The sequence below is a fragment of the Asterias amurensis genome, chromosome 3 (genome assembly GCF_032118995.1).
Source record: "Asterias amurensis chromosome 3, ASM3211899v1".
In the NCBI taxonomy this organism is placed as follows: Eukaryota; Metazoa; Echinodermata; class Asteroidea; order Forcipulatida; family Asteriidae; genus Asterias; species Asterias amurensis.
Genome location: NC_092650.1, coordinates 14,968,625 through 15,027,674, shown reverse-complemented (window position 1 = coordinate 15,027,674; position 59,050 = coordinate 14,968,625). Strand labels below are relative to the sequence as shown.

Genomic DNA, 59,050 nt, shown 5'->3' with positions numbered 1-59,050 from the left:
AGCCCCGTGGGAGTCATGCACCTTCCACACAGAGGCAAATCACATCGTAAAAACAAGTAGGCCTACCGAGTATAACTGTTAATTGAACCCCTGTTACTTAAAAGTCGGCACTGGACACTGTCGGTAATTACTCAAAACGATTGTAGGGCATTAATTGGTAACAAGTCATGCAAAATGTTTAATAAGTTTTTTTTTCCTCGTGACACAGATGGCCGATCGATCTCAAACTTCTACATGTTTTTCAGTTTATATTATGGTTGATAACATAAAGTGTTTACACTGCCACATTTTTTGTTCTCCAAAAAAATAATTCTGTAATGTTCCTTTAACCATGGCTGAACGTCGATCTGAAAAATGCCAAAATAGATTGACAAATAATAATAACATGCCCTCGAGGTAGACGTTGTTAGAGGGAGACCGAAAGAGGGAGAGACCATACAAATTTTTTGCAAAATTGTAATAAAAAGAGCCACCCGCAAACGGAGAATGATCCACTTTGAATCCCCCAGGCGTTGTACAAAAACCATCAGGTTAAATCAATAATCGTGGTTTTCTGAATTCGCAGAGAGTGGAAATGAAATGTCAAAGGAGTTTACATAATATTACTTTTTTTGTGGAAATTTTAAGAAAGTATTTTTAAGTTGTGCAAAAACTATCGGTTTAAACTAATAATCGTGGTTTTCTGAATTCGCAGAGAGTGGAAATAACATGTTAAAGTTTAAGTATATTAATTTTGGTTTTTACCCATACACCGATGTGTGTTAGCACTGTATACTCAGTACTTTCCCGAGTCCTGTGAAAAAAATATCACAGGCATGTTACTCGGGTGGGATTCGAACCCACTACCCTTGCAATTCTAGAGCAGTGTCTTACCAACTAGACTACCGAGGTTGCCCGGCAGGAGGCAGTTCGAATCCTATGTTTTGGCAGCGGGTACCGCAACGATATAAAAGATGTTAAATTTGCATCGGGGATAAAGTATATTAACTTTGGTTTTTACGCATACACCGATGTGTGTTAGCACTGTATACTCAGTACTTTTTAAGTGGTGCACTTTTCTGGAACCCTGAAGCTAAAAATCAACAGTTATTTATAATGGGTGCACGGACACACTGTAAATAGCCATTTGTGATTCTCGTTTCTTGTGAAAACGCCAAAGAAATTTGTTGTTATGGTAAATATGCATACGAGGCTTGAATTTGTTTTTCTTTTATTACAACGACCTAATTATAAGCAACCCATGTGAGCTGATTGTGGCACATGCCCCATCCACACTATCCAGTGCTCCCCGGGTTTTGTATAATATTACGGTGAAAACATTATCCAGTGCCCTCATAAAAGTACGACGTAACCCAACAACTAAAAGGGACACGTTGCCTTGAATCGGGCGAGTTGGTCTATGACACATTCTCGAAGTGTGTTATCAAATGCATATTAATAAAACGACGTTTTAAAAGTAGAAAATAATGATCCACACGAGCATGCCGCAAAATGATGGTTTTCCATAAAAAAATGGCTGAGTATAGTTATGTTTTGTTCGCAAAGTAAACAGACAACCGTGCCATTTAAAGGCAAATTTGGGGTGGATTGTTATATTCTACTTTTAGAACATCTTTCTAACCGTATGCAATTCATAACAAACGGTTTCAAAAGCTTTTCATAAAGTAGACCAACTCACCCGAATCAAGGCAACGTTTTCCTTTAACAATACCAGCCCCTGTGTGACACCCAAAGACAAATAATAACCCCAGTTCACCTGCAATGCCCCAAGTGAAAACTAATTGTGGCTACATGCTGTTTTTTGAAAAATATCTCAATAATTTTGCCCTTGAAGATTGGTTAAGAAATAACCTTCGTAATCAAATTGAAAGTAATCAATGTTTGACGATAATCATATAACTTGTTTTTTTCTAGCAGTATGCTATTAATTAATCAAAATTGGAATAACTTCAGATTTCCGTCTTTAGTGAGTAAAATTTGATTTTCATTTTACAATAACCCAACAACAATGCAAATTCGTTTAATCCTTGTTTATCAGATTTGTGCGTGCGGTGCTCTCTGAGAAGCCGATAAAAATTTGAGACATCTACAAGAAAAAATTCTTTGGCCGTCTGTTTTTATTTGTTTTTATCCATCTCTCCCTCTCTGTGCCGAGTAATCATAATGATTCCACGAAGTCATAAGATACAAATCGTGGTTTACAAGGGGATTTTTTTAATTTAAATTGTCATGCTTTTACTCAAAGTTTGGAGATGTGACTAAAGTTTGTCAGAGCACGTCAGACTTCACTGTATTTAATACCCATCGTTTCAAATGGCGTCCGCGCGTGATGAGAACAACAACACGATCTTTCGCAAGCGCAATTCTAAATTTTACAATTTTATACAGAAACAAACTGTTCAAGGTTTTGATTTTTACTCGCGTGCAGTCACATTCGAAAGCTTTCAATTTAATTGTTTAAAAGCTTTCAAAGAAGTTATCAAGCAAGTTTGTAATGAATAAAGATTACCAGAAAATACTGCAAAATATAATGTGGTTGTTATGGAACTACTGTTACTGTTTTAAAGGAAACCTTGAAGTTGCATCCACTCAAAACAGCTTTTCTTGACTGTTACATTGTAATTATAAGAAATCATCCCTAAATACGTAGTGCGGGATTTGTCATTGAAGGGGGGGGGGGGGGGGTGATGTGAGAGGTCGTATACTTTCGTAGACTTTGCCAGTCTCTCGCGTGTTCTAACTTAATTCCGCGACCATATTATTTACTTTCACGTGTGCGGGATTGTGTTTCTTCAAATACTTTAGTTTAACGGAGTTTTTGGTTCTGAAAATGAAAGTACAACTATTAATATTTGTTTATATATATATTACATTCAATTGAAAAACAAACGAACAAAAATACACATAAACTCTGTTTCCTGATAACTTTATACACAATTAGAATCTTGCCTAATTTAATTGGCGAATGAAATTCTGGAAGCATCCTCGTCCCAAATTTTAACTTCGTTTCAGCAATAATTACACTTTTTTGTTAATATTATATACAGAATGAAAGAACATTTTAAAAGCAACTTGCTATGAATATTTGTTTTCAAGGTCTTAATTTAAAATATAATTTGAAAATAAGATTTAGATTTCATAAAAATATAGTCCTCTTTCATGATTTTTCTTTCTCGTGTACGTTATGCACCCGATTTGCATAGTCTTTTCTCCAAAGTAGTATTCTCGTATGAAGTAGTGTAGAAAAAGAAAAACAAGAATTAGTAAATTCCTTTGAAACAGTTTTTTTTAATTCGGCATCCGGTGTCACAGGAACATCTGTCCCCGGAGACTCTGTCCCCCATAATAGGAAATTAACAGGATGATGATTCAAAAGAGGGAGCTATCTCCTGCCTATTGAAAATAAAGGCTTCTCAAAAGTGGTCAGTACCCTTGCGAGATTAGAGCTGTGTGCGGCACCTAAATGTAGCCCGAGCCATGTTTGGGGCTACATTTAGGTCCGGGTTACATCTAGGTATACGTTTTGGTCTACATTTAGGTCCGGGCTACATTTAGGTACATGTTTGGGGCTACATTTAGGTACATGTTTGGGGCTACAGTTAGGTCAGGCCACTTTTAGGGCTCGGGCTACATTTAGGTGCCGCACAGAGCTGCTTCGTTATGTTGAATTACAAAATAGTGTTCCCTCACTATTTCTTACTGGACATTTCTGCATTACCGTCATCATGACTTGCAGAGCCTACCATGGAAAGCTGACGAGACAGGGTCAGGATACATACTGAATTCCAAAGTAAGGTAGTCAGTAACAATGCCTTTAATGATCTGGGTGCTGTTCACTGATTGGAAGTATCTCTACTTGTCTCTATGTTGTCTTTTTCTGAAAGGTATTTTTTATACAAATCTTGTCCTTTTGAACAAATAAGCCTCCACATTAACCATTGTTCGTGAAGCTATTTGCTATCTTTGTTCGATGGACAATCTCTAAGATGACGCAGACGATCCTGGAATTTAGAATACTTAGTGAATTCCAAAGAAAGACAGTTTGTATGCCCTGAATCATCTTTATGCAGTTCACTTTAAAAAAAATGTTATGTTTGCGTAACCCGACCGCCCCTAAAAATACGGCCGACCCTGTTTTTGTTTCTTCAAAATCTATTTAAGACAGTGGACACTATTGGTAATTGTCACAGACTAGCCTTCACAGTTGGTGTATCTCAACATATGTATAAAATAACAAACCTGTGAAAATTTGAGCTCAATCGGTCAGAAAAAAACACCCTTGTCACATTACATGAAGTTGTGCGCGTTTAGATGCTTGATTTCGAGGCCTCAAATTCTAAACTTGAGGTCTCGAAATCAAATTCGTGGAAAATTACTTCTTTCTCGAAAACTACGTCACTTCAGAGGGAGCCGTTTCTCACAATGTTTTATGCCATCAACCTCCCCCAAAGAAAGGTTTTATGCTAATAATTATTTTGTGAAATTACCAATAGTGTCCACTGCCTTAATAAAGACATGAAAATAAAATAAAATGTCATCAAGAGTTTAACAATTTATAATGTTGTGTGTATCCTTGTTTTATTTTGTAATCGTGTATACTACCGGCTTAAACAATTAGAAAACATGTCATTTTCGTTGCTGTGAGAAAAAGCAAAAACAAAACAACTACCAACCTGCCCTATTTTTGGGGGCCCGTTACGCCAACATAACATATTATTTGTTATGCCTCATTAAAATATCGGAAGCCATAATTACTATGGCTCTGAACAGCTGCAAAACACCGTTGTTGGCCTAGCTCTGTATCTATATCTTTTTGTCGATTGACCATTTCTATTATTACTTGTTAGTACTATAGAGATGATGAGATGATGGACTTAAAGGAACACGTTGCCTTGGATCGGACGAGTTGGTTTATAAAAAGCGTCTGTAACCCTTTTTTATAAAATGCACATGGTTGGAAACATGTTTTAAAAGTAGAATACAATGATCCACACAAGTTTGCCTCGAAATTGTGTGGTTTTCCTTTTACTGTGCGAACAAACACGGTCGGCCATTTATGGGAGTCAAAATTTTGACTCCCATAAATGGCGGACGTGTTAGTCTACAAGGTAAAATGAAAACCGTGCAATTTCGAGGCATGTTTGTGTGGATCATTGTATTCTACTTTTGAAACATCTTTCTACCCATATGCATTTTATAAAAAACGGTTACAAACGCTTTTCAAAGACCAACTCGACCGATCCAAGGCAACGTGTTCCTTTAATGAATGAATTCCAATGGCAGCGCATGAATAGAAGACCTTGATTATATAATGTGCGTTCCTATGGTGCGTTAAAGTCGTGTATTCAGTAGATTGTACGTTTCGGATATCCCAGATCTACGAATTTCATTGTATATTATGGCAAATTGGAGAAAGACTCCATTCAAATTAAATAGAAGCTTGGGTGTGGTCTTTAGGCTAGGGTCCTACGGGGGTCTTTTACAAAAAGTATTGCAAGCCGTACTCGGAATTTCTTGAGAAAATGTGACAGTAGAACAACAACAGTATTATAGACCTCCACATGCCCGATTCGAATATAAGGTTGTTTGAGTGATATGTGGGGTTAAGCTATTTCTATGACATCACTCTGTTGTTGAAATAAATTTTAAATTGACTTTTTGTTGAACTAATCTGCACTAACTGTAGATGCGCTACAAAAGATTTATCTGTAGATGTGTTACGGATCGACACTAAAATGTACTTTTGCTACGATTCTACACTTACATGTAAATTATTTTACGAATCTACACTTAACCAAAGTAAAACGAATAGCACAACTTGAAAATAAAATGTGTATTTTTAAAAATGATGTGCAACAAAGTACAGCTGAAAATGTTATCTTCCAATTTACAAAGTTATTTCTCAGTTAATTTCACTTTGGACCACACAGTTGTAAACTGAGCAATTTGACATTGTACTCGACACCGTTGCAAGCCCTAAATAATAATTTGCAAAACTGTTATAAATGTGACCAAACGGTGTTTGACACACAATAAGATACACTTAAGGAATCGTACACTGTATTTAACATTTTAAAACCTCACTTGATTAAGCACTCTATATGTTTCAGGATAATACACTGTAAAAAAATTGGGTAAAAAAATGCCCAACTTTTTTACCCATTTAAGGGCGAATAGTGAACTCCTCCAACTTTTGGGCAAAGTATTACCCATCAAAGTTGGGCGCTCTGATTGCCAAATAATTGGGTAATATTTCATCATCAATAGTTGGGTATATTTTGGTAACCAACAGTTGGGTAATTTTTTGTTTACCCATTTTCTGGGTATTTAATAATTATCAATACCCAATAGGGCGATGATTTTATTCATGATCTAGTTAATATGTTTAACCATTTTCGGTGTTATCCAACAAATGGTTAATGTATTTAACCCTTTGATTTACAGTTTCTCCTGTGATACGTCATACAACCAGGCATATAAAATATATTTTCCACGATGGCAAACGGTGGTGAGTTGTGACCTTGGCATCTCTCTCAAAATCGTGAGGGTGCTCAGTGGTTTGTAGATGCTTTGGAAGGTTAGTTTTTAACTAAATACAGTTCGTTTCCTGTTCAGTTGTTGTACACAGTCGTGACAGTTGCAGCGCAAGCAATGCAGTGATAGTTCCATGCATGTATTTTATACACAAAGCAACACAACAACCACGCATACATGCCACAACCGGCGTTGCACATATATAATGGCATGATAAAACTGAAACTATCACAGTAGTGTCAATGTGTTGCTCGCTCTGCAATTGTCACGACTATTATGTACGACTGAATAGAAAACACAACTTCATATTTAGTTAAAAACTCACCTTCAAATTGGATCTATATCCACTGGACGACCCCGCTCGTCACAGCCACTCCTCCACTCGCCATGTTGGAAAATATCTTTGTTCTACTGTTTAATGCCCAACTTTTTGGCAACTCTTTAATCGTAGTGCGCATGATCGGACGATTTTAACCAACTAATGTGCATAATTTTAACCAACAATCGAGATTACCAAAAAGTTGCCCAATAATTAAGCAAAAGTGTAACCAACAGTTATGATGAATTCAGATTACGAAATATTTTCCCAACACTTGCCCAACTTTTGTTCCGCTTTTTAAACAAAGAATGGGCAAACAAAATGTTTGCCCAACAAGACCAATTATTTGTTTTGTTGGGCAATTGTCGACCAATAATTGTTGAAGTTACTTTGCCCAACAAATGATTTAACCAACGTTTTTGCAGTGTAGGAAGACCAATTTGGACATTCTCGCAGGCAAAATGTAAAAGGGACAGGTTGCCTCAGATCGGGCGAGTTGGCCTATACAAAGCGTTTGAAATCGTTCGTGTAATGAAATGTATATTACTACAAAGTTGTTTTAAAAGTAGAATATAATGATCCACACAAATATGTCTCACATTTACACAGTTTTCCTTTTACAGCATGCCATTTTATGAAGTAAATGTTTTTACTCAACGTAAGGCTACGTTGCAACGTAACGTAATAATACGGCAAAACGTGACGTGACGTAACTTTCCGGCGTAACATAACGTTACGTCCTAACGTAACCAAGCATAACGTCCCGTAACGTAACCTTACGTCGTAACGTAAAGTAACGTAACGTAAAAACGGAATATATAACGTAACGTAACGTTACGTACGTAGCGTTACTTCTATAATTATTATAATATTTAGCCCTATTTATAGCGCATACAACACAGTGATTAACATGTCCCAAATCCAAGTATCAGTCTGCAGGGTTTCAAACAAACGAAATGAATTAATATTAGATATAAGTGAGTCTTGAAAATAGTCTTAAACTTAACAAATGAATCAATGTTTTTAACTGTTCCGTGAGATTGTTCCTAGGTTGTTTGAGCGGAGCTGCGCGCACCATTCCACTTGGTCTAAACCGGTGGAATAAACAAAAACAGTTCTTACTAGAATGCGGAAATATTTTTAAAGTTTTGTACGTTTCTAACAGCTCTATAAATAAGACGAGCTGCACAGTTCTGCATCTTTTGCACTTGACTAGCCGGAATCTTGTTTTTGTCAAGGTCAGTAAAAGCTCTTAAGGAGATTACAGCCTTCTGGATCTAGAATCATTACACGGCACTTTGCCCCCAAGGCTGGACTTTAACATTAAAAAATTGATGACCCAATTTGTTTGTTTTAATGTAAAACTATACTCTTTGTCTATTGCGGTCATATATTGTGTCTGAACTAGAACAATAGGTTCAGAAAATACACAAAACTTCAAACAAAATCAACTTAATACATGAAGCTGTAGTGTAAATGATGACGGGAAATGACAACCGACAGCAAACAAAGGATCACCCATTTTGTTATACTAATGTAAAACAGACATTCTATTCCGGTCGTATTGTCTGAAATTAACCATAAGCAAAACATCAAACAAAATCATAACAACATGATGCAAATACATATTATGAAGTTGTAGTGTAAATGACGTCTAGAAGTGACAACCGACTTATTAGTTGAAAGTTTGGTAACAAACTAATACACGTACAATGGTAAACCCAGAAAACAGCTATATAGTAGTGTACATGATGGGAGTTGTTTTTTTCGGGGGTTCGAATGGGCCAACGTAGATTTTGTCCATTTACAAAAACAACAAAGCAAATTCAAGTACAATAGTAAATAAAAAAAACCTGTATTGTACGAGGGATCATTTAGGGGTAAATATATAGCACCAAAGCTATAACAATGTACAACAATAACAATGAACAACAACAAACAACAACAGGCTTCAACCATTTCAAAATCACTGCCATTGGCCTGTCTTTCTGAGAATTTTTGGTTTTCAAAAGGCATTCTGCCTCAACCCGTTGTAGGCTATAGTATGTGAAATGAACTTCGAACAATATTTCACCTAAAAGTTAAAGGAACAATGGTTTTTCTAACAAAACAATTGCTGGCAGTGTAAATGTAATCCACCATACATAAACTGACAAACCTGTAGAAGTTTGTGAGTGATCGGCTATCTGGGTCACGAGAGAATAGTGAAGAAAAAAAACGATTACAAATTTTGCATTGCATCGATGCAAAAAAAAATAGACAGAAATATTTCAAGGGATGTTATCTACTCATCATCATTAGGCCATATAAGTTTTTTTTTAAATCTGTGATCTTCACGATTTCTTACCAATTCTGTATAACGCTCCTTTACACGTTTCTTTTTAAATGTATTTACCAGCCATATATAATACCTTTATACACTTTTAAAGGCAGTGGACACTATTGGTAATTACTTAAAGTAATTATTAGCATAAAACATTTCTTGGTGACAAGTAATGGGGAGAGGTTGGTGGTATAAAACATTGTGAGAAACGGCTCCCTCTGAAGTGCCATAGTTTTGGAGAAAGAAGTAATTTTCCACGAATTTGATTTCGAGACCTCAAGTTTAGAACTTGAGGTCTCGAAATCAACCATCTAAACGCACACAACTTCGTGTGACAAGGGTGTTTTCTTCTTTCATTATTATCTCGCAACTTTGATGACCGATTGAGCTCAAATTTTCACAGGTTTGTTATTTTATGCATATGTTGAGATACACCAACTGTGAAGGCTAGTATTTGACAATTACCAATAGTGTCCACTGCCTTTAATAACCTCACTTGTAAAGTTAAAACAATCAACAATTAAAACTGAGTTCATAAATGGAAGAATTCGCTGCTGTCGACTTCAATGACTTGATGCAGTTTATCAAACTCACATTCACATTGGCAACATACAGATATTATAATATGCGTTTATTTCATGTCGACATCAATCAATAGCAGACACAATCATGTGCAGCTTTTAATGAACATTATATTGGTTTTCTTCGAAACATTTGCCTCGCGGAAGTACAGACTATGAAACCCAATTCGAGCCGTTGTGCGGTTATTATAAATTATGTTTTTTTTCTGGTGGAATTTTTTTTAATTATTATTGGGGACCTTATGTTTGCTATAAACTTGCCTGAATGGGTGCTTTGTTAATAATTTCGCGCGAGTAGAATCACATGATGTTTAAACTGGCTGCTTACTTTGGCGAAAATGGCCAAGAAATCCCTGTGTATTTGATTTCATAGACTGTAACATAGGCTCTATGTATCCTTAACTTTTCTCCTTTAAGTTTTTGCAGACTATGGGTGCTTTGTTAATAATTTCGCGCGAGTAGAATCACATGATGTTTAAACTGGCTGCTTACTTTGGCGAAAATGGCCAAGAAATCCCTGTGTATTTGATTTCATAGACTGTAACATAGGCTCTATGTATCCTTAACTCTTCTCCTTTAAGTTTTTGCAGACTATTTCAAGGTCACTTTCTCCGGTAGTTTGTTCGTCTGTCTGTGAAATTAACATTGGTTGAGTAAGGATACTGTAACAGAGGGCGCTATCAGAATAAAGTAGTGGTTTTGGGTTTTTTTTTTGCCAAGATCTCCTTCCTACCGGCATTGTCGCACGTATATCAGCCATAATTATGCCAAACGACTGCAAATAAGGGGTACATTATCCGTGGCATAAGCAAAAGTATAGTGATTGATACTCGTTTTGAAACGGCATATTTTTTTTAATTCGTTAGGCCTATGAGAGAAACAAAATAATTATATTACAACATATTAATACGAAGATAGGGTCTTGCAAGTAGTTTAACAGGCCAGCTTGAAATAATTAATTATAATAATTGTTGCTTTAGCGCACATGTCCGTCAGTCAGCGCACATGTCCGTCACTCAGTGACGCTCCTGGCGCTGTTACATATTATTTACTGCAAGATGTTGGACTACGTTTGGGTTTGAGTATGGAGGCCTAATTCTGATAGCACCATAATATTGTTTTACAAGGTGTTCCAACGCGAGGTGTGCCTTCTCCCGGTGTCACAGAACAAATTTGTCTGCCTGAAATTCTGTGTGTCCCCCCCCCACTCCTTGTGGGAAACTCAAATAAGCAAGTCAGTACGATTCAACAGAGGGCGCTATCAGAAGAAGCATGTCTATTGGGTGCGTTCGTTTAGCTCCCCTGGGTCGACCCCGGTGTGTGGCGGGTTTTTTTTTCCAGGACGAACGTGGGTAATTATCTGCACACGTTCGTCCTGGAAAAAGAAAAACGCCACACACCGGGGTCAACCCAGGGAAGTTAATCGAACGCACCCATATAGGGTGCGTTCGTTTAGCTTCCCTGGGTCAACCCCGGTGTGTGGCGTTTTTTTTTTCTTTTCAGGACGACGTGGGTTTTATATCTGCACACGTTTGTCCTAGAAAAAAAAAAAAAAGCCACACACCGGGATCGACCCAGGGGAGCTAAACGAACGCACCCATGTTTATACTCATTAACTCGGTACGTGCACTAGCTGTAGGCGTTGAATGGGGTACATGCTGGTCTAGCTAGCGCTCAAGTTTGAATCCTTGTAGCAGCTAGACCAGCATGCACCTCACCAAACAGTTAACGCTTGCGCAATCGGTATTTTTTTGTATGTTCACAGCTTACCATATTTGGGGGGGGGGGGGGGCACAAAATGTCCGGTGCAGCATGCCCCCAACACCCCGGCATGAAATACGTAATGTGAATAGGTGTGTCTCCTAAAGTACTTATTGTAATGTTTGTCTCCGGACTTTTTTTTTAGCGGCAGACATAATGAAGCAAATCCCCTAAAAATAGTTAAGACGCGTTTTAAGTCCTCTGGGAGACGGTGCTTCACTAGAGGAATTCATTCGTCATTGATTGATCATACCCGTATTAATTAACCAGTCACCTTGAATATAAGTGCAGAGACACGGGAACGAGGCCGTTCCTCTATTTGCAAAGATCACCAAAATACACACACAAAACAAATCCTTTTTGAAAAATATCTAACAATCTCCTGTTGTGGTGTTAATCTTCTGATATAGCACACAACATAATTAATACGTTATCTCAAAGTTAAAGACGGTTGTCGAAAACGCATGTTAATTTTTTTTTTAAAGTGTTTTTGGTCTGCTCCAAATTGACGTAGTTTGTCAGTTACTTCGGCAATAGTTAATGGTTTTCTGTAGTGCAAGATCTCAATCTATAGCCCAAAATAACCCAGCTTATTACATTTGACTGAACTACCGCATAGTCACATGTTGATCAGTGAGTATCGAATCACTCTTCGTGGCGCTTTTATCACATCGTCGTTTAAAGCCATTGGACAGTTTCGGTAAACAGTATTCTATATAGAATAACAAATTTGTCAAAATTTAGTCTCAATCGGTCATCGGAGTCTGGGGAAAATGACGGGAAAACCCATCGTTGTTTCCGCACGTTTCGCCGTGGCATGACATGTGTTTCAAATCAATCCGTATTTCTCGATATCGAGAATTTATATTTTGTTTTAAATGTTTTCTCAAAAAGTAAAGCATTTCATGGAATAAGACATTTCAAGAGATTTCTTTCATCATTACCTTCTGTAAACCCTGTCTATTTTATGTCAATGCTCACTTTTAGTCTGATTAACTTTCTTCCAGTTGTGTCCTGTTTATTCGTCATAATATCTAACCATTCGGTACATTAGGCACCCACGTAATCTCCCATTAATATAGAGCTGCTTATAATTTACTTGTTAATTATAAACCCAAGCTTTCTTCAAGGTAACTTGTTTAAAGCCATTGGACACTTTCTGTTCACAAAAAAAAGTTCAAAGACTTACAAATAACCTACAGGGTTTACAGAAAGTAATGGTGAAAGACTTCTCATGAGATGTTATTCCATAAAATGCTTCTCTTTTTGAGAAAACATTACAACAAAATCAATTCTCGATATCGAGAATTACGGATTAATTTTAAACTCATGTCATGACACCGCGAAACGTGCAGAAACAAGGGTGGGTTTTCCCATCATTTTCTCCCGACTCCGATGACCGATTGAGCCTATATATTTTCACAGGTTTGTTGTTTTACATAGAAGTTGTGATACACAAAGTTTGGGCCTTGGACAATATTGTTTACCGAAAATGTCAAACGGCTTTAAAGTCACCTGGAAGGAGTATTTTGTCAAGATAAAGCTTATGTCACCCAAAACGTGTTTTGGTGAGTGGAATATGAATAAACAATGAACTAAGGATTCAAAAAAAAATATTTCTTTGAAAACCAGCCCGACCCAAGAGGGCGCTGTTCGTGACGTCAATCGAGGCGTCATGAATCATGCACATGCAGTGCCAACACAAGATAGTGATGCTTGGCGCAAGCTAAAAACATGCCCTCAAAGTTGACACAATACCTGATTTTTTTCACGTTAGGCAAATGCTCCTTTGATTCGTTATGTCTTTCAGGTACCTTCTTCGACTTCCCCACAAGCTGGAATATTGTTGGGATGGCGTCAGGTTTTAGAAAATAACTTTTCTCTTCATGTCAAAAATATGTAGTGTATTCCGGATTCTCGAAACAACGGCACGAAGTGTTTGCTGCACAGCGCTGGAAAAGACTTGCAAACTGACACCATATTCAGTTGTTTTGCTGCAGACGACATTGCCGGAAAATGCAAGAAAAAAACCTTTTTCATAATTTACAAACTCACGACTAAGACTTGAATGTACTTACACGTACGTGTGTTCGATGTTCGATCGAGGCAAAGCCTGCCTCGATTGACGTCACAAAAGGGGTAGGCGGAGTCAACCCCCACACAGCTTTATTTTTGTTTTTTACATATAAATCGTTAAAAACAAATATTTTATTGTGCAGAAACATAATTATACTCTAATGTTTGAAGAAAACAATTTACATTTCCAGTTGACTTTAAAGAGTTCTGATTCCTTTTGTAGATCAATGTTTTTTATTTGGCCAAGGCATAAATCCCTACGGACTGTAAGTGTAAATATATATTTGTTACATGTATAAGTTCTAGCCTAATTACTCGTCAAGTTTTTGAGAGAAAAAAATATGACTTATGACCATTCCTAGGACTCTATGGGTGTTTAAAAACTTAAATCTAGTCCTAAGTTAAGACTGTCTTACTTTTTGTAATTGTCGAAGACCAGTATTCTCTCTTCCAACATCTGCATAAAATAACACGTGCAAATTTGAGTCAATTGGTCGTCGAACGTGCAAGAGAACAATGAAAGAAAAAACACCTTCTTTGCACTATGTGTGTGCTGTTAGATGCCCATAAATAAAGGCCTCCGTTAGCGGGAAATAACTTCCCAAAAGTGACGTTAGTTCAGAGGGAGCCGTTTCTCACAATGTTTTAAAAGTTTTTATGCTAAGTCAGTTATTTTGGAGAAATTACCAATAGTGTCCAATGCCTTAAAGAGCTCATAACATTTTCCAATACACTTTGCACAATTAAGCGCAAACGTCTACATATTAACACAATGCCCAGAGAACCTTGTTTAGACTACCACTTCCTTGCCACAGGCCACTAACTCATTTAAATGTACTTTGTGATGACATAGCAACTGCCCATTGATTGTTAGCTGTAATGGTCACAAGGGTTTTGGTCAGCACCTATTAAAATTATGTGACGCTTTCGTAGTATGTTGTCCGAACAAACACACTTTCTGCTCCTGTTTGCGTACGGATCAGCCGGACACCGGAGTCATTTTCAGCGGTGGTCGGATTCAGTTGACACATTTTCTCTCTCTTCGTTGTTTTGTTCCTCGGGCGCGCTCCCCTTATCTCTATATGACGATGGTTAAAGTCAGACCCATCGAAGACGATATTAGTATCGTCTCTTTCAACTATGACGATGTGAAAATTGGAAACGATAAAGATGGGGATGCACGGGAGGAAGTTTGTGATGAAAAAGGTGATGGGAATAAGAAGAAGATTGAGAAGAAAAAGCGCAGTCGAGTGAGTCGGTTCTTCTCAACATGGACGTCGACGGTGCCGGAGGCAGTAGGTGTTACGGGGCTGAGATACATTACTAGCAGTCAAGACAGTATCCTTAGAAGGTAGATTTGTTTGTGTTGTTTTGAAACATTACCACACAGTGTATGGCCCTTGCTCTATGCATGGAGTCTTCCTCCATGCTCTATGGGATAATCAACAATCTGAATATTGTAATTATGTCTCCCTGACGAGTGAAGTGTGGAAGGTATTTGAGATGTAGGGGTTTCAAAATTAAAGCATGTTGGAAATTTAAGGCTATTGGTAACTCCATCTTTATCAGGTCACAAAGGGTCACAAAGGGTCACAATAGGAAGACGACGAATTACTCAAAACAATTGTTAGCATAAGAACTTACTTGGTAAAAAGCAATGGGGAGCTGTTGGTAGTATACAACATTGTGAGAAACGGTTCCCTCTGAAGTAACGTAGTTTTCGAGTAGTAATTTTCCACTAAAACAATTTTATTTGATTGCGAGACCTCATAAATAGATATTGAGGTCCCGAAATCAAGCATCTGAAAGTACACACCTTCGTGTGGCAAGGGTGTTTTTCTTTCATTACTATCTCCCAACTTCGACGACCAAGTTCAAGTTTTCACATGTTTGTTAATTTTGTGCATAATATGTTGATGAGGTACACCAAGTGAGAAGATTACATAGTCTTTGACAATATTACCAACAGTCCAGTGTCCTGAATATAGAGGTTTGCAGTAACACCATTAGCTGTGTTGAGAAATGGTGACCACTATAGTTTGGGTGTCATACAGACAAATTTACCCAAATCTTACAGAGTTATTATTGTGTCCACCAAATCTCAAAATTGGTATCGCTTTTGAGTAAGGTTTCTGTTTCTGAAAAGAATCGGTGGTAAGAACGACTCTAAACGCCAGTTCTTTTCAGAACCAACTGAACTGTGTTATCGCAAAACTCTCTCTAGTATTTGAGATTGTTGAGCCAAGTTGGAAAGTGGGAGGGTTTAGTGATGGATGGTTTTCTCTATGGTAGAACCAAGGATGAAACTTCCCTTCCTTCCATGGTCACACCAACTCTTGTTTAGTTTACAAGTGAAAACAGATTAAAAAATAAACATAGGATTCGAACTACCCCAAGCTACCGGGCAACCTCGGTAGTCTAGTTGGTAAGACGCTGCTTTAGGATTGCAAGGGTCGTGGGTTCAAATCCCACCCGAGTAATACGCCGGTGATATATTTTTTTTCACAGGACTCGGCAAAGTACTGAGTATACAGTCCTATCACACATCGTTGTATGTGTAAAAAAAATTAATACAGTTAACAATGCTTTGGGACATATTATTTGGCCCATCAATAGACACCGTGACATGGTCTAGGAACGTGTTTCTGGGAATCACAGCTGCTGGGAATACCATGATGATGGCTTTGGGCTTTAAGGAATGTCAATCAATACACACTAAATCAATATTTTAAGTCACAACCCTAAATCAATACAAGGATTAGTTCCCAGATGTATTTTTAACCATCACCATCTATGGGAACTAGAACAGGTGTTGTAAGTCGTCAGACAGCCTACTCATAATAGAAGTATGTTATACTCTCATTTTCCTCATGTTTATTCGGCGGCGAAAAACAGTACAATATGATTTTAAAAGGGACTCGTGGCTTATTATTTCACGACCATTAGTTGTTTTGTAATTTGAGTTCAATTTCCATGACACTGCTTACAATTTGTGAATTACTGCTTGTTATTCATTAAAGGCAGTGGACACTATATTGGTTATTACTCAAAATAAATATTATCATAAAACCTTTCTTGATTACGAGTAATAGGGAGAGGTTGATAGTATAAACTTTTGTGAGAAACAGCTCCCTCTGAAGTGACGTTGTTTTCGAGAAAGAAGTAATTTTCCACGATTTTGATTTCGAGACCTCAAGTTTAGAATTTGAGGTCTCGAAATCAAGCATCTGAAAGCACATAACTTTGTGTGACCTGGGTGTTTTTTTCTTTCATTAATATCTCGCAACTTCGACAACCGATTGAGATCAAATTTTCACAGGTTTGTTATTTTATGCATATGTTGAGCTACACCAAGTGAGAAGACTGGTCTTTGACAATTACCAATAGTGTCTAGTGTCTTTAATTTGGTGTGTTGTGACGCTGTTGGTAATTGCAGGTCCTCCACGTGTCCTCCTTCAATCCTTATGGGTGCCAGCGGACTATTAGTAGTCTGTATGCTCTTGCAGCAAGGCCAAGCAATTCGTATAAACCTTCTCTCTTTCTCTCTCTTTTTTGTTTTCACTTGGTGTAGGGGGTCATATTATATTTTCTTGCCGCAATCAAACTGCATGTGTTCATGATTCCAAGTCTGACACCCTTTTCTTCTTAATCATGGGGTTCCACAGGGATCAGTTGGCGGTCCACTGTTGTTTTCTATATTACTTGCTCAGCCTCAAATGCATTATCCAACGTCATGATGTAAAGTGCTGTTGTTACGCTATTGATAATTCAGATAAAAATAATGTTACTTTTAAACCTGACCAGCATGATGCTTTTAAGGCAATCATCATGCTTGAATCTTATGCCGAAGACACTCGGATTGAGGATGTGTTCTATTGTTCTTTAAAATTGACTGATGGCAAATCTGAATTTGTTGTGTAGGATCTGTAGCACAATAATTAAGGAATACATTTTTAAATATGCCTTTAAAGCCATTGGACACTTTCGGTAAACAGAATTGTCCAAAGGCCCAGACCTCGTGTATCACAACCTCTATATAAAATAACAAACCTGTGAAAATTAGGTCCAATCGGTTATCGGAATCGGGAGAATATAATGGACAAACTCACCCTTGTTTCCGCACGTTTCGCCGTGTCATGACATGACTGAGTTTGAAACAAATCCGTAATTCTCGATATCGAGAACTGATATGGTGTTAATGTTTTCTCAAAAAGTAAACCATACCATGCATGGATTGATATTTCAAGAGAAGTCTTTCACCATTACCTTCTGTAAACCCGGTAAGTAATTTGTAAATCTGTGAACTTTTTTTTTGTTCTGTACCGAAAGCGTCCAATGGCTTTAAGATGCGATGGTAGGATATTTGGCAATTTCGTAAAATTTGCGTGTAGAGTTAAGAGTTGCAACGCTCTAGGCGATTTAGGAAAATGTGTTGTTCTTAAGACCTGCTATAACGAAGGTATGCAATTAGGAAAATGTGTTGTTCTTAAGACCTGCTATAACGAAGGTATGCAATTAGGCCCAACACAATTATTGATCAATATACACAGGAATTCCAATTAAACTTGCGTTAAGTGCACTTTGCTTGGTTTCGGTTAACGTTCCATGTGTTTAACCGCAAATTAAATCTTAATTGACAGTGTACAATTGTTCGCACTGATGTGTTTTCCACAGAAAAAAAAACCTGAACCATGATCTCTTTGTTAGTCAAAGTTTAGACTGGTTACTTGTTTCATCACTGGACACCAGACCAACCTAATCGAATTCGAAATCTAGGTCTATTGCGAAAGGCGCATCCAATGGGCAGTGTTATTGGTGGTAAACTATTTTGTGTTTTCACCTGGTGTATCCCAAAATAATAATGCATAAAATAACAACTCCTCAAAATTTTGCCAATCGAACTTGTAAAAGAATAGTCACCACTGTTGTGTGCTCTCAGATGTCTTATATTTAAAAGGCTTCGGGGCTGAAGTCTGTATTTGAGTGAGAAATCACCTCGTTCTCAAAATCTATAGGGCCTACATCAGAGGGAGTCACGTTTTAAAGACAATGGACACTATTGGTAAACGTCAAAGACCAGTCTTCTCACTCGGTGTGTCTCGACATATGCATAAAATAACAAACCTGTGAACATTTGAGCTCGATTGGTTGTAGGAGTTGCGAGATAATCATGAGGAGAAAAACATTATCACACGAAGGTGTGAGCTTTCAGATGCGTGATTTCGATACCTCAAAATTCTAAACTTGAGATCTCGAAATCAAATTCGTGGAAAATGTCTTATTTCTCGAAAACTACACTACGTCACTTCAGAGGGAGCCGTTTCTCACAATGTTTTAACCCCATAACTCATTACCAAGCGAGGTGTTTTACTGATAATGATTTTGAGTAATTTATACCAATAGTGTCCACTGCCTTTAATAAACAACTCTCCATTACTCGATACCACAAGTAGGCCTAAGGGTCCATTATTTTACTTAGTTTCGGCAGAAAGAGATTAAAACTGCACCATGATGTTTGTCGTTACATTAACACAAAGGGCGTCACTGGTTTCACATCAATGTGACAACTTTAATTACGGAATGCAAAGAGGCTATTAATTCTAAAAGGAAATTTTTCTTTGTAATTATAATTGTCCACATGGCATTACTTCCCATGGCTTAACAATCGATTTTTAAGCAAGTGTTAAACAATCATTATCATTATTGTGACAATAAATTGTCTAGGAGGTTCGGACATGATTAGGCCGAAATGAAATTTGCGTCGTCATTATGTGCAATAGACAAAAAATTTTACATAACGTCGTTACTCAACTTTATAATTATAAGCTAGGCCTTGAAATACAATAATGTGTAATGGCTGACGTATAATTTGGAGCAATGTATGAGACTATGCGAGACTATTTACAGAATGTATTAAATTTGCTTTAATATATGGGGCGACAAAAATGCGATATGCAATTATTATTCACTTCCAATGCTCTTTGTGTGATCAAAATATTAATTGTCTTAGTAGACACTAGAGTGAACCATGTGATCCTTCATTCTTGCTCTATCGAATTCCGGGAAACTTGGTATCTACTGACATCAATGTATGTGATTGTCATATATTTATTTTGTACTATATAATTTTTTTTTTCCAGACAACACACAAACAGTACGGAGAAATAACACTTTAAATACATACAGTAAATAAGTTAACACTGTAAATAAGAAAACAGAGAACATATGCATAGCCGAAAAGCGAAAATGATACTATTTAAATAAATAAAATCTATAGGAAATATATTGAAATGTAAATTCAAGTATGCTGACAAAATCCATTTGACCGAGATTCTTAAATGAATTAATCTATACCGAATTGTAACAATAATATAGCAAAACCTGATAAGTAAATAAAGACAATTTAGAAGAAAAATAATTAATCATCTTTAACTGAATCATTTTAGTGATATTGCGTCACATGGCAATTTGGGTTCCTTGTGGCGTGATATTTCACGTAGAGTTTAAATAGCAGTCTGGTAGTTAGACGTCATCGTGTATGCAAGGCTGCATCAACTAAGGAGACACCATGGCGTCGTGCTCTTTAATGGCAGACTTGAGGGCCCAAGAAAAGGAATACATTGTACAAATCGTGCCCCTTTGGAGGTTGTTGACTTTAAACTTGAGCTATTTTCTTATGACGTGGGCCCTGAAATAAATGGTCCTATCTGCTAAGAGATGTAGGGACATTTTTCAAGATTGATTGATGCTCAGACGTTTGGAAAATTACACCGGTGTATTTAGGGGTATTTCATTTTTTATTTTGGAAGGTGAACATCTCGTCTGGCACCTAAGACTCCCCATATTAAACTGAGCATAATTAAGGGAATCAATGTGTGGTGAAGAGGTTTTCAACTAGTGGTTTAAACCAAACGAGGCCTGGTTCTTGATAATTTTACCGAGACGAAGATGAAAAATTGGGCTGAAGTGCGATCTGCAGTCAGTCGAACCAAGAACACGGGGGGGGGGGGGGCTCTTCTCTTGTCGATAAGCGCACTTTGATATTAAATTGTTTAGCGTTACACATGCTCGAACCCACGGTTTAACGTTCCAGCTGAATGAGGAATCATGTAAAGTGTCTTGCTTAAGAACACATGTGTCAGGACTTAATGTCAGGGGGTCGATTTCTGAGCAATAGTCCTAGGAAATATAAGTTCTAAGTTAGGACGAGTAACTCTTCCTAAATCGAGAGACTAATCTCAACACCGAACTCACACTCTGCTGATCAGAAACACCAGAGCCTGAGTCTGGTGCACACCTTAAACCGCTAGGCCATAACAATATGGTTCTCACGTCTTTCTCCTGCGTCATAGATTCGTGTGGTACGTGGCAATCTTCGGTGGGATGGGTGCACTCTTTTACCAGGCAACCGACAGAGCTGTGTACTTCGTTGGAAACTACAAGACTGTGGATGTAGATATCGAGTACGTCTCTGAGCTGGTTTTCCCCGCGATCACAATATGTAACTACAATACCTTCAGGTATGATTTAAGCGTTGTTCTCACTGGACTAATATTTTGGGTAACTTAACCATGACGCTGGGTCTTACATTCCGACGGGTTAACTTTCCCACCGTCCGCACTTGGATTTATTTAACTCGGCCAAACTTACGGAGACCGTTGGGTAAACTAACCGAGCTGGCCCCTGCGTGAAACATTGAATAGTTTGAAAATCACGAAAATCTTTCTTTACCACGACAAACATGTCAGCTTCTTCGGGTCACGGACGGATGGGAGATTTAACCGAGTCGTCGCGTCCGCATTGGACTTTCTGGCTCGGTTAAACTTACCTGGTCAATCTTCCTGGGCACCTTTGTCTTTGTTAAACTACCCATTCGGTAAGTTACCTGGGAGGAAAACTTCCTGGGCTGTTCGCATTGGACTTAAAATGTGTAAGTTATCCATTGGCTCGGTTAGTTTACCAAAATTAAGTCCTATGCGAACATGGCTAAAAACTTGCACTTTCTATCTCTCTTATATGATCCAAATCACAACATTCTCCCGCGGTAGAGTGGCTGCCCTTTATTAAATGGCTCGTGCGTTTGGAATGCATATATAATGGGTCATTCCAGGGGCTTACTCGGGTTAGCCCCCAGTGCCCTGCTTGTGGAGTGGGTCACTTGGGGCTGGCCCCAGGTGCATGACGTCACTACGAGAGCGGTGAGTGATCGTTTGTTTTAGCTCACCCGAGTGAGCACCGCGGGTTGACCCAGGGACTAATAGTCGAACCCACCAGAAGTCTCTGCACGACTTACTAATTCAAGAACTGACTTCGCGGCAGTGCAGTTTAATTACGATCATATATAAAGCTAACTATGTAGTCCCAGCCAATTTTCTATACCTTCCGCCCGGGTAGTAGTTAAAAAGCATGACAGTTCTTTTTAGAACCGAGAAGTCTCCCGAACATCCGATAAATCTACTCCGCGGTAGAAAGACAGTTCTCTAAGAACAAACTCTACCTCCATGGCAAGTAGATACACACATACATATAATATGGAATGTGTTAAAGCAAGATTTTAGACAAAGGTTTATGCTTTAATTACGTAATGTTTGTAAGCAATATTTTAATTTATCTGGTGCTGCTATAGCCTTTAGTCAAGGCGCACGCGGCACACCGGATGGCACGCACAACCCCAAAAATGTAACGCACGAAAAAGAAAATGTAATGCATAATGGATTAGCGTGGTGAGTTGCTGGCCAATAAGAAGCCACAATTACTTGCATGACGTATTGTCACAAGAACCGTTGATGCAAACTCGTTACATTTTCTCCCAACAAAATCGTTGACAAACACCCAAAACGATTGGTAAAGACGCTTCGCGGCTTCGCCGCTCGCGGTGATAGTCTTTTTTCGTGCGTTACATTTTTGGGGTTGTGCGTGCTATCCGGTGTGCCGCGTGCGCCTTGACTAAAGGCTAGTGCTGCTATTATTAAGGAACAAGTATTACCTGGTAAGGCCCAGAATGCATCGTCATGGTGGCTTTCCGAATAATATGCATTGACAAATTGTGTAAGTTAATTTAAATTTTCTTGTTGATTTTCTTTTTAAAATCTGTTAAAATCTTTTTACTGTGGATTGTTAGTAAATGTTTAAGTAGTTTTGTTCATTATTCTAATTTTTAAGAATCGGACTATAAGATAAAACACCCGATGTGCCGATATTTATTTCCTGTATAAAGATCTTGAAATAAAAAAGAATTGATAAAATAACTAATTTTTCCATATTTATGGATAACACCAGACAGTTTATTCTTATTACTATTTTTTTCTTCATAGAAACCTTGACTTGGACTCCCATCCATTTGGTCAAATGTTGTCCGAGATTTCTAGCTTCACACCGATTCAAGTTAACTATACTCATTACGCAATACTCATGGGTGACATTAACACTACGGAGTTGTATCTATCGCTGGCTCACGTTATGGACCAAAATGAAATGTTTCAATTGTAAGTATTTCGGGGGCCCTGATGATTCAAAACATTTGATAAAAGTCACGCATAAGCTCGCACGCATAACGCACAAACTCACGCATAAGCTCGCACGCATAACGCACAAACTCACGCATAATCTCGCACGCATAACGCACAAACTCACGCATAAGCTCGCACGCATAACGCACAAACTCACGCATAAGCTGAAGCATAACGCATAAACTCACGCATAAGCTCGAGCCTATTAATATTACTCAAGCGTATTATTAGTCTTGGTGCAAGACGTTTCTCGTTTCCTTTTCACGCACACCGCGGCCAATTCACCGACAGCGCGCGACTTCTCCGAGGCGGTGAGTGCACTAAAGTCAGGTGAGTCGGCGCGCGCGCTGTCGGTGAATTGGCCGCGGTGTGCGTGAAAAGGAAACGAGAAACGTCTTGCACCAAGACTAGCATATTATAAGCTCAAGCATAGCGCATTATTTTTCTAAATCATAAACTCAAGCATGACGCATAAACTCTCACAAAAACTCAAGCATGACGCATTCGCTCACATATAAATTCAAGCATGACGCAATACTCAAGCATAAACTCAAGCATAACGCATTTTACCCAATCCCGTGAGATTTTAGCGACATAATTTTCTGACGTTCAGATCTTTCGTTAATACGGTTATGGGAACTAATGTCCAATAATAAATTCACTATGTATATATACTTCACCGCAGCGGAACGTGGGATGGTTTTACTTTTATCACTCCACAAGTGTTCACCCGAGTAATCACCGACTTCGGTGTCTGTCACACGTTTAATGGAGGGTTCGACGGGGAGGAGCTGAGGAAAGTCAAAGTTGCAGGTAAAACATCACGTCATAATGATTCATAAACTTTCATTCCTATAGTTTAAACTTTAAAAGCGTTTTTGTTGTCTTTTTGTAAGTGCTATTTTGGTTATTCCTCAGCAGACGTTTGTTCGTCCGTTTTGTCTTGTCGCTGTCTGTCTCCAGGCTGTTATACACAAGCATAAGCCTTTGATTAACAAAAAGCCTCCATAAAAAAGAATAAACTACTACTGTCCCTCTTTTGCTTTTTCAAGTATATAACAACCTGGTTTATTTACGTTTTCTACCTAAAATAATGTGGAAACAAGTTAGTGTTAATTGATTGATTTTTGTTCAAAATTTTTGAAACAGTATTAATTACCATGTATGAAAGTCTGCTTCTTCTTAATTATGTGCCAACTACTTCAACCAAAATAGATTATCCGCAACAAATTTTTAAAAATCCGAAAACTTCCTCAATGACATAATTATATGTAATTATTATAACACTGTTTTTAAATAACTTGTTTATTGTGTAGTGTTGAAAACGATCGTGTTTACAATGAAAGCGTAAAAGACACTGGACGGTCAAAGACCAGTCTCCTCACGTGGTGTATCTCAACATATTCATAAAATAACAAACCTGTGACAATTTGAGCTCGACTGGTCGTCAAAGTTGCGAGATAATATGGGGAAAAAAACACCCTTGTCACACGAAGTTGTGTGCTTTCAGATGCTTGATTTCGAGACCTCAAATTCTAAACTTGGGGTCTGGAAATCAATTTCGTGGAAAATTACTTCTTTCTTAAAAACTACGTCACTTATAGAGGGAGCCGTTTCTCACAATGTATAACACTATCAACCTCTCCCCATTACTCGTTATACCAAGTGAGGTTTTATGCTGATAATTATTTTGAGTAATTACCAATAGTGTCCACTGCCTCGAACCCAGTCTGGTTGACCGTTGTTTGACCAGTCGACCGTTTGGACCGAGCCTCGAGCCTCATGGTAGACTTGATGACAAGTCGTTAGGCGCTGCCTATTTGTCTTCCTTTCATGCAACAGTCACAGTGCGATGTTACACATATGCTACAGTCGTAGGTAGCACGAGGCAGCTCTGACCCCCACACACATACTGGGATCGAGGGTATGTGCATCGTCCCCGTAGCTACGCCGCGCTGTAACTACACACCGCGCTTAACAATTACCGTCTTGACTTCAAGACTAGCCTCATGGTGACCATTTCGCTCCGGCTCCGTGGTCCCGATAGCCTGTTACATGCTAAACATGTAAAGCGCAGAGATGGCACTATAGCGAAAAAGGTGGAAGGCGACGGGGTGTTGATTCACGTGATACATAGTCTTGGTTCCAAGACCATTGGTGTTGTGCGGTCACACACAACCAACGTTCCGATTATGCACGGCAAAAACTGTCCACGCTTGTAAGGAACGAACGCTAGCGGGCGCTCTGTTTCTCTGCTTTAGATCTCACCATGTCCTGTGCTCACCATGGTCTTGGATATTTGCAAGTTGAAGGCGTGGCCAGACTATGTAAATTACTTTTAATGTATGCAATATTCATATCACGTGACGAATCGAAGATGACTATTCAAACTAGATCGAGTCAAAGGTCAATATGATCGGCGGTCTATTTTTAATAATCTTTGCTCAAAGAGTGATTCCGTGGTCATTATAGGCCTATTAAAAGGAAAACAGTGAAATTTTAAGTACAGGTACCTATTCAGATTATGAATACGTGACGATTTGAAATCGTAAATAATGGTCAAAAATCGAACGTAAAATTAGCATTCAGAGAGTCCGTGTATCGGACGCTGCGTGGAGCAATCGGAACGTGAAACTGAAATAAGCCTTGTGGAATATCACGTACCGCCCACGCCGTGTCTCGTGGGGGTTGGAGGTGTTAAATCCCAGGCGCTATGAACTCCCAGCTTGCGGGTGTCGAATCCGTTGTTTCTTATGATCGCAACGTTCCAATATGCTCCATTTTGATTCATGGCCCCCTAATTTCTTTTTGTTATGAGTTTTCAGGTAATTTTGATGATGTCAAAACGTAGGAATATCGCATTTTGTTATATTGACAGTGTTATTGTGTGAGTAGCTTACAAACATTATGAGAATTTTGTATAAAAGGTTTAAATAAAAATAATGCTAAAACAAAATTCCCTCAAAGCATAATTTTGTCAAACAAAGTATTATTTTTTAATTCTGTGAATGAAGAGTTATTTTTGAGGTAATGATTAAACTGGGCAACTAGTGGAATTTAATGACCCGACTATTCGCCTCAAATAACTGGGAGTTGAATAGCAGTAGTCGCCGCTGGACAAGCAATCAAAATTCCAAATTTCTCATGAGTTATTCCAAAAGATATTGGTACGACTACATTCCAAAAAAAATGTTATATGGTTACGTTCCAAGCTACGCAGCTACTCGGCTACGTTTACGTTCCAAGATACGCTTAGGTCTACGGTTCTTCAAGTAACACTATAATATCAAAAGGTATGTTTTCAAGCCCGCAGCTACGTTTACGTTCCAAGATACGCTTTAGGTCTACGTTCCTTCAAGTTACACTATAATATCAAAAAGTACGCTTTCAAGCCCGAGTCAAGCTATGCGTACGTTCAAAGATACGCAGCTGCGTTTATGTTCCAAGATGCTACGCTTCAGTCCAAGATATGCTTACGTTCCAAAAGATGTCAACGTTCCAAGCTACACAGCTACTCAGCTGCGCTTACAGATCTGCTTACGTTCCTTCAAGTTACGCTATAATATCAAAAGGTACGCTTTCAATCCCATGTCAAGTTACGCTTACGTTCCAAGATACGCAGCTACGAATTACGTTCCAAGATATGCTTACGCTCCACCAAAAGATACTGTTACGTTCAAGCTACGCAGCTACTCAGCTACGCTTATACACTCCAAGATACTATTAGGTTACGCTACAATATCAAAAAGTACGCTTTCAATCCCGAGTCAAGCTACGCTTACGTTCCAAGATATGCAGCTACGGTTACGTTTCAAAATACGTTCTCCCAAAGACGCTTTTGAATCCCTCAAGATTTCCTTCCCCCAAGATTAAAAAACTTTCACTGTGAATAACACTACAGTGCCCACCAGTTAATATCTGTTTGGCAGAAAATACTGTACAAAATTTCTTTACTATCCAAAAATTTACTTGGCACTACATTAACTTGGGCACTACAAAATTTCAAATTTAATTAAAAATTGGCTGGCAACCAGTTTCTGCTAAGCAATACTATTTTGTGCTAACTATAAGCAAATTGTTTAGCCAATACAGGCTTCATCAGTGTGGGCCCTGGCACGTCGGGAGCATAACGCCACGATCGCATTTCAAGCTGCATATCATGGCAGTGCAGTAGTCTGGATCTGGACATTATACATAGAAATGTTTTTGCTGGTACCACAAACCTTTCTTTATCGTATTTCAACCCTGTGTCAAAGTTTCAAATCCTACTGATCTGGACTTTATTATACTCCGATAAAAACATATCTACCAAAGATACTATAGTATCTTTGTATATACCCACACACAGAGTAAAGCAAAAGTCATGCAACGGAATTACTGCATGCATTGTACACTACATGCACAACACTGATGAATTATTCATGAGCCAACCGCAACACAGCCTCTGATTGGCTCCACCGGAAAGTCGGGGGAGATTTGCCGAAAAACAATAAAAAAGTTAAGACCCGTCGTTGCAAATATTCAAGACCATGGTGAGATCTAAATCAGAGAAACAGAGCGCCCGCTAGCGTTCGTTCATTACAAGCGTGGACAGTTTTTGCCGTGCATAATCGGAACGTTGGTTGTGTGTGACCGCGCAACACCAATGGTCTTGGGACCAAGACTACGTGATACATGGTTGACGAGTCGTACGAGTGAGTGAGGTGCGTCACTGCGCATGTACGTTGCTGCTGGTCATGGCCCAATTTCATGGCTCCGCTTACCGCCGAATTCTACGCTTACGATCATGATTCGCCGCTTACCTGCAAGCGCCGAATTTATGCGCTAGCCTTGTAAGCGTAGAATGCCTATGGTAACACGGACTACGCACGCGCCGAAGTCAAAGTTCGCCGCTTACCCGTGAAACACGCTTGCCGTAAGCACACAATTCCCTGCTTCCGTAAGCACCGATTATGTGCTTGCGGTAAGCAGACCCATAAAATTGGGCCATGTAGTCGACTTAAATGTGCGCACTTGCTAATTGTTTATTCCAATCGTTTTTTTCTTCTTCTTTATTAGGGAAAGGTCACGGCTTGTCCCTACTGCTTGACGTGCAGCAGTACCACTACTATTACTCAAAGTTATTGCAGTATTCGGCTGGCTTGGTTGTTGCCATACACGACCGGGACGATATACCCCTAGTGGAATCATTCGGCTTGGCCATAGCACCAGGCACAGAGGCAAGGATTGGTATTAAGAAAAGACAGGTAAGAACTTTAAGGCCCGGTGTGGCGGTTTCAACTTTCCACCGTGTTCAGTTTTCCGAATGACCAAATAATGCGGTAACAATACGTCATGCGATGCCTGCGCACAGCAACAAGCGAAATCAGTCAATTATTATTGTGCCGTAATGAGTCATCCGTTTAAACTCTCCGGTAGTTGTCATGGCGGCGTCCACGAGTTCAACGAGCGGCCAACGCGTGTACCGTGTGAGAGAATTTGGTGTGAAGACCAAGCAAATTGTTCTGTATTTAACCAGTGGCACAAGCAGTGTGATCTGCTTAAAGGGTGAGCATGAATACGTGTAAAGATGGGGCACGAGAATGTGACTAAACAGAAAAGAATCGTAGTAGAAACAATTTGGGGCCACTGAGAGAACTACAGTACTCGCCAGGGTACTCGCGGCGGTAGTTTTGTCTGACTACGTCAACCAGAAAACTGAACACGCCGGAAAGCTAAAACCGTTCGAACAACGTGCTGAAATGTCCGGCTACGTCACCCGGAAAACTAATCACGGCGGAAGACTGAAACCACCACACTTTTGGTATTGTCAAAAGACCTGTAATGTCACTTGGTGAATCTCAACATATGCTGAAGATAACGAACCTGCGAAAAGTTTTGCTCAATATTGGTCATCGAATTTGTAGGAAAATAAAAGAAAAAAAACCACAGTGGTTGTATTACTTTGTGCGCATAATAAAAGGCTTCAGCTGAAGTCTGGTACTATTTGAGTAAGAACTTATACCTCTTTTTCAAAAACTATCCGTTACTTCCGGGGAAGCCGTTTATACCATCAACAGCTCTCCGTTGCTCGTTACCATACCAAGTCACTTTTATGCTAACAATTATTTTGAGTATAATTGTCAATAGTGCCCGGTGCCGGAAAATGGCTCGGCGTGGTGGAACGGTAAATAATACCAACAATTCAAGCTTTGAGTAGAGTGTAGGTTCCAGTTCCGGTCATGACAGTTGGCAAATTTATTTTTCCCAGGATGGTAAAGGCCAATAGATTAGCATACACGCTGCCATTAGCTGCCACGCCCTTGACGCTGAATTATTCATCAGTTGGAATCCAGCTAGGTTGCCTTTATACACAACCACGAAGTGTGTGTGTACCATAGTATGGAGCATGGAGCCAATGGTAACGTGTATGCAAATCTTTTGGCCTATACTATCCTAGAAAAAAAAATCGCTGGTAGTTGTGTCCTTGAGCAAGAGACTTTGGGTTTTTTACCAGGACGAACGTGGCTAATTATCTGCACACACTTGTCCTGGGAAAAAAACCCGCCACACACCGTGGTCGACCCAGGGAAGCTAAACGAACGCACCCATAAATACCTTATTTGGTTTGATTGTCTTCCTCCAGACGAATAATCTACCGCCCCCTTACGGCGTGTGCGGATCAAGAGATCTCAAGTATTTCTCGTCTCCTTATTCAATGCATAAATGTCAACGTGAATGTCTCATCGACTACATACAGGCATCGTGTGGCTGCGTGGAACCATACATGGCTGGTAAGTTCGTTTTAAAGGAACACGTTGCCTTGGTCTTTGAAAAGCGTTTTTAACCGTTTGTTATAAAAATGCATACGGTTGGAAAGATGTTGTAAAAGTAGATACAATGATCCACACAAACATGCCTTGAAATTGCACGGTTTTCCTTTTACCTCGTCGACTAAAAACACGGTCGGCCATTTATGGGACTCCCATAAATGGCCGACCGTGTTAGTTCGCACAGTAAAAGGAAAACCGTGCAATTTCGAGGCAAATATGTTTGGATCATTGTATTCTACTTTTACAACATCTTTCCAACCGTATGCAACTTATATAAAAAAAAATTGGTTTAAAAAACGATCCAGGGCAACGTGTTCCTTTAATTGACTTCCTCTGATGAGCAATAGGGCACCACTTTTGATGTGAAGTGTCATGGCCTCTAGCGGTTAAGAGCATCGGATTCAAGTTCTGTTGTTTGATCAGAAGAGTGTGGGTTCGAGTCCCGGTCGTAATTAATCATGATTGCATTGTAAATTTTGTGAGGTAGTGCTTCCTACTTCTACCACTCTTCTGATGGATGATACCCAAGCCTACATCCGTATGGATTGTAAAGGGGCCCGGTTTTGTTTCAGCACTAGTAGAAGGTGGCAATGGCCCTTGATAAAAACAATTATTGTATCTTGAATCCCCCTCCCTGAAGTTGCCTTTAGGCCTTGCAAAAATTTTTTTTTTAAATAATAAGAAAAAAAATAAGGAGGGAGGGAGGGAGAGACTGCGAACGAGATTTCAGAATCCGGTAAGCTTGTTTGTTTCTGCCACCTGCCGGTCCCATGTCACCATGGCAGGCTGGAGTTGGCTTAGACCGGGATCCCCATTTCTACATTTTATGTGACTTAAAATGAAATTGATTTATTTTATTCCTTTTAACTGTAAGGTTTTGTTTTAACTCAAACCTCTTGCTTGTAGACTTTAGTCCATGCAGTCAAGCCTAGCCAAACGAGGGACGTATGTTTGTGTGTGTGTGTGTGTGTGTCGTGTGAATGCTCGCTAAAAAATCGCACGCGGTAAAGGTGACACACGGCTGGTGCCCTTAACCAGGGACCCTCGTTTGCAGCACTCGTGTGAATGGGCCTTAAGACAGGTACTTGCTTATCACAACAGTATGTTTTATCTTTGTTTACGAAGAGATTAGAACTTGCAGTGAAACTTAGGGTGCATACGTTTATAGCTTCCCGGTGTCTACCCCGCGGTGCTCACTCGGCGGGTGAGCCCCTGACAAGAGCTAAACGAACGATCCCACTCGCCCTCTCACGGTGACCGCATGCAACTCACGTCACACCAAGTAACCCACTCCACAAGCAGGGCACTTGGGGCTTCCCGGGTAAGCCCCGTCCAGGCTATTCGAACATACCGGGCAGACCGGGTCACACAAGGAAGCTAAACCAACGCACCCTCCTTTAAAAAAATCTCTTCATAGGTGGTATATTTGAAAGGTGAGTTTGAATAAGTTACAAGTACCCGGATGTGAATTATTCTACTTGTCACAATGTACATTGCTAAAGTAACTTTTGCAACGGGCGCTTAAGTAATTGGACACTTTCGATAAACAGTATTGTCAAAAGGCACACACTTCGTGTATCACAACTTATATCTAAATAACAAACCTGTGGACAATTTAGGCTCAATTGGTCATCGGAGTTGGGAGAAAATAATCGAAACACCCTTGTTTCCGCACGTTTCGCCGTGTCATGATGACATGTGTTTACTATTGTAGCGTTGACCGTGGGTTGCGTTGTACACAGTTTATTGACACAATTGAAGGTACAATTAACTGCCTTTTCTGTCCGTTTCTTTGGAGGTTTATTCACACACAACAAGTCATGAAATTACACGAAGCAGAAACTTAAGCCAGAGAGCGCCCTCTCCAGCGAGCAGATATCCCGATCGGCTCGCACGGGCCGCAAGCAGCGCTCCGAAGGGGAGTCGTGCTGGTGCCCCCCACCGGTCGATCGGCACCGCCGCTACACTATTGATCCATAATTCTCGACTGATAATTTTGTTAAATGTTTTCTCAAAAAGAAAGTTTCATGGAATAATATTTCAAGAGAAGTCTTTCACCATTGCCCTCTATAAACCCTGTAAATGAGTTATTTGTCAATCTTTGAACTTTTATTTTTTGTTCTGTTCCGAAAGTGTAATAATGGCTTAAAGTAATTGATTTTTTTTTTTTTTTTTTTTTTTTGTCTTTCACAGTGAGCGACAATATGACAGTCTGCAATCCAGCAATAATATTTTCCTGCGTCCATTTTCTCGCATGTAAGAACCTGATTCTTCACTATTGGTAATTGTCAAAGACTGGCCTTCACATTTGGTGTATCTTAACATATGCATAAAATAACAAACCTGTGGAAATTTGAGCTCAATCGGTCATCGAACTTGCGAGATAATAATGAGAGAAAGAAAACACCCTTGTCACACGAAGTTGTGTGCGTTCAGATGGTTGATTTCGAGATCTCAAGTTCTAAATCTGAGGTCTCGAAATCAAATTCGTGGAAAATCACTTCTTTCTCAAAAACTATGGTACTTCAGATGGAGCCGTTTATCACAATGTTTTATACCATCAACCTCTCCACATTAATCGTCACCAAGAAAGGTTGATTGCCAATAACTGTTTTACAATAGTAATTGCCAATAGTGTCCACTGCCTTTAATAGATGTTACATTAGCATCGGGGATAAAGAATATTAGTTTTGGTTTTTACCCATATACCGATGGAACTGTATACTCAGTACTTCCCTGAGTCCCGTGATAAAAAATCACAGCCATGTAACTAGGGTGGGATACGATCCTACGACCCTTGCAGTTCCAGAGCAGTGTCTTACAGACTAGACGTGGTCTTCTTCTATTGTCAACTAAGACAATTAAAGGACACTATTAGTAATTACTCAAAATATTTATTAGCATAAATCCTCACTTGGTAACGAGTAATGGGGAGCTGTTGATAGTATAAAATATTGTGAGAAACGGTTCCCTTTAGTCTTCGAGAAAGTATTTCACCACGAGTTTGACTTCGATACCTCAGAAATTGACTTTGAGGTCTCGGAATCAAGCATCTGAAAGCACACAACTTCGTAAGACATAGTGTTTTTTTTTTTTTTTTTTTTTTTTTTTTTTAATTATCTTGCATCTTTGACGACCAATTGAGGTCAAAATTGCACAGGTTTGTTATTTTGTGCATAATGTTGAGACACATTCAACCGCAAACTGCCGTAGCCAGGGATCATACCCGGGTAACGATACAACCTGGGAATATATATATATATTGTATTATTATTATTATTTTTTATTATTATTATTAATACCGCCCATAACGGGCATCATCAAAATAAGAAATAATGAAAACAAAAATGTAAAGCACTGAACAAAAAAATATGATTCCTACTATACAGCTGAGTTTAATGTTAAAGACGAGTGCGACTGCCCTGTCACGTGTGAATCAACCACGTACACAACCAGCCTCTCCTACTCCCGCATGCCATCGGATTTTTACAACCAAAAACTGCTAGACTATGTGGCTGATCTGGGCTGGGTGGTGGAAGAAGATCATTTCCTGTGAGTATTTTTTAGTATTGCATAAAGCCATTGGACCCTTTCGGTACAGAAAAAAAACTCAAGACTTCTCTTGAAATATTAGTTCATAAAATGCTTTACTTTTTGAGAAAACGGTAAACAATATAAATTCTCGTTAGCGAAAATTACGGATTTGTTATAAACACAATGTCATGACACGGCGAAACGCGCGAGAACAGGAGTGGGTTTTCCCGTTATTTTCTCCCGACTCCGATGTCCGATTGAGCCTAAATTTCCACAGGATTGTTATGTTATATATAAGTTGTGATACACGAAGTGTTGAATTTGGACAATACTGTTTACCGAAAGTGGGAACAGGCTATTGCATAACATAACAAATCTGTGAAAACTTGGCTCGTTTTGTCACCGACGTTGCAAGAGAATAATGAAAGAGAGAAAACAAACTTGATCCACAAGTTGATTTCGTCTGCCCAATTAAAGGCTTCAGCTGAAGTATTCTATTATTTGATTGAGAATTACCTCATTTTATAAAAACTGCGTCATTTCAGAGGGAGCTGCATTGATTTTTATACCACCAACTCTCCATTGCTTGTTACACTTTACAACAATTTTTGGGTAAACATTATTTTGAGTAATTACCAGCCGGACAGGGACATTTTCTATTTTTTATTTTTATATTTTCAAGGACTAACAGTGTGATGCTCCAGCTGTATTTCGAAGAAATGACAACCGAAGTAATCACCCAACGTGAAGCCTACACTTTCTTTGCATTTTTGTGTAAGTTCTACTCTTCTTTCAGCCGTCGATTTCACTCAACTATTCCTAACTTACGATTTATCTTAAACTCTGGACTCCATTGGTAATTGTCAAAGGCTAGTCTTCCCAGTTGGTGTATCTCAACATTATGCATAAAGTAACAAACCTGTGAAAGTTTGAGCTCAATCGGTCGTCGAAGTTTCGAGATAACTATGAAAAAAAACCCACCATTTTCACACAAAGTTGTGTGCTTCAGTGCTTGATTTCGAGACCTCAAATAATTCTAAATCTGAGGTCTCGAGATCAAATTCGTGGAAAATTACTTCAGAGGGAGCCGTTTCTCACAATGTTTTATAATATCAACCTCTCCCCATTACTCGTAATCATGAAAGGTTTTATGCTAATAATTATTTTGAGTAATTATACCAATTTGTCCACTGCCTTTAAATTTTACTTTCATTGTGTGTGGTTTACCATTAGGTGACATTGGAGGCTCCATGGGCTTGTGGCTTGGAGGTAGTATTTTGACGATTGTTGAAATATTTGACCACCTGTTCCAGATTGCTTTTATCGAAGGAGCGACCAAATAATGATGCAGAATAAATACAAAATCACTTTGTTTATCATGAATAATTTATTATCTAGTATACATCATTACTACAATTTGTTTATTATGCAAAAGAGTTAAGCCTATTGAACTTTCGAATTTTTTCCCCACCTCTTTGACGATGGTATGAGTAATTCTATTTTTCACAAATAAATTGTTTCGAAGTATTTATGACTTGCATGCACACACTGGTAAACTGCGTATAAATTGAATAACAAGTTCATTCTCTTTTTAAAAGTTTATAGCAAGATAAATATTTGTAAATAGTCATAAATAAAAACCTGTTGTGATTCCGTTGTTTTCGTACAAACGCCACAAGTTTTGTTTTTATTGTTAATCCCCTTTGTTGCAAACCCACAAAAATGCTGAACGTCCTGATATGTATATAACTATTTCTTGTTATTTCGTGTGGGTGAACCATAATGTATAGGCAACTTCCTCGTTCCATTTCGGGTTCGCACGCCATAATAGCGAGGTTTCGTTGGCGCACGGTTAGTGCGCAGCGACGACTTTTAGTAGCTATGACGTCATCACTGTTTGTGCAGTTATGACGTGTACTCGATCGGTCAAAGTGCTCAAAGTTTTAACACTCAGTCATAGAAGGCTAGTTTATGTTTTGGTAATGTATTTTGTCACCGAATTGGGTACTGAATATTTGAATTTCGCGTTGAATTCGTCCAAAATGGCGGTTGGATAGTAAATATTTTCATCTCAATCTCACCCCTCGATCGTCCTTGGTCGGCGCTCTCCTTATCACCAATATCTCACGAATATACCGATGCTATGGTTGCCCTGAAGGGGGACATCGCATATCGCAAACGTGTGCGCATACGTATGCAATGTCGTGAAACAATTCGCAAATATGTGCGCACACGAATGCAATGTCGTGAAACAATTCGCGAATATGTGCGCACAGTATGCAATGTCGTGAAACAATTCGCAAATATGTGCGCACACGTATGCAATGTCGTGAAACAATTCGCGAATATGTGCGCACACGTATGCAATGTCGTGAAACAATTCGCGAATATGTGCGCACACGTCTGCGAATATTATTTGCGATGTCGTGAATTTTATTGCATACCATGTTGCATACCTTTGAATAAAATGTCTAATGATCTGGGGGGTTTCTTTCCAACAGTGAGATAAGCGGTAGTCATTGCAGCAGTAGTCTTTGTTGTGAGGCAAGCGAGGCGTGTGGTCGTCCTTGGCCTGGTGCCAAGTTCCTGGGTATACACATGCTTTACAGAGGGAGCCTGCTGTAGCGCCACAGTACTCCCTAGATCGGTAACAAATTATCCACAACTATGACATCATCCTAATGGTTTGCAACATGGTATGCAATAAAATTCACGACATTGCAAAACAAATCGCACTCGTGTGCGCACATATTCACGATTTGCTTCACGACATTGCCTTCAGACGCATTTCCTGATGGTATATCCATGCATGTTCTGCATCAGTCCATAGACAAGTTTTGGTGATCATTGCTCCCTCTTTGTGACGGATGCTAAGACCTTTGATGAAGCTGAACAGTATACTGTTACAGTTTGTCCCGCCTTGCGGGGTTGCTCAGAAACGATTTCAACAACCTCCACTATGTGAGTTTTGTGCACAGAGCTGTCGGAGAGAAAAACAACATGTACAACGGGTAATTTCGATCCCAGTTTCATGCTCAATCTTCAAAACTTTAACACCACAGGATTGCCATGTTCAAGGGCTTTCCTCTCCTCTTCCAGGAATGTTCCTACGTCCATTTTTTAAAGGTTTAGGGCGACTTGCACACGGCGCGAGCAGGCACCCATTAGAAATTGACGTACACTGTGCGTGTATAAAACGTACACCAAGACACGGCGCAGTCAGGATTCCAACCAACAATAAGGGGGTCATTCAAAAAATAGGCCCGGACAATTAAAAACGTTCAGCAACACTCTGGAATAACCCTGGAACAAAAAATGCTAGGGAGATGCAGTTTGTACCTTAGTCATTTGGCATGTTCCTGCGTCTATTTCGTAAAGGTTCAGGGCGACTTGCACACTTCTTGATAGAAAAAAACTCAAGTAGGCGGGGTTGCTCAGAAACGATTTCAACCACCTAATATTCTATATAAGACAGATTTGAGAGCCCCCAGAAGGTGTTTCAATGTACAAAAATGTTGCCCAATTGTGACCTGGGGGTTGTTGACGTTTTTAAAATTAAACTTGTGAAGGGGTGTTTTTTCTTGGAGGGAGAATAACTCGACGGGCCCAGGGACTCCCCATATAAAATTAAGCAGAGAATAAAGATTTCAAGAATCTATCAATAGTTTTCCATTTCAAGGCTATAAGACTTTTAAGTATGTTTTGTGTATTTTTGAATATTTAGCAATTTGCATATTTATCCGGCGAAAGTGCATTTTTACGTAAAAAACAAAATGGCCACCGTTTTTCCCCTGAAACCGTACACAAATCTCTCATTGACATAACTACAAAGAACAAGCCGACTGCCAAAATGTTGCTAATAAAGTTAGGTTGGTACTTTTTTACACTTAAAGTATTTCAAAATTCAATGTGGCCGCCATTTTGCATAAAACTAGGGGAGGAAAATGTGGGTAAATTTTCAGGCAAATAAACTTGATAAGAAACAAAACTAGGAATCTTGGTTAAAAATCACGATCCAGCTGTTTACATTGATATTCATTCAAAAATTGGCCCGAAAAATAAATATTTCAGCCATGCTCTGAAATAATTATGTAGCTAAAAATGCTAAAGAGATGAAGTTTGTAACTGAGTCATTCTGGCATGTCCCTGCATCCGTTTTTCAAAAGTATAGGGCGACTTATACACTTCATGATAACAAAAAGCTCCAGTAAGCGGGGTTGCTCAGACACGATTTCAACAGCATGCCCTATGAGAGTTTTGTGCACAGAGCTGTCTGACAAAAAAAAAAAAAAAACAAAAAAAAAACAGTTTGAACGGATAATTCGATCCCAGTTTCATGCTCAATCTTAACAATTTTACCACAATCGGATCGCCATTTTCAAGGGCTTTCTTCTCGTACCAAAGATAAATTAATGACGCATGAACTGTATTTCGTCATCATCAAACCTTGTTTTTTGACAGAAATTAGTATATTTTTTTTTTCCGCAAACAAACAATAATCCTGTATTTCTTTCAATATTCTCAACACAGATCCTTAAAACAAATTAAAACAAAACTGTTCCTTTTAATATCAAGGGCCCCCTTTTGATCTTAAAATCAAAATAGTTGCTGGCAGTGTAAGCACTTTATGTAATCCACCATATACATGAACTGACAAATCCGTTAAAGTTTCAAACTGATCGGCCATCTGGGTCACGAGAAAAATAATAGTCAAAAAACGATTACACATTTTGCATGACATTGATGCAAAAAAAAAAAAAATAACAAACGCAAGGTTAAATTATTTATTTCTTAACAAATATTAGACTTCAGACATAAATACTTCAAGGGATGTTTTCAACAATCATTATCATTAGACCGTGTAAGTTTTATGTACATCTGTGATTTTCACAATTTTGTTTCTTACCAATTCTGTAACGTTCCTTTAAACAGGATACTAATCTATACAAAAAAAACAAGAGTTTCTAACAAGAGTAGATACGAAAACAATGTCTTTTAACTAAGGCAGTAGCTCCCTCCTTTTCAAACATAAGTGAACCCGCCTTCGGATTAGAGAGAACAAGTCTGACCTAGTTAATTGATGTAAACACTGTTTAAAACAGTTACCAGATACATACCAGTTATACCAGTAAGCGTTATAAATAATAACAACAATAATAACATTATACAAATAAATATTATAGAGAAAATTAATTTTGTTTTTGACCCATACACCGATGTGTGTTAGCACTGTAAACTCAGGATACTTTCCCGAGTCCCGTGAACAAAAATATTCCGTGAACAAAATATCATGTTCCTCGGGTGGGATTCGAACCCGGGACCCCTGTAGTTCAAGAGCAGTGTGTTGTCAACTAGGCTACCGACGTTGCCCGATAACTAGAGGAAGTTTGAGTCCTAATGTTTTGGCAGCGGGTAAGACAAATAGAACAATAAAGAAATTGAAGAATGCAAATTTAATCTGGTGGAAAAATATAAAAGGTTACGCTCCGGAAGTGTCAGGCATTCAGGCGCCGGTTCAGTTAATGGCACACACTGGCCCCTCCCCTTTGCCATATAGAACCCTTCAGGATTTGCATCCGACCCAGAGCACATCCCCCCTGCTTCGAACCCTAGCCACCACGCGGGCCCTGTCCCTTTAGGGGAGAAAACAAGGCAGATCCCAATCACACTGTCCTATCAGGGGCAGCAAAAAGCCTTGAATCTATATTAGAGACAGACGGTATTCGAACCCGGACCGGGTGATCCGAGTTGCTGAAACAGTCCCAGCACCTTACGCACTGCGCTACAGTGTTGGTGCTTAAAAACTGGTGTTTTCATGGTCATAATCAATAGACCGATTGCGCTCCGTGCCTCACGTGACATAGTGGGTGAAATGTAAACAAACACGGCGTACTGCATATAAACGTGCTATAAGAAGACACGATTACTGTTGCAATTTCTGGCTCAATAAAGACTCAATTCGAAGAATATTCCGGATTTTGTCATTATTTGAGACCTTACGGACCTTACAGTCACCCAACTATAGGAAATTCCACGAGAATGTTACCACGATGTCAAGTGTTTATGCACGGAAAGTGTGGTTTCATTGCCCTCGTTGTAATGATTTTGCTGCTAATATTGTAAATACAAATCTCCTGAAGAAGCTGCAAATTGTAAAAGCAAGAGCAATTACCCCACCCCTTCAATGCAGAGCCAATCGTTGATCGAAATATGTGTTACCCCCCCCCCATATTTTGTCTTCGCTGTGTTCTGTGGAACTTAGAAATTAATTTTTTCGGGGATTTTAGAAGAGGATTGGTTAAAGAGAGGATCGGTTCTAATGGGGGAGGGGGGGGCTATAGGCCCCGCCCCAAAACAAGTTAAGGTTAAGGGGAATACGGGTAAAAAAAAATAATCAAACTCCAGCTGTTTAAAATATCTAGCAAAATTCAATATGGCCGCCATTTTAAGTCCTAAATACGTTTTTCCTTGAAGGTTGTGTTTTTTTAAGTCGGTTTCAATGCGCAAATGTATAGCACACACGGAATGGGATACTTTCGTAGCCGAACTGTTGATGTAAAGTTTCACGCATAAATATTACCTATAGCAATTAGGTAAATGTTATGGAAAACACTCGAATATTGTCATTACCTGGATGCATGTCCCAACATTTGATGTATTCACTTTTGAATTTTTTTTTTAATGAAGACGGGAATAAAACTCAGACAGAAAAAATGAAATTCAATCTATCGCTCTTTCGGGTTGCTCAGAAACGATTTCAACAACCTCCACTCTGATACCGAAAATTAAGAGTAGGCGGCTGTGCTCCGAAACGAACTCAACAAGCCTCCCCTACGGGATTTTTGTGCACAGAGAAAATCAAAAGTACAACGGGTCATTTTGACCCAAAATCATTGCTTAATCTAAACAAGTTTAGCACCATTGGATGGACAATTCCAAGGGCTTTCCTCTCGTATAAACATCAGTGCTATGGGGATTTTCAAGGCGACGCTAGAGGCCAGGGAGTAGACCCGACACACCCCTTAAATTTGGGACATTTAATGCATGATATACACGGCATGTGGTGATTATTGGAGAAAACAAATATATGCGTTAAAAAAAAGCCCGGACTTGAAAAAACTTACAGCTATGCTTTGAATCAATCTGGAATAAAAACGCTAGAGAGACGCAGTTTGTACCTGCGTCATCATGGCATGTCCCTTAATTCAAATTTCAATGTTTTAGAGCAGCTTCCGGGTTTTTTGATACCGAAAATTAAAAGTAGGCGGCTGTGCTCCGAAACGAACTCAACAAGCCTCCCTACGGGATTTTTGTGCACAGAGAAAATCCAAAGTACAACGGGTCAATTTGACCCACAATCATTGCTCAATCTAAACAAGTCTAGCACCATTGGGTGGAGAATTTCAAGGCTTTCCTCTCGTACCAAAATTAGTGCTATGGGGATTCTCAAAACGAAGCTAGAGGCCAGGGAGTAGACCATACACACCCCATAAATTTGGGACATTTAATGCATGATATACACGGCATGTGGTGATTATTGGAGAAAACAAATACATGCGTTAAAAAAAGCCCGGACTTGAGAAAACTTTCAGCTATGCTTTTGAATCATTCTGGAACTAAAAATGCTAGAGAGACGCAGTTTGTACCTGCGTCATCATGGCATGTCCCTTAATCTAAATTTCAAAGTTTTAGAGCGGCTTCCAGACTTCTTGATACCGAAAATTAAAAGTAGGCGGCTGTGCTCCGAAACGAACTCAACAAGCCTCCCTACGGGATTTTTGTGCACAGAGAAAATCAAAAGTTCAACTGGTCAATTTGACCCACAATCATTGCTCAATCTGAACAAGTTTAGCACCATTGGATGGAGTATTTCAAGGGCTTTCCTCTCGTACCAAAATTAGTGCTATGGAGATTCTTAAAGCGAAGCTAGAGGCCAGGGAGTAGACCATACACACCCCATAAATTTGGGACATTTAATGCATGATATACACGGCATGTGGTGATTATTGTAGAAAACAAATACATGCGTTAAAAAAAAGCCCGGACTTGAAAAAACTTACAGCTATGCTTTGAATCAATCTGGAATAAAAACGCTAGAGAGACGCAGTTTGTACCTGCGTCATCATGGCATGTCCCTAATTCAAATTTCAATGTTTTAGAGCAGCTTCCGGGTTTTTTGATACCGAAAATTAAAAGTAGGCGGCTGTGCTCCGAAACGAACTCAACAAGCCTCCCTACGGGATTTTTGTGCACAGAGAAAATCCAAAGTACAACGGGTCAATTTGACCCACAATCATTGCTCAATCCAAACAAGTCTAGCACCATTGGGTGGAGAATTTCAAGGCTTTCCTCTCGTACCAAAATTAGTGCTATGGGGATTCTCAAAACGAAGCTAGAGGCCAGGGAGTAGACCATACACACCCCATAAATTTGGGACATTTAATGCATGATATACACGGCATGTGGTGATTATTGGAGAAAACAAATACATGCGTTAAAAAAAGCCCGGACTTGAGAAAACTTTCAGCTATGCTTTTGAATCATTCTGGAACTAAAAATGCTAGAGAGACGCAGTTTGTACCTGCGTCATCATGGCATGTCCCTTAATCTAAATTTCAAAGTTTTAGAGCGGCTTCCAGACTTCTTGATACCGAAAATTAAAAGTAGGCGGCTGTGCTCCGAAACGAACTCAACAAGCCTCCCTACGGGATTTTTGTGCACAGAGAAAATCCAAAGTTCAACTGGTCAATTTGACCCACAATCATTGCTCAATCTGAACAAGTTTAGCACCATTGGATGGAGTATTTCAAGGGCTTTCCTCTCGTACCAAAATTAGTGCTATGGAGATTCTTAAAGCGAAGCTAGAGGCCAGGGAGTAGACCATACACACCCCATAAATTTGGGACATTTAATGCATGATATACACGGCATGTGGTGATTATTGGAGAAAACAAATACATGCGTTAAAAAAAAGCCCGGACTTGAAAAAACTTTCAGCTGTGCTTTTGAATCATTCTGGAACTAAAAATGCTAGAGAGACGCAGTTTGTACCTGCGTCATCATGGCATTACCCTAAATCTAAATTTCAAAGTTTTAGAGCGGCTTCCAGACTTCTTGATACCGAAAATTAAAAGTAGGCGGCGTTGCTCCGAAACGAAATCAACAAGCCTCCCTACGGGATTTTTGTGCATAGAGGAAATCAAAAGTTCAACGGGTCAATTTTACCCACAATCATTACTCAATCTAAACAAGTTTAGCACCATTGGATGGAGAATTTCAAGGGCTTTCCTATCGTACCAAAATTAGTGCTATGCGGATTCTCAAAACGAACCTAGAGGCCAGGGAGTAGACCATACACACTCCATAAACTTGGGACATTTAATGCATGATATACACGGCATGTGGTGATTATTGGAGAAAACAAATACATGCGTTAAAAAAAAGCCCGGACTTGAAAAAACTTTCAGCTATGCTTTTGAATCATTCTGAAACTAAAAATGCTAGAGAGACGCAGTTTGTACCTGCGTCATCATGGCATTACCCTAAACCTAAATTTCAAAGTTTTAGAGCGGCTTCCAGACTTCTTGATACCGAAAATAAAAAGTAGGCGGCTGTGCTTGGAAACGAACTCAACAAGCCTCCCTAAGGGATTTTTGTGCACAGAGGAAATCAAAAGTTCAACGGGTCAATTTTACCCACAATCATTACTCAATCTAAACAAAGTTTAGCACCATTGGATGGAGAATTTCAAGGGCTTTCCTCTCGTACCAAAATTAATGCTAAGGGGATTCTCAAAGCGAGGCTACAGGCCAGGGAGTAAACCATACACACCCCATAAATTTGGGACATTTAATGCATGATATACACGGCATGCGGTGATTATTGGAGAAAACAAATACATGCGTTAAAAAAAAGCCCGGACATGAATAAACTTTCAGCTATGCTTTTGAATCATTCTGGAACTAAAAATGCTAGAGAGACGCAGTTTGTACCTGCGTCATCATGGCATGTCCCTCAATCTAAATTTCAAAGTTGTAGAGCGGCTTCCAGACTTCTTGATACCGAAAACTAAATGAAGGCGGCTGTGCTTCGAAACGAACTCAACAAGCCTCCCTAAGGGATTTTTGTGCACAGAGAAAATCAAAAGTTCAACGGGTCAATTTGACCCACAATCATTACTCAATCTAAACAGGTTTAGCACCATTGGATGGAGAATTTCAAGGGCTTTCTTATCGTACCAAAATTAGTGCTATTGGGATTCGCAAAGCGAGGCTAGAGGCCAGGGAGTAGACCATACACACCCCATAAATTTGGGACATTTAATGCATGATATACACGGCATGTGGTGATTATTGGAGAAAACAAATACATGCGTTAAAAAAAAGCCCGGACTTGAAAAAACTTTCAGCTATGCTTTTGAATCATTCTGGAACTAAAAATGCTAGAGAGACGCAGTTTGTACCTGCGTCATCATGGCATTACCCTGAATCTAAATTTCAAAGTTTTAGAGCGGCTTCCAGACTTCTTGATACCGAAAACTAAATGAAGGCGGCTGTGCTTCGAAACGAACTCAACAAGCCTCCCTAAGGGATTTTTGTGCACAGAGAAAATCAAAAGTTCAACGGGTCAATTTGACCCACAATCATTACTCAATCTGAACAAGTTTAGCACCATTGGATGGAGAATTTCAAGGGCTTTCTTATCGTACCAAAATTAGTGCTATGCGGATTCTCAAAACGAAGCTAAAGGCCAGGGAGTAGACCATACACACCCCATAAATTTGGGACATTTAATGCATGATATACACGGCATGTGGTGATTATTGGAGAAAACAAATACATGCGTTAAAAAAAAGCCCGGACTTGAAAAAACTTTCAGCTATGCTTTTGAATCATTCTGGAACTAAAAATGCTAGAGAGACGCAGTTTGTACCTGCGTCATCATGGCATTACCCTGAATCTAAATTTCAAAGTTTTAGAGCGGCTTCCGGACTTCTTGATACCGAAAACTAAAAGTAGGCGGCTGTGCTTCGAAACGAACTCAACAAGCCTCCCTAAGGGTTTTTTGTGCACAGAGAAAATCAAAAGTTCAACGGGTCAATTTGACCCACAATCATTACTCAATCTAAACAAGTTCAGCACCATTGGATGGAGAATTTCAAGGGCTTTCTTATCGTACCAAAATTAGTGCTATGCGGATTCTAAAAACGAAGCTAAAGGCCAGGGAGTAGACCATACACACCCCATAAATTTGGGACATTTAATGCATGATATACACGGCATGTGGTGATTATTGTAGAAAACAAATACATGCGTTAAAAAAAGCCCGGACTTGAAAAAACTTTCAGCTATGCTTTTGGATCATTCTGGAACTAAAAACGCTAGAGAGACGCAGTTTGTACCTGCGTCATTCTGACATGTCCCTAACGTCAAATTTCAAAGTTTTAGAGCGGCTTCCAGACTTCTTGATACCGAAAATTAAATGAAGGCGGCTGTGCTTCGAAACGAACTCAACAAGCCTCCCTAAGGGATTTTTGTGCACAGAGAAAATCAAAAGTTCAACGGGTCAATTTGACCCACAATCATTACTCAATGTAAACAAGTTTAGCACCATTGGATGGAGAATTTCAAGGGCTTTCTTATCGTACCAAAATTAGTGCTATTGGGATTCTTAAAGCGAGGCTAGAGGCCAGGGAGTAGACCATACACACCCCATAAATTTGGGACATTTAATGCATGATATACACGGCATGTGGTGATTATTGGAGAAAACAAATACATGCGTTAAAAAAAAAAGCCCGGACTTGAAAAAACTTTCAGCTATGCTTTTGAATCATTCTGGAACTAAAAATGCTAGAGAGACGCAGTTTGTACCTGCGTCATCATGGCATTACCCTAAATCTAAATTTCAAAGTTTTAGAGCGGCTTCCAGACTTCTTGATACCGAAAACTAAAAGTAGGCGGCTGTGCTTCGAAACGAACTCAACAAGCCTCCCTACGGGATTTTTGTGCACAGAGAAAATCCAAAGTACAACGGGTCAATTTGACCCACAATCATTGCTCAATCCAAACAAGTCTAGCACCATTGGGTGGAGAATTTCAAGGCTTTCCTCTCGTAACAAAATTAGTGCTATGGGGATTCTCAAAACGAAGCTAGAGGCCAGGGAGTAGACCATACACACCCCATAAATTTGGGACATTTAATGCATGATATACACGGCATGTGGTGATTATTGGAGAAAACAAATACATGCGTTAAAAAAAGCCCGGACTTTAGAAAACTTTCAGCTATGCTTTTGAATCATTCTGGAACTAAAAATGCTAGAGAGACGCAGTTTGTACCTGCGTCATCATGGCATTACCCTGAATCTAAATTTCAAAGTTTTAGAGCGGCTTCCGGACTTCTTGATACCGAAAACTAAAAGTAGGCGGCTGTGCTTCGAAACGAACTCAACAAGCCTCCCTAAGGGTTTTTTGTGCACAGAGAAAATCAAAAGTTCAACGGGTCAATTTGACCCACAATCATTACTCAATCTAAACAAGTTCAGCACCATTGGATGGAGAATTTCAAGGGCTTTCTTATCGTACCAAAATTAGTGCTATGCGGATTCTAAAAACGAAGCTAAAGGCCAGGGAGTAGACCATACACACCCCATAAATTTGGGACATTTAATGCATGATATACACGGCATGTGGTGATTATTGTAGAAAACAAATACATGCGTTAAAAAAAGCCCGGACTTGAAAAAACTTTCAGCTATGCTTTTGGATCATTCTGGAACTAAAAACGCTAGAGAGACGCAGTTTGTACCTGCGTCATCATGGCATTACCCTAAATCTAAATTTCAAAGTTTTAGAGCGGCTTCCAGACTTCTTGATACCGAAAACTAAAAGTAGGCGGCTGTGCTTCGAAACGAACTCAACAAGCCTCCCTACGGGATTTTTGTGCACAGATAAAATCAAAAGTTCAATTGGTCAATTTGACCCACAATCATTACTCAATCTAAACAAGTTTAGCACCATTGGATGGAGAATTTCAAGGGCTTTCCTCTCGTACCAACATTAGTCCTATGGGGATTATCAAAGCGACGCTAGAGGCCAGGGAGTAGACCATACACACCCCATAAATTTGGGACATTTAATGCATGATATACACGGCATGTGGTGATTATTGGAGAAAACAAATACATGCGTTAAAAAAAAAAGCCCGGACTTGAAAAAACTTTCAGCTATGCTTTTGAATCATTCTGGAACTAAAAATGCTAGAGAGACGCAGTTTGTACCTGCGTCATCATGGCATTACCCTAAATCTAAATTTCAAAGTTTTCCAGACTTCTTGATACCGAAAACTAAAAGTAGGCGGCTGTGCTTCGAAACGAACTCAACAAGCCTCCCTACGGGATTTTTGTGCACAGATAAAATCAAAAGTTCAATTGGTCAATTTGACCCACAATCATTACTCAATCTAAACAAGTTTAGCACCATTGGATGGAGAATTTCAAGGGCTTTCTTATCGTACCAAAATTAGTGCTATGCGGATTCTCAAAACGAAGCTAAAGGCCAGGGAGTAGACCATACACACCCCATAAATTTGGGACATTTAATGCATGATATACACGGCATGTGGTGATTATTGGAGAAAACAAATACATGCGTTAAAAAAAGCCCGGACTTGAAAAAACTTTCAGCTATGCTTTTGGATCATTCTGGAACTAAAAACGCTAGAGAGACGCAGTTTGTACCTGCGTCATTCTGACATGTCCCTAACGTCAAATTTCAAAGTTTTAGAGCGGCTTCCAGACTTCTTGATACCGAAAATTAAATGAAGGCGGCTGTGCTTCGAAACGAACTCAACAAGCCTCCCTAAGGGATTTTTGTGCACAGAGAAAATCAAAAGTTCAACGGGTCAATTTGACCCACAATCATTACTCAATGTAAACAAGTTTAGCACCATTGGATGGAGAATTTCAAGGGCTTTCTTATCGTACCAAAATTAGTGCTATGGGGATTCTCAAAGCGAGGCTACAGGCCAGGGAGTAGACCATACACACCCCATAAATTTGGGACATTTAATGCATGATATACACGGCATGTGGTGATTATTGGAGAAAACAAATACATGCGTTAAAAAAAAAAGCCCGGACTTGAAAAAACTTTCAGCTATGCTTTTGAATCATTCTGGAACTAAAAATGCTAGAGAGACGCAGTTTGTACCTGCGTCATCATGGCATTACCCTAAATCTAAATTTCAAAGTTTTAGAGCGGCTTCCAGACTTCTTGATACCGAAAACTAAAAGTAGGCGGCTGTGCTTCGAAACGAACTCAACAAGCCTCCCTACGGGATTTTTGTGCACAGATAAAATCAAAAGTTCAATTGGTCAATTTGACCCACAATCATTACTCAATCTAAACAAGTTTAGCACCATTGGATGGAGAATTTCAAGGGCTTTCCTCTCGTACCAACATTAGTCCTATGGGGATTATCAAAGCGACGCTAGAGGCCAGGGAGTAGACCATACACACCCCATAAATTTGGGACATTTAATGCATGATATACACGGCATGTGGTGATTATTGGAGAAAACAAATACATGCGTTAAAAAATAGCCCGGACTTGAAAAAACTTTCAGCTATGCTTTTGAATCATTCTGGAACTAAAAATGCTAGAGAGACGCAGTTTGTACCTGCGTCATTCTGACATGTCCCTAACGTCAAATTTCAAAGTTTTAGAGCGGCTTCCAGACTTCTTGATACCGAAAATTAAATGAAGGCGGCTGTGCTTCGAAACGAACTCAACAAGCCTCCCTAAGGGATTTTTGTGCACAGAGAAAATCAAAAGTTCAACGGGTCAATTTGACCCACAATCATTACTCAATGTAAACAAGTTTAGCACCATTGGATGGAGAATTTCAAGGGCTTTCTTATCGTACCAAAATTAGTGCTATGCGGATTCTCAAAACGAAGCTAAAGGCCAGGGAGTAGACCATACACACCCCATAAATTTGGGACATTTAATGCATGATATACACGGCATGTGGTGATTATTGGAGAAAACAAATACATGCGTTAAAAAAAGCCCGGACTTGAAAAAACTTTCAGCTATGCTTTTGGATCATTCTGGAACTAAAAACGCTAGAGAGACGCAGTTTGTACCTGCGTCATTCTGACATGTCCCTAACGTCAAATTTCAAAGTTTTAGAGCGGCTTCCAGACTTCTTGATACCGAAAATTAAATGAAGGCGGCTGTGCTTCGAAACGAACTCAACAAGCCTCCCTAAGGGATTTTTGTGCACAGAGAAAATCAAAAGTTCAACGGGTCAATTTGACCCACAATCATTACTCAATGTAAACAAGTTTAGCACCATTGGATGGAGAATTTCAAGGGCTTTCTTATCGTACCAAAATTAGTGCTATTGGGATTCGCAAAGCGAGGCTAGAGGCCAGGGAGTAGACCATACACACCCCATAAATTTGGGACATTTAATGCATGATATACACGGCATGTGGTGATTATTGGAGAAAACAAATACATGCGTTAAAAAAAAAAGCCCGGACTTGAAAAAACTTTCAGCTATGCTTTTGAATCATTCTGGAACTAAAAATGCTAGAGAGACGCAGTTTGTACCTGCGTCATCATGGCATTACCCTAAATCTAAATTTCAAAGTTTTAGAGCGGCTTCCGGACTTCTTGATACCGAAAACTAAAAGTAGGCGGCTGTGCTTCGAAACGAACTCAACAAGCCTCCCTACGGGATTTTTGTGCACAGATAAAATCAAAAGTTCAATTGGTCAATTTGACCCACAATCATTACTCAATCTAAACAAGTTTAGCACCATTGGATGGAGAATTTCAAGGGCTTTCTTATCGTACCAAAATTAGTGCTATGCGGATTCTCAAAACGAAGCTAAAGGCCAGGGAGTAGACCATACACACCCCATAAATTTGGGACATTTAATGCATGATATACACGGCATGTGGTGATTATTGGAGAAAACAAATACATGCGTTAAAAAAAGCCCGGACTTGAAAAAACTTTCAGCTATGCTTTTGGATCATTCTGGAACTAAAAACGCTAGAGAGACGCAGTTTGTACCTGCGTCATTCTGACATGTCCCTAACGTCAAATTTCAAAGTTTTAGAGCGGCTTCCAGACTTCTTGATACCGAAAATTAAATGAAGGCGGCTGTGCTTCGAAACGAACTCAACAAGCCTCCCTAAGGGATTTTTGTGCACAGAGAAAATCAAAAGTTCAACGGGTCAATTTGACCCACAATCATTACTCAATGTAAACAAGTTTAGCACCATTGGATGGAGAATTTCAAGGGCTTTCTTATTGTACCAAAATTAGTGCTATGGGGATTCTCAAAGCGAGGCTACAGGCCAGGGAGTAGACCATACACACCCCATAAATTTGGGACATTTAATGCATGATATACACGGCATGTGGTGATTTTTGGAGAAAACAAATACATGCGTTAAAAAAAAAAGCCCGGACTTGAAAAAACTTTCAGCTATGCTTTTGAATCATTCTGGAACTAAAAATGCTAGAGAGACGCAGTTTGTACCTGCGTCATCATGGCATTACCCTAAATCTAAATTTCAAAGTTTTAGAGCGGCTTCCAGACTTCTTGATACCGAAAACTAAAAGTAGGCGGCTGTGCTTCGAAACGAACTCAACAAGCCTCCCTACGGGATTTTTGTGCACAGATAAAATCAAAAGTTCAATTGGTCAATTTGACCCACAATCATTACTCAATCTAAACAAGTTTAGCACCATTGGATGGAGAATTTCAAGGGCTTTCCTCTCGTACCAACATTAGTCCTATGGGGATTATCAAAGCGACGCTAGAGGCCAGGGAGTAGACCATACACACCCCATAAATTTGGGACATTTAATGCATGATATACACGGCATGTGGTGATTATTGGAGAAAACAAATACATGCGTTAAAAAATAGCCCGGACTTGAAAAAACTTTCAGCTATGCTTTTGAATCATTCTGGAACTAAAAATGCTAGAGAGACGCAGTTTGTACCTGCGTCATTCTGACATGTCCCTAACGTCAAATTTCAAAGTTTTAGAGCGGCTTCCAGACTTCTTGATACCGAAAATTAAATGAAGGCGGCTGTGCTTCGAAACGAACTCAACAAGCCTCCCTAAGGGATTTTTGTGCACAGAGAAAATCAAAAGTTCAACGGGTCAATTTGACCCACAATCATTACTCAATGTAAACAAGTTTAGCACCATTGGATGGAGAATTTCAAGGGCTTTCTTATCGTACCAAAATTAGTGCTATTGGGATTCGCAAAGCGAGGCTAGAGGCCAGGGAGTAGACCATACACACCCCATAAATTTGGGACATTTAATGCATGATATACACGGCATGTGGTGATTATTGGAGAAAACAAATACATGCGTTAAAAAAAAAAGCCCGGACTTGAAAAAACTTTCAGCTATGCTTTTGAATCATTCTGGAACTAAAAATGCTAGAGAGACGCAGTTTGTACCTGCGTCATCATGGCATTACCCTAAATCTAAATTTCAAAGTTTTAGAGCGGCTTCCAGACTTCTTGATACCGAAAACTAAAAGTAGGCGGCTGTGCTTCGAAACGAACTCAACAAGCCTCCCTACGGGATTTTTGTGCACAGATAAAATCAAAAGTTCAATTGGTCAATTTGACCCACAATCATTACTCAATCTAAACAAGTTTAGCACCATTGGATGGAGAATTTCAAGGGCTTTCCTCTCGTACCAACATTAGTCCTATGGGGATTATCAAAGCGACGCTAGAGGCCAGGGAGTAGACCATACACACCCCATAAATTTGGGACATTTAATGCATGATATACACGGCATGTGGTGATTATTGGAGAAAACAAATACATGCGTTAAAAAATAGCCCGGACTTGAAAAAACTTTCAGCTATGCTTTTGAATCATTCTGGAACTAAAAATGCTAGAGAGACGCAGTTTGTACCTGCGTCATTCTGACATGTCCCTAACGTCAAATTTCAAAGTTTTAGAGCGGCTTCCAGACTTCTTGATACCGAAAATTAAATGAAGGCGGCTGTGCTTCGAAACGAACTCAACAAGCCTCCCTAAGGGATTTTTGTGCACAGAGAAAATCAAAAGTTCAACGGGTCAATTTGACCCACAATCATTACTCAATGTAAACAAGTTTAGCACCATTGGATGGAGAATTTCAAGGGCTTTCTTATCGTACCAAAATTAGTGCTATGCGGATTCTCAAAACGAAGCTAAAGGCCAGGGAGTAGACCATACACACCCCATAAATTTGGGACATTTAATGCATGATATACACGGCATGTGGTGATTATTGGAGAAAACAAATACATGCGTTAAAAAAAGCCCGGACTTGAAAAAACTTTCAGCTATGCTTTTGGATCATTCTGGAACTAAAAACGCTAGAGAGACGCAGTTTGTACCTGCGTCATTCTGACATGTCCCTAACGTCAAATTTCAAAGTTTTAGAGCGGCTTCCAGACTTCTTGATACCGAAAATTAAATGAAGGCGGCTGTGCTTCGAAACGAACTCAACAAGCCTCCCTAAGGGATTTTTGTGCACAGAGAAAATCAAAAGTTCAACGGGTCAATTTGACCCACAGTCATTACTCAATGTAAACAAGTTTAGCACCATTGGATGGAGAATTTCAAGGGCTTTCTTATCGTACCAAAATTAGTGCTATGGGGATTCTCAAAGCGAGGCTACAGGCCAGGGAGTAGACCATACACACCCCATAAATTTGGGACATTTAATGCATGATATACACGGCATGTGGTGATTATTGGAGAAAACAAATACATGCGTTAAAAAAAAAAGCCCGGACTTGAAAAAACTTTCAGCTATGCTTTTGAATCATTCTGGAACTAAAAATGCTAGAGAGACGCAGTTTGTACCTGCGTCATCATGGCATTACCCTAAATCTAAATTTCAAAGTTTTAGAGCGGCTTCCAGACTTCTTGATACCGAAAACTAAAAGTAGGCGGCTGTGCTTCGAAACGAACTCAACAAGCCTCCCTACGGGATTTTTGTGCACAGATAAAATCAAAAGTTCAATTGGTCAATTTGACCCACAATCATTACTCAATCTAAACAAGTTTAGCACCATTGGATGGAGAATTTCAAGGGCTTTCCTCTCGTACCAACATTAGTCCTATGGGGATTATCAAAGCGACGCTAGAGGCCAGGGAGTAGACCATACACACCCCATAAATTTGGGACATTTAATGCATGATATACACGGCATGTGGTGATTATTGGAGAAAACAAATACATGCGTTAAAAAATAGCCCGGACTTGAAAAAACTTTCAGCTATGCTTTTGAATCATTCTGGAACTAAAAATGCTAGAGAGACGCAGTTTGTACCTGCGTCATTCTGACATGTCCCTAACGTCAAATTTCAAAGTTTTAGAGCGGCTTCCAGACTTCTTGATACCGAAAATTAAATGAAGGCGGCTGTGCTTCGAAACGAACTCAATAAGCCTCCCTAAGGGATTTTTGTGCACAGAGAAAATCAAAAGTTCAACGGGTCAATTTGACCCACAATCATTACTCAATGTAAACAAGTTTAGCACCATTGGATGGAGAATTTCAAGGGCTTTCTTATCGTACCAAAATTAGTGCTATTGGGATTCGCAAAGCGAGGCTAGAGGCCAGGGAGTAGACCATACACACCCCATAAATTTGGGACATTTAATGCATGATATACACGGCATGTGGTGATTATTGGAGAAAACAAATACATGCGTTAAAAAAAAAAGCCCGGACTTGAAAAAACTTTCAGCTATGCTTTTGAATCATTCTGGAACTAAAAATGCTAGAGAGACGCAGTTTGTACCTGCGTCATCATGGCATTACCCTAAATCTAAATTTCAAAGTTTTAGAGCGGCTTCCAGACTTCTTGATACCGAAAACTAAAAGTAGGCGGCTGTGCTTCGAAACGAACTCAACAAGCCTCCCTACGGGATTTTTGTGCACAGATAAAATCAAAAGTTCAATTGGTCAATTTGACCCACAATCATTACTCAATCTAAACAAGTTTAGCACCATTGGATGGAGAATTTCAAGGGCTTTCTTATCGTACCAAAATTAGTGCTATGCGGATTCTCAAAACGAAGCTAAAGGCCAGGGAGTAGACCATACACACCCCATAAATTTGGGACATTTAATGCATGATATACACGGCATGTGGTGATTATTGGAGAAAACAAATACATGCGTTAAAAAAAGCCCGGACTTGAAAAAACTTTCAGCTATGCTTTTGGATCATTCTGGAACTAAAAACGCTAGAGAGACGCAGTTTGTACCTGCGTCATTCTGACATGTCCCTAACGTCAAATTTCAAAGTTTTAGAGCGGCTTCCAGACTTCTTGATACCGAAAATTAAATGAAGGCGGCTGTGCTTCGAAACGAACTCAACAAGCCTCCCTAAGGGATTTTTGTGCACAGAGAAAATCAAAAGTTCAACGGGTCAATTTGACCCACAATCATTACTCAATGTAAACAAGTTTAGCACCATTGGATGGAGAATTTCAAGGGCTTTCTTATCGTACCAAAATTAGTGCTATGGGGATTCTCAAAGCGAGGCTACAGGCCAGGGAGTAGACCATACACACCCCATAAATTTGGGACATTTAATGCATGATATACACGGCATGTGGTGATTATTGGAGAAAACAAATACATGCGTTAAAAAAAAAAGCCCGGACTTGAAAAAACTTTCAGCTATGCTTTTGAATCATTCTGGAACTAAAAATGCTAGAGAGACGCAGTTTGTACCTGCGTCATCATGGCATTACCCTAAATCTAAATTTCAAAGTTTTAGAGCGGCTTCCAGACTTCTTGATACCGAAAACTAAAAGTAGGCGGCTGTGCTTCGAAACGAACTCAACAAGCCTCCCTACGGGATTTTTGTGCACAGATAAAATCAAAAGTTCAATTGGTCAATTTGACCCACAATCATTACTCAATCTAAACAAGTTTAGCACCATTGGATGGAGAATTTCAAGGGCTTTCCTCTCGTACCAACATTAGTCCTATGGGGATTATCAAAGCGACGCTAGAGGCCAGGGAGTAGACCATACACACCCCATAAATTTGGGACATTTAATGCATGATATACACGGCATGTGGTGATTATTGGAGAAAACAAATACATGCGTTAAAAAATAGCCCGGACTTGAAAAAACTTTCAGCTATGCTTTTGAATCATTCTGGAACTAAAAATGCTAGAGAGACGCAGTTTGTACCTGCGTCATTCTGACATGTCCCTAACGTCAAATTTCAAAGTTTTAGAGCGGCTTCCAGACTTCTTGATACCGAAAATTAAATGAAGGCGGCTGTGCTTCGAAACGAACTCAACAAGCCTCCCTACGGGATTTTTGTGCACAGAGAAAATCAAAAGTTCAACGGGTCAATTTTACCCACAATTATTACTCAATCTAAACAAGTTTAGCACCATTGGATGTAGAATTTCAAGGGCTTTCGTCTCGTACCAAATTAGTGCTATGGGGATTCTTAAAGCGAGGCTACAGGCCAGGGAGTAGACCATACACACCCCATAAATTTGGGACATTTAATGCATGATATACACGGCATGTGGTGATTATTGGAGAAAACAAATACATGCGTTAAAAAATAGCCCGGACTTGAAAAAACTTCAGCTATGCTTTTGAATCATTCTGGAACTAAAAATGCTAGAGAGACGCAGTTTGCACCTGCGTCATCATGGCATGTCCCTTAATCTAAATTTCAAAGTTTTAGAGCGGCTTCCGGACTTCTTGATACCGAAAACTAAAAGTAGGCGGCTGTGCTTCGAAACGAACTCAACAAGCCTCCCTAAGGGTTTTTTGTGCATAGAGAAAATCAAAAGTTCAACGGGTCAATTTGACCCACAATCATTACTCAATCTAAACAAGTTTAGCACCATTGGATGGAAAATTTCAAGGGCTTTGCTATCGTACCAAAATTAGTGCTATGCGGATTCTCAAAGCGAGGCTACAGGCCAGTGAGTAGACCATACACACCCCATAAATTTGGGACATTTAATGCATGATATACACGGCGTGTGGTGATTGTTGGAGAAAACAAATACATGCGTTAAAAAAAAGCCCGGACTTGAAAAAACTTTCAGCTATGCTTTTGAATCATTCTGGAACTAAAAATGCTAGAGAGACGCAGTTTGTACCTGCGTCATCATGGCATTATCCTAAATCTAAATTTCAAAGTTTTAGAGCGGCTTCCAGACTTCTTGATACCGAAAATTAAAAGCAGACGGCTGTGCTCCGAAACGAACTCAACAAGCCTCCCTACGGGATTTTTGTGCACAGAGAAAATCAAAAGTTCAAAAGGGTCAATTTGACCCACAATCATTACTCAATCTAAACAAGTTTAGCACCATTGGATGGAGAATTTCAAGGGCTTTCTTATCGTACCAAAATTAGTGCTATGGGGATTCTCAAAACGAGGCTAGAGGCCAGGGAGTAGACCATACACACCCCATAAATTTGGGACATTTAATGCATGATATACACGGCATGTGGTGATTATTGGAGAAAACAAATACATGCGTTAAAAACAAAGCCCGGACTTGAAAAAACTTTCAGCTATGCTTTTGAATCATTCTGGAACTAAAACTGCTAGAGAGACGCAGTTTGTACCTGCGTCATCATGGCATTATCCTAAATCTAAATTTCAAAGTTGTAGAGCGGCTTCCAGACTTCTTGATACCGAAAATTAAAAGCAGACGGCTGTGCTCCGAAACGAACTCAACAAGCCTCCCTACGGGATTTTTGTGCACAGAGAAAATCAAAAGTTCAACGGGTCAATTTGACCCACAATCATTACTCAATCTAAACAAGTTTAGCACCATTGGATGGAGAATTTCAAGGGCTTTCTTATCGTATCAAATTTAGTGCTATGGGGATTCTCAAAGCGAGGCTAGAGGCCAGGGAGTAGACCATACACACCCCATAAATTTGGGACATTTAATGCATGATATACACGGCATGTGGTGATTATTGGAGAAAACAAATACATGCGTTAAAAAAAAAGCCCGGACTTGAAAAAACTTTCAGCTATGCTTTTGAATCATTCTGAAACTAAAACTGCTAGAGAGACGCAGTTTGTACCTGCGTCATCATGGCATTATCCTAAATCTAAATTTCAAAGTTGTAGAGCGGCTTCCAGACTTCTTGATACCGAAAATTAAAAGCAGACGGCTGTGCTCCGAAACGAACTCAACAAGCCTCCCTACGGGATTTTTGTGCACAGAGAAAATCAAAAGTTCAACGGGTCAATTTGACCCACAATCATTACTCAATCTAAACAAGTTTAGCACCATTGGATGGAGAATTTCAAGGGCTTTCTTATCGTACCAAAATTAGTGCTATTGGGATTCTCAAAGCGAGGCTAGAGGCCAGGGAGTAGACCATACACACCCCATAAATTTGGGACATTTAATGCATGATATACACGGCATGTGGTGATTATTGGAGAAAACAAATACATGCGTTAAAAAAAAGCCAGGACTTGAAAAAACTTTCAGCTATGCTTTTGAATCATTCTGGAACTAAAAATGCTAGAGAGACGCAGTTTGTACCTGCGTCATCATGGCATTACCCTGAATCTAAATTTCAAAGTTTTAGAGCGGCTTCCGGACTTCTTGATACCGAAAACTAAAAGTAGGCGGCTGTGCTTCGAAACGAACTCAACAAGCCTCCCTAAGGGTTTTTTGTGCATAGAGAAAATCAAAAGTTCAACGGGTCAATTTGACCCACAATCATTACTCAATCTAAACAAGTTTAGCACCATTGGATGGAGAATTTCAAGGGCTTTGCTATCGTACCAAAATTAGTGCTATGCGGATTCTCAAAGCGAGGCTACAGGCCAGTGAGTAGACCATACACACCCCATAAATTTGGGACATTTAATGCATGATATACACGGCGTGTGGTGATTGTTGGAGAAAACAAATACATGCGTTAAAAAAAAGCCCGGACTTGAAAAAACTTTCAGCTATGCTTTTGAATCATTCTGGAACTAAAACTGCTAGAGAGACGCAGTTTGTACCTGCGTCATCATGGCATTATCCTAAATCTAAATTTCAAAGTTGTAGAGCGGCTTCCAGACTTCTTGATACCGAAAATTAAAAGCAGACGGCTGTGCTCCGAAACGAACTCAACAAGCCTCCCTACGGGATTTTTGTGCACAGAGAAAATCAAAAGTTCAACGGGTCAATTTGACCCACAATCATTACTCAATCTAAACAAGTTTAGCACCATTGGATGGAGAATTTCAAGGGCTTTCTTATCGTACCAAAATTAGTGCTATTGGGATTCTCAAAGCGAGGCTAGAGGCCAGGGAGTAGACCATACACACCCCATAAATTTGGGACATTTAATGCATGATATACACGGCATGTGGTGATTATTGGAGAAAACAAATACATGCGTTAAAAAAAAGCCCGGACTTGAAAAAACTTTCAGCTATGCTTTTGAATCATTCTGGAACTAAAACTGCTAGAGAGACGCAGTTTGTACCTGCGTCATCATGGCATTACCCTGAATCTAAATTTCAAAGTTTTAGAGCGGCTTCCGGACTTCTTGATACCGAAAACTAAAAGTAGGCGGCTGTGCTTCGAAACGAACTCAACAAGCCTCCCTACGGGATTTTTGTGCACAGAGAAAATCAAAAGTTCAAAAGGGTCAATTTGACCCACAATCATTACTCAATCTAAACAAGTTTAGCACCATTGGATGGAGAATTTCAAGGGCTTTCTTATCGTACCAAAATTAGTGCTATGGGGATTCTCAAAACGAGGCTAGAGGCCAGGGAGTAGACCATACACACCCCATAAATTTGGGACATTTAATGCATGATATACACGGCATGTGGTGATTATTGGAGAAAACAAATACATGCGTTAAAAAAAAAGCCCGGACTTGAAAAAACTTTCAGCTATGCTTTTGAATCATTCTGGAACTAAAACTGCTAGAGAGACGCAGTTTGTACCTGCGTCATCATGGCATTATCCTAAATCTAAATTTCAAAGTTGTAGAGCGGCTTCCAGACTTCTTGATACCGAAAATTAAAAGCAGACGGCTGTGCTCCGAAACGAACTCAACAAGCCTCCCTACGGGATTTTTGTGCACAGAGAAAATCAAAAGTTCAACGGGTCAATTTGACCCACAATCATTACTCAATCTAAACAAGTTTAGCACCATTGGATGGAGAATTTCAAGGGCTTTCTTATCGTATCAAAATTAGTGCTTAGGGGATTCTCAAAGCGAGGCTAGAGGCCAGGGAGTAGACCATACACACCCCATAAATTTGGGACATTTAATGCATGATATACACGGCATGTGGTGATTATTGGAGAAAACAAATACATGCGTTAAAAAAAAGCCAGGACTTGAAAAAACTTTCAGCTATGCTTTTGAATCATTCTGGAACTAAAAATGCTAGAGAGACGCAGTTTGTACCTGCGTCATCATGGCATTACCCTGAATCTAAATTTCAAAGTTTTAGAGCGGCTTCCAGACTTCTTGATACCGAAAACTAAATGAAGGCGGCTGTGCT

General features: G+C 39.4%; 1 protein-coding gene across 1 annotated transcript; it reads left to right on the top strand.

Annotated features, from left to right (window-relative positions):
* The first annotated feature begins 14,573 nt into the window (after positions 1-14,573).
* On the top strand, positions 14,574-35,368 carry LOC139934937 (acid-sensing ion channel 1C-like). Its single transcript, XM_071929365.1, has 10 exons — positions 14,574-14,945; positions 20,947-21,114; positions 22,909-23,079; positions 23,789-23,916; positions 28,162-28,349; positions 29,729-29,876; positions 32,109-32,171; positions 33,305-33,467; positions 34,132-34,223; positions 34,683-35,368. The coding sequence occupies exons 1-10, from the start codon at positions 14,677-14,679 to the stop codon at positions 34,790-34,792; spliced, it is 1,500 nt and encodes a 499-aa protein (XP_071785466.1). The 5' UTR covers positions 14,574-14,676; the 3' UTR covers positions 34,793-35,368.
* Positions 35,369-59,050: the final 23,682 nt, after the last annotated feature.

Bases quoted from the DNA above. Each gene is read 5' to 3' on its own strand.
- LOC139934937 (XM_071929365.1), top strand. From the start codon at position 14,677: ATGACGATGGTTAAAGTCAGACCCATCGAAGACGATATTAGTATCGTC. The intron at 33,468-34,131 runs GTGAGTATTTTT...TATATTTTCAAG, and splicing joins GTGGAAGAAGATCATTTCCT to GACTAACAGTGTGATGCTCC. The intron at 34,224-34,682 runs GTAAGTTCTACT...GTTTACCATTAG, and splicing joins CACTTTCTTTGCATTTTTGT to GTGACATTGGAGGCTCCATG.